This window comes from Arachis stenosperma, chromosome 10, assembly GCF_014773155.1.
Source record: "Arachis stenosperma cultivar V10309 chromosome 10, arast.V10309.gnm1.PFL2, whole genome shotgun sequence".
In the NCBI taxonomy this organism is placed as follows: Eukaryota; Viridiplantae; Streptophyta; class Magnoliopsida; order Fabales; family Fabaceae; genus Arachis; species Arachis stenosperma.
The window spans coordinates 123,590,216-123,662,304 of NC_080386.1; the positions used below are offsets into that span (position 1 = coordinate 123,590,216).

General features: G+C 33.0%; 4 protein-coding genes across 6 annotated transcripts; all 4 read right to left on the reverse strand.

Moving 5' to 3' along the window:
• Positions 1-6,166: 6,166 nt before the first annotated feature.
• Positions 6,167-12,207, reverse strand: LOC130954729 (type IV inositol polyphosphate 5-phosphatase 7-like). 2 transcript variants are annotated; one of them, XM_057881491.1, is made up of 7 exons: positions 11,740-12,207; positions 11,542-11,641; positions 11,293-11,403; positions 10,539-11,183; positions 7,575-7,841; positions 6,843-7,026; positions 6,167-6,472 (listed from the first exon to the last, which is right to left on the reverse strand). In XM_057881491.1, the coding sequence occupies exons 1-7, from the start codon at positions 11,885-11,887 to the stop codon at positions 6,398-6,400; spliced, it is 1,530 nt and encodes a 509-aa protein (XP_057737474.1). In that variant the 5' UTR covers positions 11,888-12,207; the 3' UTR covers positions 6,167-6,397. The 2 variants fall into 2 exon arrangements, with proteins under 2 accessions (XP_057737474.1, XP_057737473.1); XM_057881490.1 differs by having other exon boundaries at positions 7,575-7,844.
• Positions 12,208-43,873: 31,666 nt separating this feature from the next.
• LOC130954894 (uncharacterized) lies at positions 43,874-44,884 on the reverse strand. Its single transcript, XM_057881669.1, has one exon. The coding sequence runs from the start codon at positions 44,631-44,633 to the stop codon at positions 44,067-44,069; it is 567 nt and encodes a 188-aa protein (XP_057737652.1). The 5' UTR covers positions 44,634-44,884; the 3' UTR covers positions 43,874-44,066.
• A 2,910-nt stretch (positions 44,885-47,794) lies between these two features.
• On the reverse strand, positions 47,795-52,164 carry LOC130954893 (uncharacterized). 2 transcript variants are annotated; one of them, XM_057881667.1, is made up of 5 exons: positions 52,074-52,164; positions 51,799-51,949; positions 51,413-51,589; positions 48,438-49,721; positions 47,795-48,135 (listed from the first exon to the last, which is right to left on the reverse strand). In XM_057881667.1, exons 2-4 carry the CDS (start codon positions 51,901-51,903, stop codon positions 48,486-48,488), a joined length of 1,518 nt encoding a protein of 505 aa, XP_057737650.1. In that variant the 5' UTR covers positions 51,904-51,949; positions 52,074-52,164; the 3' UTR covers positions 47,795-48,135; positions 48,438-48,485. The 2 variants fall into 2 exon arrangements, with proteins under 2 accessions (XP_057737650.1, XP_057737651.1); XM_057881668.1 differs by having other exon boundaries at positions 51,799-51,925; positions 52,074-52,156.
• Positions 52,165-53,078: 914 nt separating this feature from the next.
• LOC130955290 (glucose-6-phosphate isomerase, cytosolic) lies at positions 53,079-61,977 on the reverse strand. The gene is made up of 24 exons (XM_057882124.1): positions 61,721-61,977; positions 60,388-60,462; positions 60,230-60,306; positions 59,979-60,060; positions 59,772-59,819; positions 59,394-59,549; positions 59,224-59,320; positions 59,011-59,053; positions 58,421-58,488; positions 58,235-58,319; positions 58,105-58,153; positions 57,929-58,001; positions 57,769-57,829; positions 56,513-56,579; positions 55,894-55,950; positions 55,748-55,801; positions 55,527-55,655; positions 55,099-55,162; positions 54,907-54,980; positions 54,553-54,606; positions 54,400-54,468; positions 54,082-54,171; positions 53,800-53,907; positions 53,079-53,562 (listed from the first exon to the last, which is right to left on the reverse strand). Exons 2-24 carry the CDS (start codon positions 60,436-60,438, stop codon positions 53,512-53,514), a joined length of 1,707 nt encoding a protein of 568 aa, XP_057738107.1. The 5' UTR covers positions 60,439-60,462; positions 61,721-61,977; the 3' UTR covers positions 53,079-53,511.
• Positions 61,978-72,089: the final 10,112 nt, after the last annotated feature.

A 72,089-nucleotide genomic window follows, 5' to 3' on the forward strand; every position in this document is an offset into this window, starting at 1 on the left:
GAAATAATATACTTAATTTCTTCATTTTCCAAAATAGCAGTAATAATATTTAAAATATTACTTGTCTAATCCGAATCATATAAAATCCTTATTATTTCATAACTATCAACTTTATATTTTAAATATAGAAAATAATCCAATAATTATAAAATTGGATAATAATCATAACTTATCTCAAATCCAATAAATCAAAACTTGCCTTAATTATCTATAATAAAATAATCTCTGAAATTAAGACTATAAATAACTGTAGGATTTGAGACTTGCTCATAATAAGACTTTTCAAAGATTCTGGGTCTTACAATGAACATATTTATTTACAATTTTAAGTGCATACACATGTATATAATCAATGTTTAGACCACTTCTTAATGAAAGATATATTTAGCTCGGAGTTAGAAAATATCCAACATAACAAAATGAAACGTATAAACAAGATATAAAACTAAACAAACTACAATAATATGCTTTTAATTTAACAGAATATGAGACTTAGTGCATCTCTTTTTATTAGATTTAGAATTATGTATGCAGTGAGGATTGTTCAATAATTTTTTTTTAAAATACTATATTAAAAACCAAATAGGTTTAATTTAAGCTTAAAAGTTAATTTGATTATAATATCTACTAATATTCTTTTTCTAATAAATACTTGAAGAATTTAGTGAGTCATGTTGAAAAATAGACGGGGACTGTTATGTTTGATGGAGAAAAACATTGACGATTGATTTAGGTATTAATTTTTCTTGAAAACTAGAATGTCCAATTTTAAAATTTTTGGGGACTAATTTGGGTAATTATTCCTCCAAAAAATGAATTGGAGACTGAATTTATTTGCCGGAGTTAAACATTGGGGATGTTTTGTGTATTAATTTTTCTTGAGAACTAAAATGTCCGCTTTTAAAATTCTTGAAGACTGATTTGAGTAATTACTCATAAAAATATTATAAGATGTTGGCTTTTGAAAAAGATTTAAAATATTCAAAGGGACTGTTTTAGAATTTAAAAGAAAATTTTAAGGATTATTTTGATATTTTCAAGATTTTTAGAAATTATTTTGTATTTAACTTTGGGAATTGATTGTCTAGCTTGCACATGTGGACACTTAACGGCCGCATGTGCGAGTTAACGTTCCACGTCAGCAATTACTGTTAGTTACTAATGGAGAGGCACTGTATTGTCTAATGGAGAGGGACTATATTGTCTAACAGAAACAAACGTTGGAAATAATTTTGTATATTTTAAAATTCGAAAGACTAAAGTGTCTAATTTCAAAAACTTCGAGGACTAATTTGAGTAATTACTTTATTTTTATTAATCATAATAATAAAATATTATTAAAAATATACATAATAAACAAATAATACAAAAAATAAAAAAATATAAACTAAAAAATAATTTTATTCATTAACACTAAAATGTCATAAGAAATAGTATTATTTAATTATTAACATATGATACTTATATTGAGGTGATGTAAACACCATAATAACAATATCAACTAAATTTAAGAGGTCGTTGCATTATAAAAATTATTATTTATATACCTAAACTCCTAAAATACTGACACCAAATAAATTTAAAAAAATATTTATAAGTGAAAAAAATAGTTTTTTTATATAACTATTAATTATAGTAGCACAAATAGTTTTAACTGTAAACTTATTTTATCAACTTTACAAATTCTAAACTTTAAAAAAATATGAACAAAACACTTGAATTTGCTAAGACATTTATTCTTTAAGTATTGCAAAGTATTAGGAGTTTTCACATTGTATTAAAATTTTGTAAATCATTCACATTAATTTTGTAATTGACCAAAACTTACCAATTTAATTTCATAGATGAGTTGATTTACATTGCATGAAAGTTTCAAAGTATTACCTTCATAAGATTTTGCATAAATATTATCCATTATTTATGTGAAAATTTTATGTTACATAAAAATTCTTCGCTAACTCATTCTCTTTTTCATTATTAAAAAATATCATAAAATATGATACTTAAAAATTAAATTAATATTTACATAATAAAAAATCAATATGAGTTTATTTAAATTTTAAATTTTTTTAATCTTAAAATTATTTTATAATTTAGCATTTGAAAATACATAAAAAAATTTATATATATAAATAATCAAATTTGAGATAAATAGATAAAAAGTTAAAAAATTAAAATTTATTAATTTAAAAATAGCACAAATCACTTAGATAAATCAATGCCAATTTAATATTACGCAAATCATCAAAAAAGAAAATCGTTACGTGTATCTTTCTAGAGGGCATTTCTATGTAAATTGAAGCAACCAAACTCGATTTAGCATAGTTCTATGTAAATCGAAACAGTGAAATTCGATTTAGTAGCTATTCATGTAAATCGAGTTAGCCTCATTCGATTTATGCATGCATGGTTACGTTCCAAGTAAATCAAATTAGCCACATTTGATTTATGCATGCTTAGTACGTTTCAAAGTAAATCGATGTTCAGTGCGGACAACGACCGATGCTGTACTCCTCCAAGCTGAGGTAGTACCCGATCCACACCTGATGTCACTCTATGACAGCAAAGTATATCAATAACGTCGTACACATCCATAACGCTGTGTGATGTGACTCTAATATCTCGGGATGCACTATCTGCATGACATCTGGCGAGCTGTACCGCATCCAAACGAACTGAAAATACAATCGGGTCCAACATAAAAATTCATCTCCAGTAACCACGCAAAATAAGTCAAGAATAAAAGACTAAATTGTTTCGTACTCACATCGCCGGGACGAAGTAAATCTATATGCAGTTTGCAATGCGCAATTCGAGGTCCCTTCTCGCTCGACGTCGGCTGATAACCAGACCACCTACCACCCAAGAAATGTTATCAGCAAGTGACAAAAAAATCGGAAAAAATAGGAGCACAGAAAAGAACTAATAATCAACTTTGTACCTTGTGACAAACCCGTCGAGCCTAAAACCTGGGAACCGCCAGAAGATCCAAGACTGGAGGAGCTGCAGTGGTCCTGTCAACTTCACCACGTGCTTGTTGGCCACACGGCATAGGCACCTGTATAACCATGACAGGGCGGCAGATCCCCAGCTATATCCGCCCTTGTTCTCTAATATCACCACGTATGGTAGCCACCGAATACGCATGCGGGCGTATACCAGACTTGTCCCCGAAGAGCTGTGTTGATAATAGCATCATCATGTATGCTCTCACGTATCTCCTAACTGTCTCCTTGTCTGCGCGCTCTAGAAGATGACTGAATGTCTCCTGCATCCAAGTGCACTTTACAGTGAACTTGTCGAAGCAGTCCGACGGTGGCAACAACCCAACAACTTCTCAAACCAAGTCCATGCCGGACGACCTCCCTCGATGTACCGCTCGAAGTCCATCAGACAAATGCTAACGTACTGCCCGTCGATCGGGAGCCCAAGATGGTAGGCTACATCCTGTAGCGTAATCGTGCACTCACCAAATGTCATATGAAATGTATGAGTCTCCGAACGCCATCTCTCCACAAATGCACTGACTAACGGCTCATCCAACCTAAACCAGTGGTCGTTGAGCCTCGGGAGATGGGCCAAGCCAGCCATCTAGACGTACGGCATGATCCTCTCATCATGTAATAGCATACCATGTTACCTTCTCATGCTCGAGATACAGCGGTGGGCTGCATGACATCGAAAAAATTCTCTTAGAATCATAACACTTCACAAAACAACATTCACCTAAAACGGCTAATATTAATTGAAAAATACTTTAACCATATTTACATTAAATTTTAACAAAACATAGTTTATCTATTATTTACAGCATAACCCTAAATCCTTTAGTGTATTCCTACAATTGTCGTACATAATTAATCTAACATTTCATAATTCAATTTTTAAAATAAATTAAATTATTCTATACTCTAGGCCAATCTTCTGCTACCTACATAATCCGAAGCTTGAAATCGAAATTACCTTAAAGGTTCTTACCTCTTTATGAATACTCTAACTACTAATCGAGGTTTACAAAGCCTATTAATTATAAACTTCAAGTTTTAAACGGTTTAATATCACTAACAATCCTCTAACACACTATCACTCCTAAATCAATACTCTAGCTACTACTTTAAGTTTAGACATTCTAATAATTCTAATAATCAAGTTCTAAGTGACTCAATATCATTAACAACAATTTATTTTTTAAATTAAAAAAATAAAAATTTACTAACCTCGTCATGCACGCTACCACCGATATGCGCGACTCCATCCAACCGATAGATTCGATTTGGATCGTCCTCCTTTTGTCTATAGCGAGACCGTTTACATGTAGATCTCGTTTGACTATCTTATGGATGGTCTTTTTAGGTCTTCCTTTGCCTTTCACCCTTTGTCCATCCTCCATCTCATCCACCCTCCTAACTGGGTGCTCTATCGGTCTTCTTCTCACATCCCCAAACCACCTAAGACGCGATTCTACCATCTTTTCCACAATGGATGCTACTCCAACTCTTTCCCTTATATCTTCGTTCCTTATTTTATCAAATCGCGTATGACCGCTCATCCATCTCAACATCTTCATCTCTGCCATACTTAGCTTATGTTCGTGCTTCCCTTTGGCCGCCCAACACTCTGTACTATAAAGCATAGCCGGTCTTATATCAGTGCGATAGAATTTACCTTTAAGTTTTAAATGCACTTTTTTGTCACATATAAAACCAGAAGCACTCCGCCATTTTGATCAACCTACTTGGATCCTATGATTTACATCTTGTTCAATCTCTCCATTTTCCTATATGATGCACCCAATATACTTAAAACTTTTAACATTTCGTAGGATATTTTCTCCAATCTTCACCTCTATATTAGGGTTTTCCCTTCGCAAACCGAACTTGGATTCCATATATTCCGTCTTGCTACGTCTTATGCACAGACCATACACTTCCAGAGCTTCTCTCTATAAGTCCAACTTCTTATTTAGGTCTTCTCTTTACTCTCCCATAAGGACGATATCATTGGCAAAAAGCATGCACTATGGCATAGGCTCTTGGATGTGCTCTGTGAGTACTTACAAGACTAATGTGAAAACGTTTGGGTTTAAGGAAGATCCCTGGTGTAATCTTATACCAATAAAAAATTTCTCTGTCCCACCACCTTGAGTTTTTCCACTTGTTGTGGCCCCATCATACATGTCTTTAATTGCACGAATATATGCGATCTTTACTCTCTTTTTTTCTAAAACCTTCCATAAGACCTCCCTTGGCACCCTATTGTATGGTTTTTCCAAACCAAGAAACACCATATGTAGATCCTTTTTATTTCTACGATACCTCTCCATCATTCTTCTTAACAGGTATATTGTTTCAGTGGTGGATCTGCCTGGCATAAAACCAAATTTATTTTCTGTTACTTGTGTCTCTTTTCTCAACCTCCGTTCTATCACCCTTTTTCATAACTTCATGGTATGGCTCATGAGTTTGATCCTTATATAGTTTCTGTAATTTTGTATATCCCCTTATTGTAGATAGGTAGATAGGTGCCCCTTATTAAGGGACCTTTTTGACTTATAACAAAAATTTTAGGAGACCTATTTGGCTTTAAAACGTCAAAATTTTGAGAATTAGGGAACAGTGAAGACGTATCTGTCCCCTCAAAACGACGTCGTTTGAGTTAAATAAACAATATTTTTTTATTGATTGATTGAATTTTTGAATTGAATCATAAAATATATTGGCAAAAAAATCTAATTTTAAAAATACAAAAAATTAAACAAATTGTCTATTTAACTCAAAATATAAACGGATTTAATTATATTGATAAATTTAAATGAATAATTGTTAATTAGTAGGTTAATACCAAGTACCAAGTACCAATTACTATAATTGTTATTTGCAATATTATTGTACTCTTGCACGCAGTTGACCTAATTTCTTTCTTTTTCTTCTGTTTTAAAAATAAATGATATCATCACATGCATTATTGCGAAGAGGCTTAAGTTTGTTTGCTGATTTCTAAAAGGACGTAGTAGGTTTACAATGAACTAGCAAATGGCAAAGTATTGGAACACAATATAATTAATTAGTTAATTATTTCTTATACTTGTTTATCTTTAATTACTACTTAATACTGATAATTGATCAATCATATTATAAAATTCACAATATTAATATTAATTGTAACGAACTTTTTTTTTTTGTCTTGAACTAAGATCTTTCCATACAAAATCAACAATACATCTTAATTGATTATATTTCGCACTCTATTATATTTGCTACACTACTAGCTTGCAACCTAATTAATCTTAACCCTTCAAATAAATCCAAAGTAATTAATATTCCAAAAAATATTAACTTCATAAGCATCCTTTCTAATTTACAGCTTTTTTTTTTCTTTTCTTTTCTTCTTCCTTGTGTTAGCAGGCTTGTACGTCCTTTGTTAACAATGATAATAAAGTGGGATTTCCATCTTCATCTTCTTTGTTCACCCCCTTCCATAATTAATTAGAGTACATAGAAGAAAATCAACATACCACTTTATTCATTCATGTAACAAAAAGGAAAAAAAAAGTTCATAAAAAATTCAAATATTCAAAATTTCTTGCCAAAGACATTTAGAAATTCAATCATCAATGCTTCATACTATCACTTTATTCCATTCAAAATCCATCTCAACTTAACTAAAATAACTAAATTCTAAGGGTGTATTTAGTTTGTATTTTTATTTTCATAATTTTTATAAAAGAAAAAGAATATAAAAGATAAAAACAAAAAAAATATTGTTTTATTTTTTTTTACATTATTCATAAATCATATATATATATGGGAATTTAAGAAAGCAAAGTTAGACAGAGGTCTTACATGTGTGGGGTGTAACAATGTTGGTTGGAATTTGTGAAGTTGAAGAAGTGGTGTGGCAGATGAATTAATTTCAATGTGTGTAGTAAAAAGAGCAGAAACAGGGCGATGATCAGAGAATTTGATTTCACTCCGAGTATAATGAAGCTGTTCTATTCCTTTCCCATACCATAAAATTCTATCACACCTGTGCCAATAATAATAATAATTAGTGAGCATACGTTGTTACTTTGTTTCCTTCATCATTTAATTTACACAAATTCAATTCCGCCTGTAACAAAACATAGAAGTTTGGATTTGTTTAGCTTTTTTTATTTTTAATTTTTTTTCAGAATTTTATTTAAAAATTGAAAAACAAAATTTTTCCTTCCTTCATTTTTCAATATTTAGTTCACATTATTATGAACAAATACTTAATTTGGTAGCTGAAGTTACACTTGAATCTTAATTTAGTTTTTGAAATTTCAATTGTCTTAATTTAGTTCATAAACTTTTTAATTGATTTTGTCACGGAAGCTACTGCAGGATTAACGTGATTAAAATTTAAAAAGTTTAGGAACTAAATTGAAACAATTGAAACTTTAAGAACTAAATTAAAATTCGAGTGTCAGACCAAACTGAATATTTTTTTCTTTATTATTTTCAAACTTTTTTATGATAATAATAATAATAATAATAATAATAGATTATAAAAGGAAAAGAAAAGTGAGTGTAATAAGTAAAGAATGAGTATACCATGCTGGAGTTCTTTGCTTTTCTCCTGATTTGGTATGGAGTCCACCACCACAGTATCTATTGCTAATGGATGATGAATACTTATATGTTGGTGCAAATTCAATGTTACCTTCTTTCCAACCTTCAAATACTCCACCTTCTTCAAGTTCTTTTTGGAGTTGGTCAAATTCATGCAAACCTTTCCAATCTTGCTTTCTTATCAGATTCCTAGCATGCTTGTCCTCTAAGTATAGCCTGTAGTTTAGGTCCCCAAACCAAAATATTCGACTGCTTCATAGTTTCAACCCACATGCATGGTAAGAATCAACTTGTTTAATATTGTTAACGTTATTTAATCATTAAAATATAGGGTTTAACATAAACATTCTAACCATTTAACCAACATATCTCTTAAGAGGAGAAACTCTTGGAATCAGCAATTTTTAGTATTTTTTACTATTATTTGGTTAGTATAAATATTAAATTATCTTTAATAAATAACTTTTATTAATTTATATATTTAAATTTTAAAAAATATAAATATAAAATGTATTAATTTATGTGTGTAAAATTTTAATAAATATAAATACAAATTATATATTTCTTGTGTGTAAAAAATATGTAAATATGAGTATAAATTATTGCTGATAAAAAAATAATATTTACTAGTCATATAATATTATTTTATTTATTGTGTATTTATTAAAATAAAACATTAAAAAATTTTATTATTAATAATTTTAACATGTATCTTTAAAATGTATGATAGCTAAATCCATATACGAAAAGTGTACAATTATCTTACATTCATTTACTCATACCACTAATATAGTGTAAAATGATTTTATAAGGTCAATCTACACTAATTAAACGTTTTTTGAGAATATACTCCCATACACTACACACACATACATTGAATAAGTAGGATTTGTTCGTCAATGAATAATAACTCAAATGACATAGTCTTTCCATTCTTAATTAAGAATTCTATTTAAAAATTTGTTGTTAGCTAATAAGTTGTCGTGGGTAAATGGCAGGATTGACATCCTCACAGCTTAAGTTGGTTTGCAGTCCACTATTTGATAGTTTTTTTTTTTTTTTTGACATAATTATTTGATTGGTTTAAATTATGCATTCCACTTAGGTTATATGTTTTTTTTTCTTATCGGTAATTGCAATTTGCAAAGGACTTCTCAACTTTTTGGGTCATTGTTTTTGTCAGAATCTTTATGGGTCTTGAGAAGGACTTCACCAAAATAAGTTTGGTTAGTTTCTGATTTGGGCCTAACCCACTTTTGTGACAAAGATATATCTTTTTCTCGTGAAGACACTTTATCAATAAAGGTTTAACTATTTGTATAGAATAATACTTAAACCTTAGAAAGCCCATATCCAATTAAACTAAAGTTATAAAGCATAAAAAATAGAGGGAAAAAAGAAAGAAACGATAAAACAATAAATAATTATAATATTAGTTTAGATATTATTAATTTATACAATACTAAAAAATATATAGACTGAGCTATATCTGAAGAATAATTTCATAGACCCAAATTAAATTTACTCGAATCCAATAAAGTGAGGTCCTTATGAGTATAAAAGGTATCTAGCTAGGTGCCGTTATTTCAGAAGATTTTGGCTGAAGTTGAAAAAGACGTTACATATAATTGACGAAAACGACCAACATTAAAAACGACTAACAACTGCTCTCAAACAACTCCAGTTTCTTGTTCTTTCCTTTCTGCTACTTTCCAAGTCTTGGTAATTTAATTTGTGTTGGTTTTTGGATTTAGATTATTGTTGATGATTTTTTGTTTAGTAGCAAGACGTATAAATTTGGAAACAATTATATATGTGTATATAACTTTTTTTTTTAAAAAAATAGAATATTAAAAAAAATTTTCTTTATTTTTTATATAAAAAGTTTATAATTTTAAAGAGCTTTAAACAAACACACACTTTTTAGATCTCATGTAGGAACAATTCAAACAACTCATCATACACATACATACTAGGGTTATATCTTAAAAAAATAAATAAATAAAAATAAAAAAAATTGAGAAACCGACATAACAGACATGTGAATAGATGATATCGAATGTGAAGATCTCTTCTATAATTTTTAGGTGGAATCTGGACAAGACATTTAATAAATAAAATAAAATTAGAATCATACTTCATTTTTTTTAAGTGAACAAAAAAAGTTGAGACCATTCATTTTCTATTTCTCTCCATTTATTTTCTTAAATAACAATTTCAAATGTAATTCTCATCATACAATCTCTAACTCTCTAAGTAAAGTGGTGATACAAGAGATTTTAGTATTTTCCAGTTATAAACGAAAAAAATGGAGAAAAAAATGGTGAATGCAAGATAATTAATATCAAGAACAATGACACTTGAACTTATATTTTAAGGAGTGAACATTGATACTTTTTAATTGATAATGTCATTTTTTTATTATTACATATGTTATTTTCAAATTGTTTTTACAATGGAAAAAATATAAAACAATAAGAATGAAAAATAAGAGAAATGTTATTTCAACAACTAAAAATAACTTGACAACTTACGATTGAAGGTAAACTATCTTAATTTTTTTAAAAAGTTTTGTTAGTATTATTTAACAATTAAAGACAACTTGATTTATTATTTGTCAACCTACCTTTAGTTACTAAAATAACATTTCTCAAAAAATAATTTTAAAAAATCACATATTTTTTTTTTTTTTGCAAAATATAGAAATGAGCATTTCAGTCATTCATGTTATATGAAAATTGACTTTGTCAACCCCACAATACAAGATAATTAAATAGTTAAGATATCTTTGTCTATAATTTAACATGCCAAAAACATGCATTCAATTATTGAATATGCCAATGAACTACCAAATCCTATCATTTTCACACAACAATATTAACAAGCATAATATATAATAATCAATAACAAAAATAGATTAAGGTAGAGAGAAATAATTAAACTTACTCATGGCCTAAGATGGTAAGAGGATGATGGTGATTATTAATATCATAATCATCTTTTGTTGTGTTTCTAGGAAAACATGTCCTCCTAAAAATCTCAGCTACCTGGTGGTTCCTCCTCCCTTCATCACCCTTCTTCTCCCCGGACGCCAAGTGAGCCGCCACGAAACAGAGGCTCGTCCCTTCGATGGACATGCTAACCGCCACGGATCCCTTGTTCCCCAAGTATCCCATCACCCCACATGCCACCGAGCACACTCTCACGTTTGAAACGCGCCACTTTTGCAACACTTTTCGGTTCATCCAAACGCTTACAAACACTCCAACCATCTTTTTGCTCGCAACGAGTGCATACTCGTTGCTATAATTATTTTCTCTTCTGTTAATCCTACAACACTCTCTATTCGAGTCGTTCTGTTGTGAATTATTAATGTTATTATTGTCATCCATATTAATGTGGTTGCAATAATAATAATAATAATTGTCACAGGACAGGCTCGAAAGAGGTGTTGAATTTGGACATGAGGAACATAATTCACAAGTTTTGTTGTTTAGAGTTTTTGCAATGAGGTTGTTCCATCTTGTTGCAACTGCTTGGTCCTCTGCTCCTATCACATTTAGGGTCTTCAATGGTACAATCTCTTGAAACCTGATGAAAATTGAAATTAGATATTACAAATTAATGATTTTATATATAATAACATACTATAAAGAACTAATTAATTAAATAAAGATCCAAAGTAATTATTAAAATATACCCAAGAACATAAATATCGGCAGCATCCTTGAGATTTAACCAATCTTCCAAGTCAACAGCTAAGCTTCCAATAGGAGATCTCCCAGCAACATTCCAAGTACCAACAAACACCCTGAAATAATAGTATTATTATTTCAATATTATTTATTATATTATATATTGTTATTATTATTAGTATTAATCACATCAATTGAAAAGAAAAGAAAAACTATATCTATTTAGTAATTATTAAATTAACTTAATTAATTACCTTAGCTTGTTTGTTAAAATGCATGAATCAAATTCCAGAGACCCAAGGGAGAGATCCCCACCACCATAGTCACCATCAATCTCATCTTCTTCTCCTCCATCTGCAATAATAATAATAAAGCACCCATGTCTAAATTTAAAAGCATAAAAATAAATAATATATTGACAAAAAAGAAAAAAGAAAAAAGAAAAAAATTACCTTCTATTTCATATAAACTGAAAGATGGTTTAATATTATTATTGTTACCATTGTGATTAGCATCATCTTCGTTTTTGATATTGCTAGAATTAAACCAACTTCGTAGCCTCCTATAATACCTTATTGGCATCTTTTTATGTACCTCCATGGCTAAAGAAGAAGAAGAAGAATAAAAGGAGATTTAGAAAAAGAAGAAGAAGAATTGGATTTTGAGTCCATGCATGGGAAGAGAGGATCCAAGAAAATAGGCAAAATGAGCCAATAGAAGAACATTCTCTTCTGCTTTTTGGATCTTCACATCATCCAATATGAAATAAATTAAAGTTGGTTGGTTGGGTTTGCAATAAAAATGGGTTTTTATTGTGTTAATCGTCCCTATGCAAAAACAAGAGGGAAGTGACAAAATAGTGAGAGAGAGAGAGAGAGAAAGAATAGCTTAGGTTCTTCAAATTGGGTTCCTAATCCTACTTCTTTTCAGCGTTAAACACGAGGGAGGGAAATAAGAAGAAGAAGTAGGAGTAGTAGTCATTAGTCAAGTGGGAATTGAAAAAGAAGCTTCATTGCTCTAAACACATGGACATCAGGATAACCTGATTTTTTTTTTAATCTTTATTTTATCAAAAATTTTATTTATATACAAAAAATTAATAGTTAAATTAGTTATTATATATTTATATATAAATATATATTATTTAATTTATTTTTAATATATATTTTATTTTTTTACATATATTACATATAGGGCCGTCAAAATGGGCTAAATATATCGGCCAGTCTGTTTATCCATTTAAATGGGCGGGTTTTGTCTCTAAAATTAAACCCGTTTAAATTTCGGGCTAAACGGGCTAGCCCGTAGGTTAAACGGGTTGCCCGTTTAATTTTTTTTACTTTTTTTAAAAAAATAGCACTTTCAGCCGATATTTTTCTCGACTTGACCCGAAAATCTGACCCACTAACTAAAAAAATATTATTTTTTAAAAGTTTTTTACTTAAAAGTGATATTTTTTGTCAAAATATTTTTCAAAAAACAAAACTAAATGATAAACGGGCTGACCCGTTTAACCCATCGAACTGACCATAAATGGTCCGGGCTAAAAAATTCTGGCCCACGAATAAAACGGGCTTAAATGGCCCAACCCATTTAACCCACGGACTTAACGGACCGGACTTAAATGGGCCGTGCTAGCCTGTTTGACAGCCCTAATTATATACGAGTGATTAATTTTTTATTTTAGATGTGCACATAATATCATTGTTATTTTATTTTATATTCTTCTCTAAATACATTTAATGTGGACTTTTTTTATAAATAAATAAAAAAATTCCTATTTACATGCATTTTTAATCAATTTTTAATTTTTTTTCATCATTTTAAATATTCGATTATTTAACGCAGATAACAATGGTGCATGCAATAACTGTGACATAAGCTAAGAAAATATAACGCATTCGTTGCCAGCACAATAGCATTATAGCACCGTCTCTGACAGCGTTATAATGTGATAATGCTACAGCGTATGTGTTGCCTGTGATATTATAGCGAAATTTCTCGCCAACGATTGCTATATATGTTCTTCCTCTCTTCTAATAACTTTCACCTTTCATATATTCTTTCTTATTTTTTTCAAAAACAAATTCTCCAAAATGGCTAACAAACGTATGATAATTGTTGTTTATTTAAATGTAACAATATTACGCAAAGATAGTGGTGCATATTTTGAATGCAATAATTCTGTTGTCATACATACTTGGTGGCTACATTCGTTCACAGAGCTTGAAAGTTTGATTTTGATTAATATTGGAATGTTTGGAATTAAGCATGTTCGAAAAATTGGATATCAGTACATTTCACTGGACACCATGAGAAATATTCGGTATAAGATATCGTGGCTAAAGAATAATGATCATGTACGAGCTATATTCGATTGTCATAGAAAGATTGTGACTGAACAAGTAATAGAGCTTTGCATTGAGTTGGCAGACATTTTCAGTAGTTCTTCTTCCTCACATGTAATCCCAAACAGGTTGTGTAGCAAGACCTACGTACTCAGGTGAGAAAAACTAAATCCCCCATAAGAATTTAGTATTCTCTCCAAATTAAATGCCTAAATTTAGAGCTGATTTGTTGCTTAAAGAGTCTGAGTCAGACGAAGAGTGAGTCGAATTTGGTTTTGAAAGTGACCACAACAATGATATAGAATTTGTCCCAAAAACTGAATTATTGTCTTTTACTTCCTCACGGCATATTTTGTCATCACCGTTACTAGTTTGTAACCAAGCCCAACTTTCAAGACATTATTTGACATTGGACTTGGATGCAATACAAGTGGAGTTTATGACTTTTGGTCCAGAAGATGTCGACGATTATAATGCAAATGGAGCGTGGAATTAAGGATTGGGCATAGCTTTTTCTACAGCAGAGAGTTATTTCACCTTGCCATAAAAAATGACACAGTATCAAATTGTTGAGTCTGATTATTTGAAGTATTATTGTTGACGTAGATATTATTATGCTATAGATTATCGGTAGAATATTCAGATTGTATATTAACAAAATCTTGATTATTAAGAGATTAATAAATATGAAACTATGCACACGTGCTTAACACTTAATTCTAAGATCATTCAAATTTCAACAGAAATCTGATATGCAAAATAATTTTTTAACTATTTTTATAATTTTTTTCATGATCTTTTTCATAATTTTTTTTCATCCTTTTCATATAGTTCAAGATCTGTTTTATTGCTATAGCGTTGACAGCAAATATGTTATAGCACTTTTCCTCAATTCTACAATTTTTTGCTGTGTTATAATATTTGACTATGAAATAAAGAAACAATACCTAAAAAAGGTAAAAAGATTGAATTTTAACTAAAAACGTAAATATAATTTTTTATTTATTAAAAAAAGGCATTTAATATGTGTCTGTATATGCTTTTTGACATGATTTTAAAATGATTATTGTATAGAGTGAAATTTGATATTTTCAGGTTATAAAATTTATTTACACACAAGTTTTAATTATTGGATTATCATTTATTATATATTTTTGTTTGAACTTATAACTTTAAATAAATTAATAAAATGCGACTTGACGAGTACAGAAGATCTAAGAATGTACTAGTATGTGATAAGGTGACCAAATGTATTGGAGTAATATCTTTTCCGATTCATATTATTTATTGGATATAAATTATATGAGTTCCGTTAAGAAATCAATTATTTTTTCAACTAATATCAACTATTTTTTAAATTATCATTTTATTTAAAATTTTAAATTTTAAATTTTAAATTACAAATTCTAAACTCTCCAAAAAGTGAGAATTAAAAAAAATTTACAGTAAAAAAAAAAGTTAACTAATATTAAGTTATTAACTAATTAAAAATTATTTTTTATACTTATCCAAATTATATTCAGATGAGTTATGAATATATTAAATTTTTAAAATGATAAATATTTATATTTTAAAAAATCAATCTTTAAATATATTACATTGTTCAAGATAATAACTATCTTAAAACGAATGATTTTTGAACATAAATAAAAAAAATAATTATTAAAATAGTATTTTTTTTATGATAATTATTAAAATAGTATTAATATATATAAATATTTAAAAGAAAAAAAAACGGGGGTTGCAAACTTGCAATAAATGACTGGATCCAAAAGGGAAAGAAGAAAAAGAGATATAGGCCTCACAAGGTTCCATCAAATGTTTGATTATTAGAAGGCCCGTTAGGTGGTGGTGCTGATCACGTATGTCCCATGGACACCTACGTGACATTAATATTATTATTATTATTGTATACTATAAAGTCAAATCATTTTGTATAATAATATTATTATTATTTATTACAATGTTGCATTGTTGCTCCACTTGGACCATATAGAGAATGAAGAATAATAAGGCTATTGTTAGTATTATTGTAACTAAATGCGGTTTTCTTGCTCTTGCTTTCTTCTTCTAAGATCAAATGATTGTAAGGCTACCTGGCAGGTGGTTTGATTTCAATGTGTGTGTGTCACTAATAATGAATGATCTTGATTTCATTGCAGTTTTATAAACTATATATTATATTGTATTATTTATGATTATTGTTACACATGTCATAAATAATATTTTTATTTATTTTTTTTAAATAAAAAATTGAATTCCCTACCCCATAAGCCAAGGCTATATATTTCAAAGATCTTTTTGTTGCTATGGCAGACTTCTTGTGTTTTTCTGGATGAAATGAAATAGGATTTTTAAAAAAAAAAAAAAAAATTATTCTTACGGTAATAAAAAATTTCTTATGGGTTTTTATAATATTTTTCACTTTAATTGTTTTATTCTTTATATGTTGACGATGATATTGTATGTCTTAAGAAAACTTTATGGTTAAAAATTAATTATAAAAATATTTATCATCAGAATATCTTTATTTAATGATTAATTGATAATTGTTTTAATACTTTATTATATTTAATGTTGTGTGAAAATGTACCTGAAGCTTTATAGTATAATGATTTTTTTAAATAAATATGATTATACTAAATAAGTTAAGGTGGAAACTCAGGTGCAGTGGACTTTATGTGAAGTTGATAGCTGAGAGTCGTTAAATGATTTAATTGATTTGACTAAATTTTTATCTAATAACTCTCTGTTATCAACTTCATATGAAGTCGACTGCACCTAAGTTTTCATTATAAGTTAAACAAAAAATTAGCTAGTGAAAAATATTTTAAACCAAATCTAAAACATGTCTTTCATATGCATATACCTAAAATTACAAGTTGTTTTGATTTTTATATGTAAATATCTCAATTTATTTATGAATTTAATTTTGATATATATTGATAACATAACAAATTTTATAATATTATTCAATTAAATTAAAACATACTTTTAGATAACTTTTCAAATAATATGGTTAATTAAACATTAATTACTTTTACTGATATATTAATAAATAAATAATTAAATATTTATATAAAACTTTTTAATATTCATTGTTCATAAAAATTTAATTTTTATTTTATAGGGAATGTATCATTACATTTAATAAAATAAAATTAATGGTGTAAGCATGTCGAATGGTGCTTGTGAAGATGTCGATAATCTACTTCCGGAAATAATGATTAAAATATACCAAAAGAGCCAAGGAAATCATAAGGTACTAAATAAATGGTTTAATTAGGTTGAGAATATTAGTGATGATGTTCGATATACAATTTTTAAATTCACTATTAAATTTTCATCATACCATGAGTCTCACTTTGAATCTAAATTTGCATTTCATCTTGTGATAAATAAAACAATAAATTAATAATTTAATAGTAATAAAGAAAATCATGCCATCATATATAAATATTGAGAAAGTATAGGAACCAATGGCCTAAGCATACAATGTGTATAATGGAGGTTTAGGAAGTATTAGAAAAATAATTATTAGTGTTATATTGTCTTGTTAGGTTACGCTTTTGGGATGAGTGGATTCATGACATGGTATTAAAGTTTTATATCCAAAAGGTGAAGGGTTCGATCTTTGGTGAACTCCAAAATCAATTTAATTTTTGGGATGAGTGATTTTATGACATGAGATGTTTATTATCTCTGATATCCGAATGGTTATTCTGGATAATATGGATAATATTCATTTTATTTATGAACCAAAAATTTAGCTCATTATACACATTGTACGCTTAGGTCATTGACTCTCTAGCACCACCCATAAATAGTCAATTAGGTTTCGTAGAAAGAACGAGAACTTGCATGATGGTGGTTGGAGAGCTAACTTCAGCCTACCACTCCAATAAGATCTACGAGATTTGATATATACATACTCCTAGTATTGATGTGAGCTCTTTTGCTATTTTTATTATAATTTAATTTTATTCGTATATTTAATTATATAATATTATATTAATAAAAATAATTATTTTTTATATTAATTATATAAAAAACATCAATAAATAAAATGAGATTTAGTATTATATAATAGTCTTAAAAAAACCTATTGTTACATGTATTATGTATGTTTAAATTTAACCACGAAATAATGTAAATCAAAACTAATGAGTTTGATTTACCCTTTGTCTATATAAATCGAATTAAATGCATTTGATTTAGTTATACTAATAGTAAACTAAAATAGGTAAATTCGATTTATTAAAAAAGGACATTGCAGTGTATAAATCAAAATAAATAGGTTCGATTTATTATACATGACATAACATTATATAAATCGAAGTTAATGAATTGATATATGAGTGTGAGAGCTAATGAATTGATATATGAGAGAGAGAGTTAAATAAATTCGAATTAACTATAAGACTTATCTATATAAATATATGCAGAAAATTTAAATCTTCATTAAAGTAGGACTCACAATGGTTAGTAAAGATAGTTTTTTAATTTTTGTATATTATAAAAGAATGATTAAAAAAATGTGAGAGAAAATAAAATTTACTAATAAGAATCTGTTAAGTATTTTTATCAAATCTTCTATGAGTTTTGTTGAGTTTCAGAATACTATAATCCAAAAATTGGGATTGTAGGACGTAATGCACCTCGTTAAGCATGTCGGACTCTCTTGGAACGCGAAGACTCTTTTAGACTTTGTATTTTGAGCTTTAGATCTTATATTCTCTATTTTTGCATATGCTATTATATATCCCTCTTAGAGGTTGATTTATAGAGAAACAGTTTTGTATTTTGTTTACTACTTGTTTGTATTATACTTTCTAGCTGGCCTTATATTTGCAGGTCGAGACTAGTATTTGTTATGTATCTCCTTTTGAATCATATATATTGTCATTTCTGTATATCGTCGATGTTTTGAGTGTGATGCGATTATTTGTTCTGTTATCTTTCTTCACAAGCTTTTAGCTATATTATTATCTTTCAAATATACGTATGTACTTTTTCATTTTAGAGGTCGTAATACCTCACCACCTCTAACTTACGACTATAGCGTAAGGCTTTGTGTGGTAGGGTGTTACATTATGGTATCATAGCAGTTCATTTCTATAGAGCCTGAAGGACGGACTGACTATGCTTCTAATGAGTATACTCTAGGTTGTATGTACATGCTATTTAGGATGTCTGATTGACATATATAGCATATATGTTCATGAGCAAAACTTTAGGGATTTGAAACACTAGACTTGAGATATTAAGGCTGATCACCTTAATATCAATTGTTCGGTATGGACAAGACTTAAATGGCGTCTCGTGAACATGAGCGAGGTTATCTGGTTATTTTTATGACCGCTCTTGAAAATATGACTGCTGCTACGCAAGCTACTGGTGATAAGTTGAAACAACAAATTGAAAATAGAAATGGAGGCAAAAATGGACCTGGTAGTGGAACAATCAAGGAATTAGAACTCATACAGCTGAAGTAAAGGTCGACGACGTTTAGTTAGTGAGATAAGGAGATTCAACAAGATTTCTGGTCAAGTGAATGAATGATTAAGGTTTTAGTGGCTTACAATTAGAGTGACGCAGCGAAAGCATGTGGGAGCATTAATGTGGTGAAAAGTATATAACTTTTAGATTCCAAGATTTGGAGATGGATATTAAGATGAAATTAGAAGAACCCTTGTAATTAAAACTAAAGTTGAGCCTGAAACCTCTAGTATAACCCTTAGACCCCACCGAATGAAATTTGGAGGAGTTGCTCATACGAAATGGGGAGTTTCGGATATGAGATTATTGCGAGGGTTGACGGAGGATCGAGGAATGGAAAGTTGACATAGGAAGAATTGCTCTCGCTTACTTTCTTATAGTGATTGAAATTTTGAGGGCAAAATTTTTATTAAGGTGGGTAGGATGTAAAATCCAGAAAAATGATAAATGATTAATTAATAAATTAAATGAGAGCGAAAAGGATTAAAAAATAAATAAAAATAATAATTTGGGAGAGTAAAAATAATTAGGATACAAGTTAAAACACTAATATTAAAGGTTTTGGCCCAAAGTTGGACCAACGGGCTAAAACAATTACACCGGACTTCACTGGGTCCAAGCCCACACTATTTAAACTCACAATTCACCAAATTCAGCACCAATACCCTCATTTTAGAGAGAGAGGCGCAGTTGAGAAGAGAAGAGAAGAGGAAAAAGGGAGAAGAAACCCTAGCCTCATCACCTTCAATCTTCCATAACTTTTGCTCCGGAGATTCAATTGACGAGCCATTTATGGCCACGCGTTCGTATCGGATTTCTCTTCAATTTTGTCTAGGTATTGTGGTAAGTAAACATGAAAATCCTGTCCAGTTTTTCATTCTCTTCAATTTCATGTTTTTGGGATATGTGTGAGTTAAAATCTTGTTATTTTGATTCTTTAAGGGTACTCTAGCATGGATTTCAAGTGAGTTCCATTCCAATTTCAAGTAGATTAAGATAAAGAATCCTAATCAATTTATTATCTATAATTGTATGTAAATTCTAACTTGAAATGTGAATTAAATTGGTGTAGCTAGATTAAATGAAGAATGATGGCTTGTTTGGGTTGAGTTGTGCTGTGATTTTGTGGCTTGATTTGGTTGTGAAGTATTTGTAGAGGCTTGATTAACATTGGGTGAAGCGTAAAATTTGCCGAAGAAGAATTTTTTCGAGGTTAAGACCGTCGTTAATGAAGGTACAGGTCTTAATTCTGGATAAGCACCATGCAACATTATGTGAAAACCTAGATTAACTGCCCCTAGGATAAGATTAGATTAAAATTGGTTATTGTTGTGATTAGTTGAATGAATATATATATATATGAGTATGCATGATTTAAATTATTGTGGTGTGCTTGATTATGATGGTAGTTTGATTGTCTATTGAGGCGTTGGTATGAAAATTGGGCCGGAGGTCGAGATAGAGCGAGATATCCCTTATTAGGTAAGTCATGGTAAGTAGTGATTACCATGTGTAAATTGATTGCTAAACTAATGTGTTTTGGATTAATTGAAAAGTGTTGTATTTTGTCATCGTAAATGGGTATGTTTGAAAGAATGTGCTAAACGAGTTATGATTAAGTGGATAAGGCTTGAAATGGATAGGTATTGATAAGTGAATATTTGAAATGTTTAAAAATGGTATTAGAGTGAATTGTTGATGGATTAATGAGGATTTGATTATATGAATTGCTTAGTTTGATTATGGATGAAAAATTTATGAAATTGGAATGATTATGTTGGAGCTTGTTTGGTTAGGTGTGGAATGTGTAGGACTTATTAAATGAGTATTAAGATGCATGGAATTGGCCTTGGAATAGTTTGAAAGTGAATTGAATGGAGTTCTGGTGAAAATTGGCAATTTGGTAAAAACTGAATTTTGACCAACTTCGATGCACCATAACTTTGTGCTTGAAGCTTAGATTTAGGTAAAATCTATCTTAAATTGAAGTGCTAACTAAATGATCCTTAAAACAATTTAAGAATGGAAGAAATTAGAATTTTATAGATAAATATATGAACGAATAAAAATTGGTATACAAAATTGAATTATGAGATTATGCAGCAAACCAGAAATTCTGGTATGTATGTCCATGCATAGTATGGTGCGTGCGCACGGAACAGAGCAAGAAAAAAATTCTCATATGTGCGCATGAGGGGTATGCGTATGCATGTCTGAAAATTTTGCAAGTTGTGCGAACACACAAAGGTGATGCGTATGCAGAAGTCCTGTTTTCTCACTTAAACTTTGCTTTTGACTGTTTAGCTTTTCCAGCAAGCTTGTAACCTTCTGTAACTCCCAAATAAAGTTTGATACCTAGTTTTTGAGTTCTGGAATGAGTATGAGTATATGGAATGAATTAAATTGAATTATTTTCGGATAAATGCTTGGTTAACCCGGATAACATGATTGTAGGGATGGTGGTTTGTCCTACCCCTTTGAGATAATGTGTGCGAGGCTCAATGAGGACGGCGATACGTAACGTTCATTTGAGACCTAAGTAAAAGTTTCCATGAGGACGGCGACACATAACGCTCATGGAGGAAATGAAATTTGATCATTGAGAATGGTGATACGTAATGCCCACTAGACTTGAAACTAAGAGTACAGCTCGGTGGGGACGATGATACGTAACGCCCACGCGAGACTGCGAGTATGGCTCTGTGAGGACGGCGATACGTAACGCTCACTAGAGACTGGATGAACGATCCCCCTATTTGGACAACGATACGTAAGGCTCATGGAGGGGATGTTTTCTGAGATAGGGACGGCGATACGTAACACTTATCTCACGAATATTATCGGGTGCGGGCAATCAACCGATATGTGAGCTCATGGCTTGTTTAGGGATAGACATGCATCATCTGAATTTGTATGTATTGATTGGGTGCATATCTTGTGTTTGGCTTGCCTTGTTGAGTAATTGTATCTATATGCTATTTGAACTACTTGCTTTATTTATTCTTTCTATTTGTGTATTTTTTTTGTGTTGTTTTGTATGTGCTTGAACAACTGAGAGGTCGCTTATGTTGGCGATAATGATGCTAAGGGCTGTTCCTGATGCGATGTTAGTGATCGAATGATTTGGATGATGGAAATGAGTATTGATTGATAATTGAGCTCCCTGGATAGATGCAAGGAATGCGGTTTGTCCCATTTGCTCCGAGTTGAGATGATTATAACACCCTGGGTAGATGCAAGGGATGCAGTTCACCCCACTTGCTCTGGGTTGAGATTATTGGAACTCCTTGGGTAGATGCAGTGGTTCGCTCTACTTACTCTGAGTTGAGAAATTGAGAGTACTGGTATAACTGATGATTTGTATTGGGATTATTAAGATTTACTTAAACCGTTAAGACTAATGATAATAATTGATACCATTGAGACTGAATGTTGTTAATAATAATTGTTAGAAATTAATAAAATCGGAAGGGCTTAATACTGAAATATGGACAATAATAATATTAAGAGAATTAATAGCTTAGTGTTGGAAAGAACTGAGATTAGAGATAGTTGACAAGGACTGAAACTTAGTAACTTAACCTTGTTTGATTTAGAAAAGGACCCTAGGCTTGAATCTGGTACATTTTGGAGTTTAGGATTGCCTAACGGGTTCATATCTCTTTACATAGTCTCTATTTGAAATTATTATCCTACTGGATACCTTCGGATTCTCACCCATCATCAGATTTTTCTTTCAGATGCAAGATGTGATGTACCTCGTTGAGCATGTCGGACTCCCTTGAAACGCGAAGACTCCTTTACACTTTGTATTTTGAGCTTTAGATCTTATATTCTCTATTTTTGCATATGCTATTGTATATCCCTCTTAGAGAATGATTTATGGAGAAACAATTTTATATTTTCTTTACTGCTTATTTGTATTATACTTTCTAGCCAACCTTGTTTTCGTAGGTCGAGACTAGTATTTGTTATGTATCTCCTTTTGAATCATATATATTTCTGTCGTTTCTGTATATCATCGATGTTTCGAGTGTGATTCAATTATTTGTTCTGTCATCTTTCTTCACATGCTCCTAGCTATATTATTATCTTTCAAATATATGTATGTACTTTTCTGTTTTAGAGGTCGTAATACCTCACCACCTCTGACTTGCGACTATAGTGTAAGGCTTTGTATGGTAGGGTGTTACACTTCCATGTCTCGTACCACTACTCATGACGCGTGGGCCACCACAAGTCTTGCCCCCATCATGTCGTCATCAGGAACCTGTCGACAATCACTGGGTCTCTAGGCACTGGCTGCTCCCTACCAAACTAGCATTTCATCTGATCAACATGGTGAGACTCGTCCATGTCTCTCACTCTACCTCATCTCTCAACCATTCTGAGCACAGGGCCTGTAGGTCTAGGTCGTCATATGGTGTCCATAGGAACTACATCAGCAAATTGTTATATAGCTGTCAGGTTCAGTGCATTACATAGGATAAATAACCATTTATAGACAACTAAATAAAACTAAATCGCATACTTGGTGCAACGGCAACCGATCTAACACACCACGCTATCAGAGGACCCTCTATTCGTACTAGTCCCTACTCTGCCGGGCCATACCAATCAACCTGTTCAAATATATAACAACTATATTATCTCACTTTATGCAATAAAAGGATGAATTACATAAATAGAAAGCACAAAAATCGTAACTGAAAATAGTTACCTCACGGGTAGAGAAAATGTTAGGACCTGACTGTTTGGTGGACACCAATGAAAAAATCTATGGTATATCCATGAAATAAGGAGCGGAGTGCAACCGGTAATGTCTGTGGTATCTCAATGTGCTGCATGGCATAAAGAGTGGTACATCCATGCAAGCATAGCAGATCTCCAAGACATACTACGACACCTCTCGAAGTCCGCCAACAGTGGTAGCCATCTGATATACATCTTATTGTTTGACTTGTCGGTCATCAGGTACCGATCAGCAACATGATATAACACCTCGTGTACTGTTAGAAGGTGGCTGCATCGACAGTAGCTGGCATATGCCGGACCTGGTCTCACAACCATGTTATCTTGATGAAAAATAATTCTTTCCTCTACGCACCTTGCTGTTGAGCATAAGGATGCCTGGCACCTAGGAGCTCCTCTACGCATTTCCAGGTCAGGTGCTGGTACCATGTCTGAAAGTAACGCAAGCATCCACCCACAAGCTCTCCGTGCGTACGTAACCCTAGGTGGTACGCAACATCCTGCAGGGTGATCGTGCATTCACCCCAAGGCAGGTGAAAAGTGTGGGTCTCCAGACGCCACCGCTAAAAAAAGCAGTAATCAGGGAGTTGTCAAAGACAAAGTCCCTGAGTTGCACCGTGTCGCCGAAACCAGCCTCCCTCAAGTAAAGGATAATGACGTCCAAGGATGCAAGAGTGTGGCTCACTCGCCTAGGGAGTAGTAGGCGTGATCTTTGTTAAAAGATAAATGTAGTTTAATAACAAGTTTATTTTTAATTGTAATGAATTTTATTTCGACATAAAATGATAAAAATTAACAATAAGCAATTATTTCACATTTCAGAATAATTAACTATAAAAATTCAATTAATAATTAATTTATCAAACATCGATACAAGATATTGAAAATTAAAATTGAGAATATAATGTTTAATTTAAATACATGCAAAAATAGGATAAACATTTAATAAACAAATTAAAACTAATAATTACAATTAAATTAATTAAGAATCTCAATTAAATTAATTAATTAACATTTACTATGTATAACATTTACAACTTAATTTATATGTATAACAACTCTGACCCTATAAAAGTACCTTAACTTTAATTACATGCTCAATCTCTTAAAAGAGGAAAAGGATCAAAACTAATCTCGAAGTCGATCGTTCTCGCAATGTGACAACTCGAGTTCAGACGGTTGATGTCTCTGTCCTGTGCGTCTGCGCGTCATAAAGTCCAAATATCTCACAAATGAACGAATTATTTATATAGACGCGTCTAAATCTTATCTCGTTTATAGTGTAAACGAGATAAGACACTTTACACAACATATTTATAAACGAGATATACTCAAAATGAAATTGTTTACAGTGTAAACGAAATAAGTAAAAAGATAAATTTTGGTGAAAACGCTATAAATTATTTATTTTAGTAAATAAAATATTTATTTTATTTATTTAAAAAATTCAATTAATAGTTATGGTGGAAAGAATAATTTGATAGTATCTTAATGTAGTGAAAAAGATACGGATAAAATTGATATTTTACAAAATTTATTGCTTGTACTTAATATTTTCACCGAACAACATATAAGTATTAGTTTTTTTTCTATTTTAATATTTTTATTTCTATTCTACCATTTTTGTATTTCCATCTTAAGATAATATTTAAAGAAAATCTAAAGATATTTGTTAGATTACTTATAAGTTACACATAGTAGAAATTTCAATAATAAAGTAACTTAAAAAATTTTATTTAAAAAAAATTCCAATGTTTTTATAATGTATTTATTAAAGATTATTATTATTATTATTATTATTATTATTATTATTATTATTATTATTATTATTATTATTGTTACACTTTTGTGAATGAAACATTATAAAAATCCTAACAAAATTTTAGTATTTACTTCATAAAAAGTTCACTTATTTTTCATAAAAGTAAGAAAAATACACCGGTCCTATTTTTCAGTTCAATTTTATGGATATGGAAAGTTTGGGTGTGCTATTTTTATATGTGGAGTTATGGCATACAACATAAAAATGTGGGACATATTTTTCTGAGCTAAAGGTAGAACAACTCGGACCATGCGAGTTCTTTGGAAATGAAATTTTGCTTCACAAATCGCATAGTCTGATTTACAGCTGATGGAATTTGAAATCTGGAACACGCAACTCGGACCCTCCATTTTGCTTGTTCTGACTAAATTTGTTGAGTAAAACGCAATTCGGACCGTCTATTTTCAGAAACACAACTCGCAGGGTCCGAGTTCTGGTTTCTCTGATACTACAACGAGGTAAAGGACCTCTTCTCCCTATACGCGAGTCCAACACCTCCTTTCCTTCCATATTCAAATTAAAAAGCGCTATTTTTCTCCCTTCTTTTTCTTTGTCTTTGAAATGAAAAATGTTTAAATATTTGTTAACAAAATGTAAAGTTATATAAATTGTTGGTTATTAATTTAGAATATACTTTAAATGATGCATTTGTTTCTTATTAATTGCTTGTCTGGTTTGTCCTGATTGACAGAGTCGATACAAAGGAGAGACTGAGTCAGCTTGGGGTCATTCACCAAGAAGATACTTTATGTGTGTTATGTAATAATGATGTTAAATATGGTCACCATATATTTCTTGGTTGTAGCTTTTCTTGGCAGGTATGGTGCACTTGGTTATCATATGTTGGAATGCAATGGACTTGTCCAGGTGCAGTAAAGGAACACTTTCAAAGTTGGACTGAGAACTCAAAAACAAAACAAGAGTGCAAGAGATGGATGGTGTGCTTCTGTGCGATCATTTGGAACATATGGCTGAAACGGAACTGGAGGATTTTTCAGAATAAAGGGGAGTTGAGGAGATTATCAACTTGTCTTTTCTGAGCTACAAGGAGTAGTTAGGTGTAGATCCCTTCTGTTGTTGATGGCTATGCCGGAGATGACGAAGGGATATCTACGTTTTGTTTTTTGTTCTGTTTATTTTATTTTATTTGATATTTTTTTGCCACACTACTTGCTTCACTTGTTGTGTCAATTCTTCGTTCAAAAAAATATTTTAAAATATTTCTTATGAAAATCTTGTGAAGTTTTATTTAATAATTCCGTTTAATTTCTTCATGTATAATTAAATAAAAAATACAAAGCTATTTTTCTATTTTAATTAATATGTTCACTAATTATTATATATATGCACACACATATATTGTGAATCTTAGTCTAACCCTTCCTTAAGGATTGGTAAGACATGACATGACCCACAACCAACAAGTAGTTTCCACATTTGTATATTTATTTTGTTTGATGGATTAGTTCAACACCATATACATACATATACAGCTGTAATGAATAGTAGATGGAAAGGGAAAGCTTCCCTTTCTTTTAAGCATACTTCAATCTTCAAAATCAATAAATTAAAATTAAATCCGTCTCTTATATACCTCTTTTTATAATTAATATAAATATAAATTTTATAAATAATATAATCAAATTAAATTATTTACACTTATAGTTAAAATACAAATAAAAGAATAAAAATATAGTGTTGATTGCATTTAGATATTCACAAAAAAAAAAATTTATGATGTTACAAAATAGTTTTGATTATTTTATTTAAAAAAATGAACTATATATTTGGGTAATTTTTTTTTAAAAAATGGCATACACAAAATCACTAACACTATATTGGTTACTGATTTCTGTTATATTCATATATCAATTTTTAATAACAAATATATATATATATATATATATATATATATATATATTATTCTGGACAAGTTTAGCTTTAATTTAAGAACATCAGAACCTTGTTGAATTACCTCATATATATCCCCCAATGTATATAGCATATCCAAGTATGCAACAATAATCTTGGATATCATCATACATCACCATCATCAAAGTAACTACTTAGCTCCATCACACTCATTTATAACGTAGCTAGCTATGCCTATTATATATCCTCTTTCTTAGTGTCATTTATCTATCAACTGAGCTTTCTTTATTATTTATTTTTCCCTTTCCCCTCGACATTGTTCAGTTTTTGTATTTTTGTTAACTGGATTTTTCTATGTAGGGATAATAATTAATTACTCAGGAAAATGTCAATTTTCTTTTTCTTTCTTTTTTAATATATGGATGTTATTTATTGTTATTATTCCGGCCGTGCTTTCTTCTGAAGAGATAGAACTCGTGGCATATACCATTCCTCAATAAATCTATTTATTTGTTTTTTTTTTTTAATTTTTATTCTGTTCAAAATTTCTTGAAAATGATCCTACATGAAAAAGGAGCTAGATCGAAAGATATATCCAGTAAGAAAGAACAAACCAAGTGTATCCGATACCACAACATTTTTGAACCTTTAATTTCTATCAAATGTTGAATAATTATGAGGGAGCACACTATGAAGAGAAAAACATTAAAAGGTCCAGATAATTATTTCGAAAGACAACGAAATTTTTGACAAAAAAATATACTTAACTCGACTCTTGAGTTTTATTTTTATGGGACTGATTAACCATGTACCAAAAAAAGTCAATGTTTTTTTTTTTGCACAAGAGCTAATCAGTCCCAAAAAATATATCAAAAGCTGGATCGAATATTATTTTTTTTTGTGTCAAAAATCTCGTAGTCCTTTTGAGATAATTGTCAGAAGTCGGATTGGTATTCACTCTTTTACGAAGAAACCTTAATAACTATAATCCAGTTGTCTATTTTTTGGGTGATTACTGATCAGTGGTGTATACTTTGGTCTTCGGCTCTTCATCCCGCTAGAAGATATTTTTTCCTCTTCCGTTTTTGGTGCCCCTAAATCCTATAAGCTATAAGGCCCTAATGTTTTTTTTAGAGATAGAATAAGAAAATAGAAAAAAAAATGGATAATTCTAATGAACAAATGGTCCTGCGTAACGTGCATCAGCGTTCATTTGGGATGACCCAATCCATATAAATTAAAACATGATGAGGTTGTGGTCGAGGTAATTGGTGCAATAGTAATTCATTTGCTTTGTGAGTAAGAACATCAAGGTTTAAAATTTGACTGAGATCAAGTAGTAGATAGAAATTTTTGAAGTACCGTGTATGTAAGTGGGTAGTGTATAAATTTATGATGTTATAATGCATAAAATTAAAGGTTGTCTAATTTATCTAACAAAAAAATATATGATAAACTTTATATTTAGCTAATATATTTCCAATCGAAATTTCTGCTTTGTGAATAAGAGAAAAAAACTTTATTAATCAATTTTTTTTTTGCCTAAAATTTTTCTCAAGAATCCCTCTCCAACATGTTTTGTTGCAAGATGTCAAAATTGAACTAGACTAAATGTTTTAACAGTGTCAGTTTTGCATTCAACCAATTTGAATCTTGCATCCCAAACTTTCTCAAAATAGGTGCTTTAAGTTGTCCAGTAACGGATATCTGATTAACCTAAAAGAATATATATAATTTTAAGTTTAATATACTTTCAGTATAAATTAGATTTATACGTTATTTAATTACTTAATTTTATATTAAAAAAATAACTATTTTTTATATCAATTGTGTAAATGGTAATTCAAGAAACGAATGTAAAATGTTTTACATTGTTAGTGTATCAAAATTAAATTACTTTTTATATTCACTAGTAATTTGAGAGAGAGAGAAAGATTGCCGTTGGTGATTTAAATTTATTAATTGAAATGCTGTGTTTAAGCTTCCATCAGATCACATCTATCACTATTTCTTTCGCCAAACAAATTTGTTTGCCATTTCCGTCAAATTATTTGACGGTAAATTAAATGAAAATACTCACGTTATTTTAAATCTTTTTTCACATGAAACATAATGGTGGATTTTGCATCGGATTATGAAATTTGCCGGCAATTTTTATAGATATTTTAAATTATATGTTACCATTAGAAAAATCCAACGAGTATACTAAAGAAAAAACTCAACGTTAAATTTGACAAATTTTAGCAATTTTTTGTAATGTATATCTCCAATGGTTTCAACAATGATAGATTCAGTAGTTTGGATATTTGTGATTCTTCATTAGTTAATGTTGCTATGATTAAAAAGTTGATGTGGAAAATATTAAACTACCAAGATAAGCTATGAGTTTAAATTATTCTTAATAAATATATCAAACAACTTTTGAACCTTAATTTATCTGTTCCAAAAAATGTATTATATTGTTGGAGGAACATTGTGACAGCAATTCAGTATTTTCAAAAAGGGTTGGTTTAGAATTCTGATAATATAGATCAATCAGTTTGGTATGATCTTTGGCACCTAGATAAAAAAAAATTGTGTTTATCTCTCCTTTGTGCATATTTTCGATATTAATTTGGAAATTAGAGATATTTAGAATAATAATGCTTAGTTATTGGAACGGGTTGTAACGTTTTTGTTAGAACCAGTTATTCATATGTTTCAAAGTACCACTTCTCTGGCTAGCTCATCCTGAATTTTGGATGGGTCTGGAAGGAGAGTTTTAACAAAACTTATTTAATCAGAGAAGGGTATTTTTGGCTGTTAAAACGAAGGGTTCACTGAAATGAAGGGTAGAGTTGGAAGTGGTTGTGGCGAGCGAACAATTCTAAAGAAATCTAAACTGCTAATCTGGTTAACCATTCATAATGTTTTATCGATAAAGGTCTTTCATACCACAGTAATCTATCAAAATTGCACATGTGTCCCCGATGCAATGAAGAGCTAGAAACAATTATGCACTATTTGCTATAATGCTAAAAGGTGCAAGAGATTTGGGAGAAATTAAATCCTTCTATTTTGCAGCTCGGAAGGAATATGTTTCACGGGTACGGATTGTGTTATGAGAAAAAACACTTATCTTTTACTTGGCTTTTGGTAGATTTGTAGGTATAGAAATAAGGAAATAGTCAACCCAGATGAAGAGTGGACATAGAACAAGGTGATAATTTTTACTCGGAGATGGAAGAACGAGTTCGAACAGGGTCCTTTCGATCTCGACAGCTTTTCTAGTTTATAATATGATTTGAGCATAGTTGTAAAAATTTAATCGGACCGGCCAATTTAATCGAAAACCGGTAAATCGGACCATAAACCAATTTAGTTCGTTTCTTAAATCGTTCAAAGATGAGAAGTAGTGTGAACTGATGAGAACCAGCAAAAATCGGTCAAACTAGATGAGAACCGACAAAAATCGATCCAATCAGTTCAGTTTAGTAACACCAACTACACACGCTATGATACTCCATTGTACCGCTTGTCCACCTGTGATCCACAGAAGGAACCTCTTGGTTGTAGTGTTTCCAGCACGCCACTCTGTCACTGTCCTTCTCAATGTTATATATGACAAAGGCTAATTATATGGTAAATCCTTAAACTAAATAATTTTATAGATATTTAATTTTATTTTATTTTTGTATCCTCTACTTTTTGAATTAATTATATTTTTAATTATGTACTGTTATTAATAGAAATATAAATTTTACTAAAAATTTATTAATTTACTTTATCTATTTCAATGTTAGTGTTGTGATTAAAGTTATTTGTTTTGATACTAGTATTGAAATCTACTGATATTATGGATTGTTATTCTTATTATGTCAAATTAAAATATTATTGTAGTAGTATTAACTAATTTTATGTCTATCTTTATATTAGTTATCTTTAAAATTTGAGATTTGGTTGTTCTTAAAATGTTGTTGAAGATATATATTCTAAACTTTTTAAGTTTTTGACTATTTTTTATTTTTTATTTACGTGAGACTGATTTTACTAGTTCAACCAATAATTTATCGATTGAACCAGTAAACCAATAACTTGATCAGTTTAATATTAGGACCTCCTAGCTTGATTTTTCGAAGATAAATTGTGGTGTTATAATATTTGAGGAAGCTCAAGTAGAAGGGTTTGGTTGTGTGCTGAGAAATCATGGTGGTGATTGGATGAAAGACTGTCTCGAAAATATTTCAACGTGGAGTATCATAAGAATAAAACTCTCTGCAATATGGAGAGACATGATCTTAGCTTGGGAGTGTGATATAAAAAATATTATTTATGAAACTAATTTCAAAAAAGTTTTCATTGCTGCTCAGAAGAAATCAGCTTAAAATGATAATAAGGAGAAAGCAGGTACAATGTCACATATCCATGAAATGCTTAAAAGAGTGAGAGATTCACTTCAGTTAATGATGCGTAATAATGTTGTTGACTTGATGCCAAAGTATGGGACTCGGAGTCCAAATAAGTATACGAAGTGGCTTGATCCTTCCACCAACATTCTTGAAGTCTTTTGCCAAGATTATGACACTGGTTGAGTTTTAGAGATCATATCATTTTCTGTATTTTTTTTGTTGTATTTTTTTTCAGATAAAAAAATATCTCTAATAATTTAGAAACATTTTTAAGAATTAATTTAATCAGTAACATGTAGTTTAATAACTACACTTTTGATATATTACTTCTCCAAACGTTTATAAGAACACCAAATTAAATATATGCAACTAAATTTTTTTTTTTTACCATATATTCAAATAGGTCTTTTAGAAATTTTGTATGGGACATTTTTGTCTTTAAAATTTTTTTGTTACGTTAAAATTTTTAAATTTTATAAAAATAAGACATAGTTCTTTCCGTCACATTTTTAAAAATCTATTTGTTAAAATGAAAACAATAAATTTAACTAAAATAAAAACTTATATGTCTTACTTTTTTAAATTCAGCGACCTGGATGTAATAAAATTTTCTTAAAAACGAAAATGTCCGAAGTAAAATTAAAGCGCTATTTAAATATATACTCATTTTTTTTATGAACTAATTTCTATATCTTGTCTGAGATAACTTAGTAATGGAACAGACAAGATTACAAGAATGTGTCCCCAACAACTAGGCACAAAACTAGGATAACCCATACTTAGCCGCACGGGTATTTAGGTTAAAAAGAAATATTATATTCAAATTTCACCCTCTCTCGAAGTGATTAGTTCATCACCGACCCCAACCCAAAATTTTAGCCACCCAGAAATATTAAAAGAAAAAATCCACACGAGGATCTCAGCATCAGCTCCAAGAATTTGTACATCATGGAACTTTAATCTAGACATGTATGTATTTGTTTGTTTTGTATCCATTGCTATTTAATTCGAATACGACTTATGTATGTCATCTTAGTTAGTATAGTGCTCCCTTATTGTTTTCTTGTTTTGTTATTTCTTCTCTTCTTGTCATTTTGGAAAAAAAAATGTAGAAGTTAAAATAAAAATAGAAGATATTTCATTTGCAAAGATACACCAAAGTGTAATTTGACTGGAAAAGTCTTTTTCCCAACATTGAAACCGTCGCAATTCATACCAACACTTTTTTTTAACCTTTTTTATTTGTTTTTTCATGTGTGTGTACTATATAGATTTTGATGTGGTCCTTACCTCTTTTTATTTTCTTTTTTTCATTAATCATGTTAGGTATTAAATAGAAAAATATGTTTACATGTTCATGTAACATGGGTTTGCCTTCATATCGTGGGGCAATTTGTATAACTTTTTGAAATCTCCACTTAATTAGAACTTAAAAGTTCATACTTGAATGGACCACATGCTCTGATATTGTTGATGTGCTGCTCTGGATTTAAAGTTCTTAGAGGTTCGTATGATAGCATATCTAGTGTAAATAATAGAGTGAAATAAATTACACTAAGAATAAGGAAATTTTCCCTTATCCTCCTAGCTAAATTATTTTTTTATTGTGTATAATTCTAAGATAAATGTATATTTCATTCGGCTAAATTATAGTTGAATGTTTAATTCATTTATTTGTTCAAACTAAGTGTTGGTAATTTGAATTTATTTTGTGTATGTAACAATTTATTAGCCAACAACAAATCTTTAAATAAAACTCTAAGATAACGGATTATTCCTTACCTGAAACTATGTACACTCAGTTAATGAATGAAATAATTTTTTTATATATTTTATCTAACTATAGAGTTGTTCATACCCTGGCCCAACGTTAGGGGCCCAGGTCCAACTAAAAGGCCTAATCCAATAGATTAAGTCTTACTAAACGCCGGCCTTCACATACGAAGTCGGTGTTCATCCCGACCTACGATGAAGAAGTCGGTTATGAGATTAGCTGGCAGATAAACACTCATTCAAATGAGTAACCGCCCCGAAAATCTCTCTAACCACTTCATAAAGCCATATCTTAACCTCCCTAAGATAATGGGACGGTTAATATCCTAAAGATACGGCACTACACCAGCGGTGGTTATTGGCTCACCACTACAAATACACTGACACCCCTCAGGTATCTCTAAGCCCAATACTCTCTAGACCTGCTCACACTCTTGCTAACTTAAGCATCGGAGTGTCTTTGCAGGTACCACCCCCCATTCATTCACGCGAACAAGTCGGACGGAGCCTCCCGAGTTGCAGATCTACCCGGAGTCCTCCTCCTTCTTACGTTTGGGCCACCAGACGCCATCCATTTCACTTATCTCCGGTTACCCACCGTAACATTGGCGCCGTTGCCGGGGACCCGAGAGATCATCCATCGATAGCGGATAGATCCCACGAGGAAGTACATGCGGAAACGGATTCCGAAGAAGAGAATCTGAACGCAGGTAACGACAATGTGGATGTAACCCTCCACCAGGAAGTTAATGATCAGAATAGAGAGGGCACCTCCGGGGTAAAAAACCCGAAGGCTAACCCTCAGACGAGCGAGAATCGGGAAAAGGTGGACCATCCCACATAACTGAATTAATGGGGTTAGTCCACAGTCGCTTAGAACAATTGGAGCAAGAGCGGGAGAAGCAAAAAGAAACTGAAAGGTACCTCAAAGAGGAGATGGAACAGCGAAAAGAGTTAGAAAGAAAACTCTTACAGCTAGAATCCTCCCTCAAGGGTCACAACTCCCGCGACGACCAAGAAGATCAATTCCCGGGTGGAGAGGATCCCTTCAGCGAGGACATAATGAGGGCAAAAGTTCCAAGAAACTTTAAAAGCCCTGATATGGACCTCTATGATGGGACCACAGACCCAAAGCATCATCTAAGCAACTTCAAAAGTCGGATGTATTTAGCTGATGCCTCCGACGCTACGAGATGCAAAGCGTTCCCGACCACTTTATCGAAAGCGGCAATGAAGTGGTTCGATAGCCTCCCACCAAGATCAATCACCAGCTTTGAAGACCTCTCAAGGAAGTTTTTGATGAGGTTTTCAATTCAGAAAGATAAGGTAAAACATGCACCGAGCCTCCTGGGAGTAAAACAGGAGGTCGGAGAATCTTTGCGAGCCTATATGGAAAGGTTCAATAAGGCATGTTTGGAGATCCAAGACCTGCCCACAGAGGCAGTCATCATGGGGCTAGTCAATGGGCTCAGAGAAGGTCCCTTCTCACAGTCCATATCTAAAAGGCACCCCGTTTCTCTAAGCGATGTACAAGAAAGGGCCGAAAAGTACATCAACATGGAAGAGAATGCGAAATTAAGAGACCTGAGTTGGCGACCCGGACCCCCTTCCTCATCCAAGGAGAGGGAAAGGGAAGTCAAGAAGAAGGAAGAACTCGGTCTCGAGAGGCCCAGGAAATATCACTCTTATACTCCTCTAAAAACTTCTATAGTGGATGTATATAGAGAGATTTGCCACACCGAAAGGCTGCCACCCCCAAGACCTATTAAAAATAAAAAAGGGGGAAGCCGCAACGATTATTGTGAGTACCATAAAATATATGGTCACTCCACCAACGACTGTTACGACCTTAAAAATGTGATAGAAAAGCTGGCCAGAGAAGGTCGGCTTGATAGATATCTCATGGAAAGGTCGGACACCCATGGAAAAAGAAAGCGAGATGATATGGATAGAAGAGATCCACCACCGCAGACTCCAGAGAGACATATTCATATGATCTCGGGAGGATTTGCGGGAGGGGGCCTCACTAAATCCTCTTGCAAAAGACATCTCAAAAGAGTCTACCAAGTCGAGGAAGAGACACCCGACTTCCCCACTATCTCATTCACAAAAGAAGATGGGCAAGGGATAATCCCCGGGCATGATGATCCCGTGGTGATAACTATGATCCTAGCCAATGCCCATCTCCACAGAACCCTAGTAGATCAAGGAAGCTCGGCGGACATCATTTTCAAGCCCGCCTTCGACAAGCTAGGGTTAGACAAAAAAGAGTTGAGAGCCTACCCCGACACCCTATATGGATTAGGGGATACGCCAATAAAACCGCTGGGATTTTTACCCCTTCACACCACTTTTGGAAAGGGGGAAAAATCAAGGACTCTGAGCATAGACTTTATAGTCATCGATGAAGGGTCAGCCTACAATGCCTTAATCGGCAGGACTACCCTTAATCGCCTTGGAGCAGTGGTATCTACTCCCCACCTTTGCATGAAATTCCCAACCCCAGGAGGAATAGCAACGGTGAGGGGAGATCAAAAATTGGCAAGAAAGTGCTACAACGAAAGCCTAAATTTGAGAGGAAAAGGCAAAGAAGTCCACACCATTGAGTTAGGCGGCACAAGGACCAGAGAGAAGCTGCGACCCCAACCGGGAGGAAAAACCGAGGAGATACAAGTCGGAGAGGAGGAAGGAAAAAACACTTACATAGGAGCCAACCTAGGGGAAACCCTAAAACAAAGGTTGGGTGAACTCCTGAGAGTTAATTCTGACCTCTTCGCATGGAAGGCTTCCGACATGCCCGGGATTGATCCCGAACTCATGTCCCACAAACTCTCGGTTTATCCAGGGTCCCGACCTGTACAGCAAAGACGACGCAAGCTCGGCCAGGAACGAGCCCGAATAGTAGAAGAACAAGTACAGGCCCTCTTGGAAGCTGGCTTTATTAGAGAGGTCAAATACCCAACATGGCTAGCCAATGTAGTGCTAGTCAAAAAACAGAATGGTAAATGGAGAATGTGCGTCGACTATACCGACTTGAATAAGGCATGTCCTAAGGACCCTTATCCCCTACCAAGTATTGATGCCCTGGTGGACTCCAGCTCGGGGTACCAATACTTATCATTCATGGACGCTTACTCGGGATATAACCAAATCCCGATGCATGAACCCGACCAGGAGAAAACATCTTTCATCACGCCGAGAGCCAATTATTGCTACGTGGTCATGCCATTCGGACTAAAGAATGCAGGAGCCACGTATCAAAGATTGATGAATAAAGTGTTTTCTCCCCACCTAGGGAACTTGATGGAAGTATACGTCGACGACATGCTAGTAAAAACCAAGAAAGAAGTCGACCTCTTAACCGACCTCTCACAAGTCTTTGACACTATAAGGTTGCATGGGATGAGGCTAAATCCTGCAAAGTGCGCCTTCGCGGTCGAGGCAGGAAAATTTCTAGGGTTCATGCTAACACAAAGGGGGATTGAGGCCAATCCCGACAAATGCAGAGCCATCCTAGAAATAAAAAGCCCGACTTGTTTGAGAGAGGTTCAACAGCTCAACGGCCGGCTTGCAGCCCTCTCCAGATTCTTGGCAGGATCGGCGCTAAAATCCCTTCCATTATTCTCCTTATTAAGAAAGGGATGCCGATTCGAATGGACTCCGGAATGCGAGGAGGCGTTCCAAGAGTTCAAAAAGTTCTTAAGCCAACCTCCTATCTTGACTCGACCAATACCGGGAAAAGACCTCGTCCTATACCTATCCGTAGCAAACAGGGCTGTGTCGTCAGCCCTGATAAGAGAAGACGAGGTCGGATAATACCCGGTCTACTTCATCAGTAAGGTCCTGCAAGGCCCTGAACTAAGGTACCACAAACTAGAGAAGTTTGTCTACTCCTTGGTGATAGCCTCACGAAGGTTACGACCTTACTTTCAGGCTCATACAATAAGAGTCCGCACAAACCAGCCTATGAAGCAAATCCTCCAAAAGACGGATGTTGCAGGAAGAATGGTTCAGTGGGCGATAGAGCTCTCCGAGTTTGATTTGAGGTATGAAACTCGGACGGCAATTAAAGCCCAATGCCTCGCCGACTTCGTTGCAGAATATGCAGGAGAGCAAGAGGAAAAGCCGACTACATGGGAACTCTATGTAGACGGATCCTCCAACAAAACAGGGAGCGGCGCAGGCATAATATTGGTAGATGAAAAAGGAACCCAGATAGAGGTCTCCTTAAAATTTGAATTTTCAGCTTCAAACAATCAGGCAGAATATGAAGCCTTGATTGCCGGATTAAAGTTAGCAGAGGAAGTCGGCGCTACAAAGGTGACGATCTACAGCGACTCACAGGTGGTGACCTCCCAAATAAGCGGAGAATATCAGGCAAAAGACCCTAATATGAAGAGGTACTTGGAAAAAACCCTGGAGCATCTTGGACGCTTTGCAGAAACCGAGGTCAAACACATAACTCGGGATCTAAATAGCAGAGCGGATGCCCTATCCAAGTTAGCAAGTACCAAACCAGGAGGAAACAACAGAAGCCTGATTCAAGAAACCCTTCAAGAACCCTCGGTAGCAAAAACAGAAGATAAACAAGAGACCCTTGAGGTAGTCGGTTTAAACCTCGGATGGATGAATCCCTTAGTCGAATACCTGAAATTCGACATCCTCCCTAAAGAGGAAAAAGAAGCTAAAAAGATCCGAAGGGAAGCACAACACTATACTTTGGTGAGAAATGTCCTTTACAGAAGAGGGATATCAACGCCATTACTAAAGTGCGTACCGACCTCAAGAACCACCGAGGTGTTGGAGGAGGTACACAGTGGGATCTGCGGAAACCATCTAGGAGCAAGGTCGCTCGCCAGGAAAGTAATCCGAGCGGGATTCTATTGGCCGACCTTGCAAAAAGATGCCACAGACTTTGTGAAAAAGTGCCAGCCATGTCAGATGCACGCAAATTTCCACGTAGCTCCACCAGAAGAGCTCATCAGTATCACTTCTCCCTGGCCCTTTGCAAAGTGGGGAGTGGACTTGTTAGGTCCTTTTCCCCAAGCACCAGGACAAGTCAAATACTTGATCGTAGGAATAGATTACTTCACAAAGTGGATAGAAGCAGAACCATTAGCCACTATCACTGCTCAAAGAAGTCGCAGGTTCCTCTACAAAAACATTATCACAAGGTATGGAATACCTTATTCCATCACTACAGACAATGGAACTCAATTCACCGATGCCACCTTCAGAAGCCTAGTAGCCAGTCTGAAAATCAAGCACCAATTCACCTCGGTGGAGCACCCACAAGCCAATGGGCAAGCCGAGGCAGCTAACAAGGTCATACTGGCAGGATTAAAGAAAAGACTACAGGAAGCAAAGGGAGCTTGGGCTGAAGAGCTCCCTCAAGTATTATGGGCTTATAGGACAACTCCCCAATCCGCCACGGGAGAAACACCCTTCCGACTCGTCTATGGCGTGGAAGCCATGATTCCAATAGAAATCAATGAGCAAAGCCCAAGGGTAATTCTCCATGACGAGGTCGGAAACATACAGGGGCACAAAGAGGAGCTCGACCTGCTCCCCGAAGTCCGAGAAGATGCCCAAATAAAAGAAGCGGCATTAAAACAAAGGATGACTGCCAGGTACAACAAGAAAGTCATTCGAAGAACATTTGCCCTAGACGACTTGGTCCTAATCAGAAACGACATCGGAGACAACAAATCAGGGGAAGGAAAGCTCGCCGCAAATTGGAAGGGACCATACAAAATCAAGGAAGTGTTAGGGAAAGGTTATTATAAAATAACCGACCTGAATGGCACTGAGCTACCAAGGTCGTGGCATGCTTGTAATTTAAAAAGGTACTATAGTTAAAAGCGAACTCTACTCCCTGATGTACTCTTTTCCCAACTTCATGATTTTTTTCCAAAAGGGTTTTTTCTGGAGAAGGGTTTTTAACGAGGCATCATAGTAGAGACTAAGGGAACAGACTATCAAAACCCTTAGTAGCAAAAGCAGGAACCTTCCCAATCAGTAAAGATCTTTTTCATTTATAATATCTCTTACAATATCCTCCTTTATTTTTCTAAGTCTTTCTACGAAATGCGCCGACTTAAGCTCGACAAAACGTGAAAATCCCATGAATCGACCTAGATGGTCGTCAGGATAAAACGACGAGGTACAAGTCGGTGTAAAGAGGTTATATGAGTTGATCGTAAAAACTCGGGAACCAACCCGACTCACAAGTCGGAACGAGACCCCGAGTATGAAAACTTGGAAACACTTCGACCCATAGATCGGAGTGTAAAACCGAGTAGAAGAAAAACGCATCGCAAAAATAACCTAAGTCATGAGAACTCGCTAAAACAAAAGTTGAGTATGAGGAGTAACAAAAAGAGATAGGAAAACCTAAGGAGAAGTTTCAAGGACGCCTCGAAAGTCCTCAACGAAAAACAAACAGTCCAAAAAGAAAGGTTTTCAAGAAAAATCTAAAGGGAATTCAGGAAAATCAGAAAAGCATACACGCAAAAGGTAACTTAAAACCCTTATCCAAAAAAGGGGGCATTCACCTTTGTTTAAAAAAGCCCTTATCCAAAAAAAAGGGGCACCGAGCAGAACATTTTGTTTACGGCCTTAAAAGGCCAAAAATTGTTCACACAAACCAACAACAATAAACGAGTTTAAAAAAGGGGGGACCCACAGGCCGGGCCCCCATATAGCCATAAAAAATAAAAGTCATTTCTTCAAAGGAGTAGAGGAATCACCACCGCCAGGACCAGGAGGAGGAGCTGAAGAGGAAGGCGGAGGAACGGAGGACGAACTCGGAGGATCTCGGGGAGGAGACTCAATAATCCTCTGCCCCCGAGTCTTCAAATCCGACTCGGAAACAACCTCGGGGGCAGGAGGATAAACGATGGCGCCGTCAATAACCACCTTGTCAGGATGTAGAGGAGAAAGATCCAAGTCGGGAGCGATAACTCTGATTTGTTCCAGAAAAATTCTCCAAGACTCCTCGGCACCATCGGCAATAGAGTCCTCCAACTCGGCGTATGCGTTCCGAGAATTCAGCAAGTCCTTCCTCACGGCCACAATATCCTGAAATAAACTGTGGTAGCTGTCTTGTGCCGTTTTCCTCAAATTCGCCTCCAAAGTACATTGAGCCCGCAGCTTACCCTCCTCCTCCTTAAGGTGATCCCTCTCCTTCCTCAACCTATCCCTCTCCTCCTTCAACTCCTTCTCATGTTTTTCAAAAAGAAGAAGCCTCCCCTCCAACTCCTCAACCTTCGAGGATGCCCCCAAAGAGCTGAGGGGAGTCTTCTCAAAGATGTCCAAAAGTTTGCCACAAAAACCCGCTGCCCTAAAACTCTCCTCGGCCATGGTGGTGAGGTGGTTTCGAACAGAAGCATCATCCATACCTATAAATGGATAGATGTTCTTTCGGACGAATGCCAGAGCATCCGCCTTAATCCCACCATCAAAAGAAGAAGAGCCAGACTCTGCAGTCTTGCGCTTCTTCTTCTCTGGCTCGGAGAGTAGTTGGGCAGAAGGGGGTGGTCGAGACAAACTTGAGGAAGAAAGGACAATGGGTTGAGAGGGAGTGCCAGTATTTTTAGGAGGAGGAGGAGGAGGAGGAGGAGAGGTGATCGCCCTGGCACCACCAGACCTAGCTCGGGACTTCGCTTTAGCCTCCTGGACCCTTTGGTAAGCCTCTTGAGCATTCTTCTTTGCCATATCTACAAGAAAAACAACCAACAGTTATAAGTCAGCAACATTCAAGTCGGTAGAAACAACTCGGAAATCAGAAATACATGCACTACCTAATTGAAGCTGAACAAAAGTCGGCGTTCCCTGGAGGATTTTTCTGGTATCCAAGTATGGGGCCCTTCCCCACGCTTCCTTGAAAAATCCCACAATAGCCGCCTCCACCTCGTCAAGGTCATCTAGACCATACTTTTCACAAGGGGAGGCTGCCAACCAATAAAGGGGAAAGCGAGGGGAAGAGTGGTCATCAAGGAAAAAGGGGTGGTGACCCTCTACGGCTTGAACCTTGAAAAAGTAGTTTTTGAAGTCATGAAAGGATTCGTCGAAAAGAGTGAAAATCCTCCGACCTTGTATGGCTCGGAAGGATACCCACTGCTGTTTATTGTTTAGCCCACTAAAAGGCTTGGTCATATGAAAAAGGAAGAAGAAAATCCTCAAAGAGGTCGGAAAATCCAGGGCATGGCTAATAAACTGATAGATTTTCAAAAAACCCCAAGAATTGGGGTGAAGTTGAGTAGGGGCAACTCTACAGTGGTGCAAAACAGATATTTCGAAATCTGAGAAAGGAAGAAAAACACCCAAACGGGTGATCATACATTCATACATAAAGAAAAAATGAGGGGCCGCCTCATTAACTCTCCCAAAACAGACCCGGTCTTCAGGACCCGGGATTGTCAGTTCATATTTTGGCTCGTCCTCCTTTGAAGTACAAAGTCGGTGATGAGTACGAAGATGAGTGATAAACTCAGCGTCGACCAGGGGTTCCTCCCCAAGGACGGTGTCATCAACCCACAAAGAAAGAACATCTACGGAAGCCATTTTTTATATAAAGAAAAGTGGCAGAAACCTACAAAAAGAAAAAAGAAAAAGAAAAATAAAAAAATACGGCCCCTAAAGAGGAGAGATACGAAGCCAGAATCTACAGGTCGACCTATCCACTCACAAAACAAAACATGCAAATGTAAAGCATGGCATGGAAAAAACAAAACTAACCTTTATCCGAAGAAAGGAAGGTTGGGAAGAACGGAAAGCTTCGAACACAAGAATGCAGCACGAGCAAAGCAAGAAAAAGTTTGAAAGATTGCAGAAACGGAAAAACGAAAGAGAGGGAAAGTATTTATAAATAGGATAAGGGGCATAATGGTAAAAACGAGGCAGTCATTAATGAGATTGCACCGTTACCAAAGCCCTCAATCCCTAAACGCTTCCCCAACGGACACGACGCTTGAATTGACGTAACTGTCAGAAACAAAAGGTCGCGAAAATCACGTCGGTTTCAAAACCTGTGAAAGTCGGCTACGAACCCGAGTTGAATACTTGAACCCAAGCCTTAAAGGGATCTTGGGCTCAAGTAGGGGCACTGTTCATACCCTGGCCCAACGTTAGGGGCCCAGGTCCAACTAAAAGGCCTAATCCAATAGATTAAGCCTTACTAAACGCCGGCCTTCACATACGAAGTCGGTGTTCATCCCGACCTACGATGAAGAAGTCGGTTATGAGATTAGCTGGCAGATAAACACTCATTCAAATGAGTAACCGCCCCGAAAATCTCTCTAACCACTTCATAAAGCCATATCTTAACCTCCCTAAGATAATGGGACGGTTAATATCCTAAAGATACGGCACTACACCAGCGGTGGTTATTGGCTCACCACTACAAATACACTGACACCCCTCAGGTATCTCTAAGCCCAATACTCTCTAGACCTGCTCACACTCTTGCTAACTTAAGCATCGGAATGTCTTTGCAGGTACCACCCCCCATTCATTCACGCGAACAAGTCGGACGGAGCCTCCCGAGTTGCAGATCTACCCGGAGTCCTCCTCCTTCTTACGTTTGGGCCACCAGACGCCATCCATTTCACTTATCTCCGGTTACCCACTGTAACAAGAGTATTATATTTGAACTAAAATCTAAACGGTTGAAAAAAAAATTCTAAAAAGTTAATTTATCACATATTTTATTTTTATAGAAGTATAGAGTTTGACAATTATTTGTCTGATTCTAAAGTACATCTAATAACATTCCAAAAATTATTTTATCCAAACTTTTAACTTTGAGTTAAATTGATTATAAATGTGATCATTTCAATGGTTTAAAGTGTATATAATAAATCTATTATGTAATCATATGCAATAGAAAATAAGTTACCTACTTACCTCTAATAATTTACAAATAGCAAAATAAATCCTTATTGTGAAATGAGCAATTCATTAGTGAAGAAGATGCAAACAAGAAATCCGCAAATTGGATCAGAATCAACTCATAAATAATGTAACAGTCAGAGGCCATCCCTAATAATAATTAAGTACATAATAATACAAAATTTGTAACTGTGCTTAAAATCTAACTATCTCAAATCGACTAAATGTCCTTGTCCTTCAAATTCATAGTTTTCAATTTTTCATCCATTTCGTCTCACATATTCATGTGGCACTCAAGCTTATAACAAGAGTCGTTAAGTAATTTGACAGAGAGTGATAGAGAGCAAGATTTAAATATGAAAAAAACTTGAATATAATTGATCTCACAAGTCACAAGATGAATTTAAAAATAAAATAAAAAATGTAATAATTTGTCAACAGCAAGGAACTTGAATCTTGTTAGGGCGCGTCCTCAAATTGGCCGTTTGGGGGAAGTTGAAACCTTGTTTGACATCGGAGATCAGGTGCTGCCTAAACATGGCTATGAACGCCTCCACTCTCTCATTCAGCTCCTCTTTTGAAAGCGCCGCCACTGCCTCCTCCTCCTCCTCTTCTTCGCCCTCGTCCTTGTCCTCGTCCCCATCCATCTTTTTGTTGGCGCTCACATTATTTTCACTACACTCCTTACTTTCTTCGGAACGCGGCGGGACACTATCTTTTTTTAAATGAGTTTTGATTGGTTGGATACGGTTTTGGCTTTCTTGAGTCTGAACACTCCATCTCGGTTTCTTAGTAGACATGAAGAAAATGGCGAGTAGGATGACATTGAGAAGAAGGAAGACCCAAGCGCGCCATTGCTCAACAAGAAACCTCTTCAGACACACCATTAAAACCACCGTACCTAGTGCGAACGCAACGGTATGTACGTTATCTTCGTTGCTGTTGTTGTGTTCTTCTTCCTCGCTACTGGTTTCACACTCCCAACTCTTGAGCACCTCCATTGTTGTTGTTATGTTGATGGTGTAATAGATCTGAGGGTTTGAGAGTATAAATTAGGGTGAGAAAGTGGGAGTTGTTGTGGAGAGGAAGAGGAAGAATGATGGTGGTTTGTTGGAGGTGTGGGGGACTGAATAAGCACAAATGAGAAATGGAGGGGTCAAGTTTATTTGAGAGAGTGAGAGAGAGTGTGATGTGTGAGTAATGGTGTATGCTTGTGAGGGAACAATGAAACATAATACAAACAAGCCCTGCTCATGCTGCACCACACTGCCACACAACAGACTGCTATCTTTCATTTTATATCTTCATTGCAACCTAATCATTTTCTTGGCTAATTTTTTTTTTATGACAAAAATATTAGTGTTTTTGTTAGAAATGAGATTAATTAGTGTAATTATAGGTGGGTGAATTTTGTAGGGCGGTTTGAACACGTGACAACATTCTAGCCAATTGAAACACGCAAGGAGCATGTTGAATATTTCTACAATACTATAATACACTTCAAATATCAATATTCAACTAAAACACCATATCCACTTTCATATTAAAAATAATTTCTAAATTTTTTTCACTCTTATAAGAGGAAAATTTTCTAGCATATTTATATTTAATTTTAATCATTGATCTTAATTATATATATTTTATGATTAAAATTAACAAAAAAAATTATTAAAATACTAATATTTTTAGTATAATTTAATTTTGATATGGTGTAAAATAGTTTTATATTGACCGTGTGAACAGTTATCTAAAAGAATGGATATAATTATAAAATTTTGTAAAATGTTTTACTATAGTGCATTAAAATTAAACTTTTTTGGTATACTTCAAACTCTTTTCTCATAATTGGAAAGATCTGTTAAGAAAAAATATTTTCATATAATCCGGCATAAATCGTGTAGTTAAGTTAGATTATTTACATTATACTCTGTGGATTCTCTCTTTTACAAAATATTTGTAGGTTTGTAAGTTAGTGTGTGGATTGGCCTTGAGGCGTGCGCACAAAAAGTGTGATAAGGTCGTGGCATATTGGCACATAGTGGGGGTAACTGGTTCTACAATTCACTCATTGAAAGTTGTTGCAAATTGCAATATATTATTACTAATAATAAGTAATGTTATTCGGAGAAAACTGTCATGGTATATTGTCCCTCTACTTACTACTTAGTGCTATAGCTAATTAGCTATATTTAATAAATATTTTTACTATAATCTTCAAAGTATTTATTTTGGTGACTAAAACTAGCATGATGAAAATGAGTAAAATGTTCTATCTTTTAATAAGTGATCTACACAGATCAAGCAAGATTAACTCTAACAGAAAACACATGTGATGTTAACAATAAATGAAAATAAAGAAAACAATGTTGAATTGAAAAGTTAAACAAGAAAAAAGGCACAATCACAATGATGTAGTGAAAAAAAAGCACCTAGAGAAGTGAGGAATTGGAATGGAATCTGATGATACTCATCAAAGGTTGAATTGAAGGCTGAAGCCTTTCTATATGTTTTTGAGAACATGAGATTATTAATAAAGAGCACTAGAAGTTATTGGATGAAAGACAAAAAAGGGAATTGAAACGTGATAGACCAAAAGCACGCTTGATATGATATATATGCACATATAATCACAAAGGGTCCCCACATGTCCAATGTCCAATGTTGCAAACCTCTAAACTTTAAAAACCTTGTATATCCTTTTTTCCTTTGTCTCACAATTTCTTTTATTAGAGTACAAAGCTAAGTCTAACACCCCTCTCTTTTGGTCCAATGGGGTCTATTAACTTTATAATATAACATTTGTTTTTCAATTTCATCAGTTTATATGTACTAGATGATAAATTTGTATACATGCTCCAAAAGTTGCCAATGTATGTGTTACTGTGTTAGAAAGTTGATGGGTTATAAAGTTCTGCTATGAGATAAGAACCCTCCTTGAGGCCCTTTTCTTTTTTAAATTATTATCATTCAAATTGTTGAGACATTGCTTTAGCAATTTTGAAAGAGAAAATATCAAAATATTTGTGGTTATGTTTGTAACTGTGGGATCTTGGATTTTGCAGCCTGACAGCATGATTGTGGTTGAGAAAACTTGGCTATGATATCATAGATTCATGTTATGCATGTGAAGAATTTTTTTTTTGGTTTCTTACCATATTTCCGACTGAACATGTCAACAACTAATCCATCACGGATTTGAGCTAATTTAAAAGTTTGTATTTGTCCAATAAGATGAAAATTTTGAAGTGTTTCTTATAAAGTTATCTGTATTTATTCACAACAATAATCAATTAAAAATGTCATTTAAGATAAGAGTTTATGTTAATAGTATCCTAAATTCTTAATAGATCAAATTAATTTTTTTTTAATTGGTTTTGCCCATATTTATATTATACTTTATGATTGATCAAGAAATTCTTAATTTTTTATCAAGTATTTTTTTTTTGTCTACGATATTTTTTAATTTAATAGACTTTATTAATAAATCTTAATGAATCAAGTTGAGATATTTTTGGTACTTCATATCAAAAGTGGGTTAACTTGAAAAAAGAAAAAAGGAACCAAGCGGATATCCAAACAAATTTTGTTATCAAAAAAATAAAAATGAGTGAAAGTCACCCTAATTTTAATTGAGATATCCCCTATAGTAGAATGCATAACACTAAATGACCTATAATTATGATAGTATTTGCAAGAATCAATAAGTCAAATTATCAACTCATTCATTCGTTTAAATAAGTATCAATGATTTAAATTCTATAATATTATTATATATGTAATGATCTATTAGTCATAACTCATCGAGTTAGGAAATACAGTAAAAAACCCAAAAAAAAAAAAATTGACTGTATTTGAGAGGCAAAATAATACCGAGAGTGAAAGCTAATTATATATCATAAAGCGGTTCAGCAACTTCATTGATAGTACTACTTTACAAGGCTTAACAAAGCCCTCAACTTTGATTAAAGTTTTTAACAGCTCCAGAAATTCAATCACCAACATAGTCTATTCTTAACAATTACACTTGAAATTTGACAACTAAAATTAGCTTAAGTTTCATTCTGCCATCAGTAAGACTTATCTACATATTAAGTTTGCAATTAATTATGCAGAAACTTGAAATTATTAATAAAAAACTGCAGAACAAGTTACATTACTCTAGAGAAAATTGCATACTGTAGTCAAGTTTAATTATACTGACATTTTTCTATCTCGGGATAGAAATAGAGGAACAAAAAAGAAAAAATAATTATATATATATAGATGAGTGACTAGCTACTATAACAGAAAAATCAATTCTCAATGAGACCATGTTATGCTTCAGTAGAAATTAGAGGAAGCAAAGATGCAAGGAATTTGAAATTTCTAATGGAGACTAAGAAGCGCCTTTGAGTTTTGATTTGCTTCAGTTGCAGAAAATAGTTGAATCCTCATTCCTCATGCCTTGAGATCACAAATTGAATTATTGATATCAGAACGTTTTTGCAGACAAAGATATAAAAGCTGCATAGAGAAAATGAATAGATTCAGATATGAGTTCAGATACTGAACTATCTGAGGGGAAGCAGCAGCTGTGAACAATCAATATGCAAAAGCACCAAGACCTTATATAATACAGACATTTTGAAATTCATCTTTAGGGGTTTTTTCTTCTTTTTTTCTAAAGAAAATTTCTGATTTACAGATTTATGTTAATCGACAGTCCCTTTATTGATTAGTTTAGAAATTTGTAGCTCCTAATCCATATCCAATTTTTCATGCTTGCACTCAAAATTCAAAATGCACAAGAAATCATGGTGACAGACCTGATGAGCAACCTCAGCGAGGGATCGAATATCTCTCTAGAAGGTTTATCAGATTTTCTTCTCAATCCTCTGCTTCACTGCGCTCTTCTCGAAACCAATCTGTTCATCTGCAGTTCCCAAAGATTCCTTCTTTCTTTTCCTTTGGAAAGTATACTTCAGAAGCCTACCAGGGGATCCACCATTTTCTTCAAATGCTTTTGGATTTGCCAAATTAATACTCGAAGATGGAATATCAACAATCTCAACTTTCGCCGTAGAACTCAGACCTGCTAAATTCTTTGAAGTGCTCCCTCCTAAATCGTTATCCTTCTCAATGGCCTTCTCTAACAGTTCATATTTATTAACTGCCTGTAAACTTTCTTTAACAGAAGCAGATTCATGCACAGGTCCTACATTTGTCAAGGGGGGAGCAGGCATCATCTTCGCAACATATTCATCGTAGCTAGGTTTTGCATCATTGCACACTGATGGCTGCTTAAGAACAAGTGACGGTTTACAATGTGCAGAAGCAGAAGATCTGATTCTTACATGTCCACATCTTTTATTTCTTTTCAGTTTGCAAATGGCACAAAGCTTGATAGAAGGTAGAGAGCATGCACCTTTGCTGGATTTACATTTTTCACTGAGATGTATTCTACAAGACGAATGAAAGCATGATCTACAATATGAAAATCTCTTCCTTGTTCGATTTTTATGGAACTTGACATGTTTCTTCATCTCCATTTTCTTTGCTCCGGTACGTGGGGCACTAAGTCTTTTCTTTAGACAAATATGTTGATTGCGCTCGTCTCTAGAGAGAAGCTTCTCATCCAGCATGTTTCCTTCTAGTGCACAGACCCTTTGAGTACATCCATTTTTGCAAAGTTCAGATTTCTTGCTTCTCATGATGATGGAAGCAAAATCAGGTTTACGAGCATAGAAATCTTCTAAGTTAGGGATGCACAATTGTTCTGATTGTTTTGGCACATTATTGCAGTTATCATCCACAGGCTTCAAAGTCGGGGATATGTTCTTTATGTTGCAATTTGTGATATGATCTTGATCTTGATTAGGAGAGGATACTGAAGTCTCGGGTTGTGCATCCTCTTCAACAGATGGAGCGCGATTTATGTTTTGCTCATCAAAAGATTGGATCTGACTAATCTTTGTCTTCTCTAACTCGTTGTATACTTGTTTTAACTCTATCCTAAGATCCGTTATAACATCCTCTGCCTCATTCAATTGTGCTTCAAGCTCTTCAATTTTTCTTTGCTGGTTAATTGACGCTCTCTCTGCTTCAGCTGTCTGCATACGAAGAAAACATTGTTTATGGTACTTTGTCTCTCTGAAACAAAACACAAATGCAAATATTTGAAAACAAATATACAAAAATTATTCCTCAAGTACATTCACATTTATAATCCAAGCCATTTAGTAAACAATTCTTCTTGCAGAGGACTCAAGATGTGGAGAGTGTGGCCTCCAATCCTCCATTAAAGTTTTAGGATTTTGGTTAGTAGGTGCAATTATATTAATGCCATGAATAACTCCGAATTCAGTTTCGACATAGGTAAAAGGAGTGAAGGGACAGGTTTGAAAAATAAAATGGACAATACTTTACCCTTCAAGTCCTTCTCTTTCCGACATGTCCCTTAAAAACCAAAACTCGCAAACACACCCTTAGGAAATGGTCAAGATATGCAACCCAAAGCAGGATGACATCTCGCCAGACAAGCAGCAAAATAAAGTTTTTTCTTTCATGATCATTAAACAAAAAGGAGAAAGGAGAAAAGCTATAGAGAATCAGTCTGCTCAAACTTCATTACAATTATTATCCAAATTTGACAGATTACTAGTTATCCAGAACATAAGTAGAAAATAACTGGGGCACTACTGGAAGATCCCATGTCAGCAATCAGCTACCATAAAAGCTTAATCTGTAAAGGTCCATAAATCCGTTGTTATATCTTTAAGTCTTTAACATATTCTATTATGCAAATTCTTTGTTAACATATGTTGAAATTCAACTTTGCTCACCAGACTGTAGGGGGCAAATTCTTAAGAACAGTTAGTTATAGAAGTTTGACAGCTTTTGACAATTCAACTCTCCTCAGTCCTCACCTCATGTGTATTTTATGTGTAAGTGTAACAACCTTGATACATATGATTTATATGCTTCAGCTTGGAGCAAGCATTATATATTACTGGATATATTTAATTTCAGTTTTTATCACTAGCTTCCTAGATTCCTGTTCTAGATTAGATATTGCATATGTATATTTAGGAGATTTGGTTTATTTTTCTAGTAATACTACATTATGTACCAAAAGAAATTAATATTTTAACAAATTCATCCCTGATTAAAAAAGAATATAAAAAATATTGGGTCCCTAAATAACCATGTTCATAAGAAGTGAATCATTTTGCTCCAAACACAGGGATACAAGACAGATGAAAGGGGGGAGATGGCGAGATTATATGAAAAACAAAATTAACACTACAGTTCACCGCTCGAAAGCCACAATGAAGGTAAGCAATTTGACAACAAAACATTTCATTCTAATGCACCACAAAGAACCATCAAAATCTGTATCCATCAAACCACATTTGATACCTAGGATCTTCCATTTCAGACTCATAATTAAATTCAAAGGATAGCCTGGTGCACAAGCATCACACATAAATGCACCGAGAAGGTCTGCCTCCAAATAATGTGTAACGTAAGAAGCTTAACCTTATAATTACATCAACCACACAGCTTGAACTAGTGATAGCAATATAGCTATGAACTCCATCAAAACATTTTTTTAAAGTTAGTCCCTTTTATCCTCGTGTCAACTATTTTTTGAATTTTGTCGGTTTCTCACATATCCTCATATAACCAGAGGAAGAGTGTGATCTCAACTATCAAAGTCTCTAAAGATTAAAAAATAAAATAAAAGATCATCACCAATCAAACAAAAACATCAATTAAACAGTAATGGTAAGTATGAAACCTTTGCATCAAGCATATGCTTCAATCTAAGCATCAATCGAAGCCCCTCTTCTTTAGTCCATTCGAGTTCATGGCGAAATCCATGGACCCTCCATTCTGAAGCCATTACCCTGACTGCGGCCTCTTTTCCGGTGTTAAGAATCACATCTGCATAAGCCTTCTTCAAGGCAACCAATTTCTGTGTAGAAAAAGAAAAACTAAATTCTCACCCAACAAAGGGTCTCCTACTTTTAAAAGAGCTTAAGAATGATGAGCTAAGTAAGTTTATACAAAACTAAATAAATAAATATTTGAATTTCAGATGTTTAGAATCAAACTGGAAAAAAAAAAAGAAGTGAATATCAAAGTTAGTTAGTTAGTTAGGTTTACTCTCTTTATTTTATTTACCTGAGTTTCTTCTTCTAGCTTTTGCTGCTGCATCATGAAATTGGAGTTAGGGAACTCGGTTACAGTTTGCGAGAAGAGAGAGGGTTCTCTATATGTTCCCTCCATTGCGGTTTGTTTTCGCTGGCCGCTACCAAACAGTGAATTTTGTTTTCTGTTACGGAAAACCGAAAAAAATAATAGAGAATGGGCGAGTTGAAATGTGATTTTACGAATATACCCTAGTTAATAGTTTTCAAATTGGAAGATCGCGTTGGGGCGTTTCCATGGACAGTTACCTGCTAGTAATTGCAAGATGGTTTAACGTTTTCTGGTTGTCGTCACTCCATTTTGGTGGTGAACGACGTAGACTTCTGTTGAGTTTTGAGAGCCTTTTTTTTTTTCTTTTTGAATTTTACTTTTTAGTTCACTTGGCCCGTTGTATCTGACGATCTTCCCTCCATCGCTCTTTGATTTTACAAATCTACCCCTGATTGGTGGTTTTCAAAATCAAGGCCGCGACTCCCGTCCTTACCTTCAGTTACTTATCAATTGATTATTGTTTCATAGTTTGATTGTCTTTCTTTGATAGTTCGATTTGTTGAAAACATTATTAGGCTCTGTTTTGATAAAACTTTTCGAAAGATTGTTTGTTGTGCTTTTTAAAAATAAAACACCTTATTTTATATATTGGTAAATTAATTTTACGTTTAGTAAATCAAAAATTTTATGTATTTATATTTGCAATTTTAAATAGTTAAAAGTATTTTTAAAAATATTTAATAATTTTTTTTTAAATTATCTTGTATTTATCAAATTAAATTATCTAATATAATCTCATACATTAATTAATATTCAAATTTAATTCTTATATTAATATTTACTAATATTTTTAAATTTTAAAAATTAATTTTACCAACCACATTTATTATTGCTTGTACTTATTAACAAATATTTTTTATTTATTTATTTTTTTATTTCCAATGGTATTCCCAACCCGTCAGATCAAAGACTAATCCATCGCGGATCTGAACTCCATTTAGAAGTCTGCCGCTGGCCAATGGGTTACTCTATGCACAAGACGGGATTCGAACCCCCGAAACTTATTTAAGCAGTGAACTGACTACTCAACCAATCCAAGTAGGTTATTTAATTTATCAAACAAAAATACTACAACTTTTAAAAACTAATTTTTATAAGCTACTTTTCAAAAATAAAAACTTTACCTAACTCTAGCAGCTTCTTATGTGTAATTTCAAATCCAAAATTTCTTATTAAAAAATTGTAATTCTTAAGCCCAAAAATAAGAACCGAATTCAGAAATCTATTCGCATTGCCATGACCTCGCCTAGTGGGAAAAAAGATAGCCTTTGTTTCTCTTTTTCTTTTCTTTTTTTAGCAAGAAAGAAGCTCAATCCATCCAAAAAAAGTATTGAAAGCTGAAAGGTTAAAATGCATCTTCAATCTGTCAGTAGAAAGCCCTTTGGTAACAAGTTCACAGACCAATTCTGCCCTCTATTTGACCACTGTATTCGAAAATGGAAACACAAACCATTCACTGTATATAACGTTATTATTAGGATCCTTTGGTTTGACCAGAAAATCCAGCACCTCACATTCAGAGAAAAACATTCAAGTTGCCCAAAGTTTGAAGCAGTATAACAGCCTTATGAGTGAAATTTGCAAAATGGCTCTGATAAATGCCACACCAAATGTTAAGTTACCGCATAAACGAAGTTAAATCTGAGGTAAATGAGTTGGTGGATCAGCTGGGATATCTGCACTTGCCTGCCATGTTAACACGAAAGTCGATTCAGTAAAGTTCTTAAGCAACAAGATTATAGCAGCAATATCTTATGGTTTTAGTATTATTGTCAACCACAAAAGTATGATTCATGTGTTATAACTACAACTTTAGGTGAACTCTCAAATTTGATAACCTTGTTAATAGATAATTATTTGTCTCAGAAAGAATCAGAAAACAAAACTTATCTTATTTCTTGGGAAAAATATTTGTTGCCATACCTGAAGATATCTTGTTAACATAGTTGTAGTACTGAAATTAAAGCCTTGAATTGGTTCCTTCTTTGTACGCGACGCATTAAGTTGCTTTCTCACTTGAGTAGCTAATGACTGCCACAGAAAAAGAAAAGGTCAGGATCAGTATGCAATGAGAAAATTGAAGTTAATTACAAATGCACATACACAATGCTTATTTCATTAAAACGAAACAACTATGAGAGCATATTGTTCTGCAAGCTCAAGAACTAAGAACATTAAATCATCACTAATCTAAAAAATACACACCTTCCCCAGTTCCACTCCCCATTGATCAAAAGAATTGATGTTCCATATGAAACCTTGAACAGCAACTCTATGTTCATAGATTGCTAACAACTGCTCAAAAGCAAATAATATTAGTAACAAGAACTCGAGTTGTACACGCCTCATTAAAGAAAACCATTTGTTGAATATAAACTGCTTAACAACGGAAAAACCCATATTAGGATATTCCAAATGAAAAGCAGATTACAAGAATATTCAACTTCCCATGAACAGGAAACAATGTTTTCGCTTTATTTATAAATCACAATCACAATCACAATAAGCAGATGGGGAATGAACCTGTCCAATATTATAAGCATTCAATGATGGAAGCAGAAGACTGACAGATGGCCGATTGCCAGTGAAGGTCTGCAGGAAAAAAAAAATACAACATAAAGGCACCTACCTATTTTGTAACTTCAAAATGTAATACAGGAGCATTTGGGAAATTACCTTGTGTGCCACAAGATGTGGTGGAACATTCTCTTTTTGCAACTGTTCTGGTGTCTGCAAAAAGATGATTAATTATAACCCTCAAATTAACTGAAACAATTGCATGTGACATGTTTGACATTAAATCTCTGCTGCTGAATTCTATTTTTCACTTTCTTTGACAACAATGCTATATAGCACGATAATTATCATAAAAATGCAAACATTAGAGTAACATGATAATCTCTGTGTGATGAACATGTTAATCTAATTGCTAGATATTAAAAATAATAATCAACTTAAACACTTCATTAGGAAAGGGATCCGATGAGAGGAGTGGACTAAGATAATATAAGAGAGAGATCATGAATATACCTTCCCATAAGCAAGGGCATCTGGTTGTGCAAAGAAATTTGACATTAGCTCGTCATGATTGCTCACTACCTCACCTGCACAACGCAAATCAATTACAAATTGTGTTCTCAAACACAGAATAAAAGCATAAACTTCCAACCATCAATCATTTATGATGAAAATTTGATCATGAAGAAATAAGGGGAACTCTACCTTTCAGGTAAACAGGTTGCTGACTTTTCACAACTCCAATAAAATCACAAGGAATAACACGGCCCTACAAATGATAAGACTTGATTTAAACAGCAAAGTTCATTCCATGAAGAGATAAATCTAAAGCTATAGTAATGGGCAGAATGTAAGGCGTGCCACAGAACTATTGTTATTAGACTACAGGATAGTTAGTAAAAAATAGATTTTAAATTCTATGCACCTTCAGCACAAAACTCTTTTACATTAACATCCAATTTGGTGCTGCCACGTAAATATCTTGTTAACATAGTTGTAACACTTTCATGAAATTTTTTTATGGATTTTCGTCCTCATTAACCATGATAATCAATTAAAACTACATATTAATGTTCAAAAAACACAAACTAACATTCAAATACAAATTATAACAAAATATCTTTATGTATCACCTGGTGTATAAGTTGATAAAAACTGTGTTGCCCGTTTGTTCCTGGTTCACCAAAATCAATCTCACCAGCCTCAAATGGTAGAGGTACCCCATCAATAGAAACTCCCTTTCCATTACTTTCCATGCTGACCTAATTTCAAACAAACAAAGAAAATATAAGAACAGAAAAAATAACAATAAATGCGCCTGAGGCTTCAAATCACAAGGCTGTAACAAACAGACCTGTTGAATGTGTGGGGCAAGCTTCTCCAAGGCTTGAGAATAAGGTAAGATAGCCTAAACCAAAATTTTTGTTTGTCAAAAAATGATTGATAAAGAATAAAGAGATAGAGAAATACTTTTAATATAACAGAACATTAGGTACTCACTCTGGCAGGATATCCAAGGAATGAGACATTCCATACGCTCAACAACCCGAGAAGCACCTGGGGCATTGACATTGTTATTGATCATGTCATCTTCTTGCACTTGTTAAAGAAACATCTTTAATATTCATCACTATCTACAAAGCAGTTGTTTTTTCAAAGGAGAGATTACTTGTTAAACTGTAAAAGTAACACATTTTAGGTGCAAAGAATCCTATATCAAATAAGGTTGAGTATGCAATGGATGAAAATTGAGAAGATCAAAAGAGTGAATTTAAGGGAAGTTGCAAAAAAAAGAGAAAAAAAATAGGAGATTAAATGGTTAATGAATAGGAAAAGTATGATTACGAAAAGGGAGTCAGATAAATATTCCTTTCTCCTAATTGATTTGAGCTCTACTACAACACTCTGTAATTATTACAATGTTAAAATTCTATTCTGTGAACTCCACCTAGTAGCTTAATCTTTCAGGTATGAGAAAGAGTTGGTTCAGACAATCACTTTCTAACATGTTTATAATAAAATAAACAAATGGTTTAAAGTTGGTGTAACAACATATGCAGGAGATCCACAAGTGTAATTAAAACAACAGAGAAAAGAAGGTTAGTTAAGGGGCACTTACAGGTATATTTCTTTCAAATGGTTCTGAATGCACATGTTGATCAATACTGGAAGCTCCCTTTAGAAACCTTCACAAAAGAAATAAAATATCATGTACAAACCAAGAACATGGACATGGCCTACACTTATGTCAAATACCACAAAGAAATTAATAAGTGGATCTCTTTAGTGCCTTCGAATTGACACGACTCCCAAGAGTACACCATATTATCGTTTGGTTGATCATACAGAAATATCAGAACGAAATATTAGAACATTTTAGGCATCGTACATAACATACTATCTGTTATAACAACAAAGAGTTACAACAATGTTTTACAGTTTTAGAACCATAAAGATTGAGCAAGATGATTTCTGAAAGCATAGATTCACAAAAATATATAACTTATTTTGACATCAAACACCATTTTATTATTATTGGCAACAACATTAATAAGCCTTGTTCCATTGGGAAAGATCAGCTATATGGATCAAACAATTTCATAATACAATATCGTAGATCATATTTAGGTTCAAACCATTAATAATTTTGAATTATCCGGTATGGCTTTTGTATATCTCAGATTACCTCTAGCTATAGAATTACTTCCCATTGATCTAGTCTCCTTAATGCGAACTGTAGAGGCCTTTTCCATACATGTCAAAAGCACCTAGATAGGATTGTCCAATTTTCTACACAAATGGTACTACCGCAACTCCCTTTCTCCAATGTGCTCATTTCTGATTGTATAACATATTACAAGACCATATGCATAAGAATAATTAATTTTTCATCTACTATGTCAACTAAAGATGTTTGATCCATGCCATGAAGATTGGACAAGTTAGAGTGATGCCTGTTGTTGAAATAATGGTAGCTCATCCTAGGTGATTTGGACATGTTAGAAGATCAGAAAAAGCACCCAGTCAAGAGGGTAGATTAAAGGAGATAGCCCAGTGGTTAATGGGGTGATGAGAAGAGAATTTCTATTTATTTATTGAATTTCATTAAGATGAGGAGAAGGATAATACAAGGTGAACAGACTAAGTTCAGAGATGAATCATGATATGGTGCGAGGGTGTCGTTTGATCATGTAGGCAACCCTACCGAATAGAACAAGGCTTTGTTGTTACTGTTGTGTCACCTAAAGATGTTAATTTCGTCTTCTTTTCTAATATAATGCTTACTAGAGAGCATTAGACAATAAGTGCCAAGACTTTCAAAATAAATGAACTAAGCTACTGAAAAGACCATTCTATCAATACTAAATTGCATACTTCTCAATTACTGGGAAACCATATTGTAGAGATAAAGGCAATACTCCAACAGCACTGCAAACTGTAAGCAACATGAGACAGAAGTCAAAATCAAAAACATTTAGTAACTCAAATATAGCTCTTAAAAAATAGAAATCAAAAGAAGTAGATAAATACTTACCACTATATCGGCCACCAACCCAATCCCAAAATGCAAAAGCATTATTAGGGTCAATGCCAAACTTTTCCACAAGCTGCATTGAAGATGAGAAGAAAAGATAAAACAGGCTGAGCCTAAATAATTGATAAATAACTCTATGCTATCAAATGCAAAAAGCACAGAGCATATGAATATACCGTAAGATTAGTACTGACAGCAACCATATGTTTTGCAACTGCTGAGGGCCTGGAGACAAAATGTAATCATAAGCCAGTCAGAGCCTTAATAGCACTAGTCTCGAACATATAGCCTTAATACTTCACTTACCCGAGAGCAGATGAAATCCATTCCCTGAGTGTTCGAGCATTCAACATTGTTTCGGCAGTTGTAAATGTCTTTGAAACAACCACAACTACAGAATTGTTTTTATTAAAATAAAAAAATAAAAAAAACTCTTTAAGTAAAATATAAAGGGAAAAAGGAAGGAGAAAAAAAAGAAAGAAAACTAGCTACCTAGGGTTGTTTCAGGATTTAATCCCGTGATATTTCTGGCAACATCAATTGGATCAACATTTGCAAGACTGCATAAGGAAGCAAATGCAAGAAGAGGTTGGTTTTATGATATGGTATAAATGTAGCTTTAGCACAACAAAGTTCAAACAGCACATATCCCATAATTGCAGTTACAGTAAAACAACCAATAATAAACAAACAAGGACATAATATAAATATTAAATCTCTACCTGAGCCATTAAATGGTACATTGGCACATTAACACAGTTTAAGAGAGCCTCAAAGGCCCAAACAGCTATCTAATTTTGTTAACGAACCCACTCATGAGCACGATGCATCCTTTTTGGCAAGATTATCAGCATTGCATAAATCACAGGGTACCATTAAATGAAGACTCTGGAAAAGGTCTGGTATAAATCTAAATCACCATTGTCACCACTAAGTATGAGACAGAATAACAGTGGGGAGGTGCAAGGGAACTGTGGAATGTATCTCAAATGTTCACATAGACATAATTATAAATCTAGAACCATACATGTAGTAGTGTTCAAAACCAGAGTTTGGGAACCAAAACAATATTAGAAACTTACAAGCGCAGCTGACGTCCTCTTGAAGATTCACTTGCTTCAGGATCTGTAAGATGTAATACATAAATATATACTTTCAACATTACTACTTGTTTTAATATAAAATGCATTGTTCTTATGTTCATATGTATATATAGGCATAAACATAAGTATAAATATTATGAAGGGAAACAATAATAATATAATGCCACCTAGAGACCAGAAAGCATCAACAACCTGTTTGTAGAGCAGTGTGCACAAAAAGTGGGCCTAAGAAGCTACCACCAATACCGATGGCAACAACATCCTTCAGTTGCTTTCCTGTAGCTCCAACCTACAAAAATTTCAATTAACACCCTCAAGTTAAGAAATGTCACATATATGAATATTGACAAGTATATTCTTACCCAAGATCCACTGCGAACCCGCTCGGAAAACTCCTTTATTTTGTCCAGCACTTTCCAAACATCAGGGACAACATTCTTTCCATCACTCTGTATAACAGCATCCCTTGAAGCACGAAGAGCAACATGGAGCACTGACCTATTCTCAGTGCTATTTATCTGAAAGTCAAGTAAAAGTGACCCCACGGAAGATGTTATAACTCAAAAAATGAAAGAAATGAATCCATAACGTATATATGCATGTGCAAAGTTACAAAGATTCCTGGATTAGAGGGAGCATTTCAATGAAGGGGTCAAAAAAAATAGTACGAGATTTATAAAACGTTAAGTTTGCCATGAGTATAAGTGTGGAGCCCATTGGACAAGCACACAAGCACTTACATGCTCCCCATTGTACATTCGGCCTATCTTCTGTTTCAGGGATGCAGCCTACATCATGCCAAGGTAAAAAAAAAATAATGAGTTAACTTTGTTTCAGTTTAATGATTGACTTTTCTTTAAAAAGAGGATCATCCCAAGTGGCAACAGATTTTTTTTTCAATAAAGAAAGAAATAAATTGTCCAAATACCTAAAAGAAGTGAACTGACCTCAGCCAATTTGAAGAGTTTTCCCACTGTTTCAAGGGTAGCCTGCTGTCTTGAGTAGTCCAATAGAATCCCATCAAACTCGCTTCAAAGAAAGAAAATCAGAAGTTTATAAATCACAATATTATCACATTGGTTTTAGGTCAGCTTAAAAGCATGAAATATTTCCAAATTGTGGGAATGACAAACTCTGTATTTACTACAAAATGAGAAAAGAAGAAATCCTCAGATTATGACTTCACAAAATGACATACACCGTCATGGACTGGGATCTAGCATCATCACGCAATAAATCTCGCAAATGAGTCTTTTTTATGTCTGCGACATGGGCCTACACAAAGGAGATTCACTTAATAGAATGTTTCACAATATTTCTGCATTATGCATGTCTAAGAAATAGTTTTCCTATTACCTTCAACTCCTTCCATTGCTCGGTGTCAGAGATTAGCGTGGAAGAAGCCATTTTAAATTATGACTGATAGATAGCCTGCACAAAGAAATTTCAAAAACGTTATAGGCCAACTGTCTTTGAACAATTTCTTATCACAATCTTACAAGTTTTTGCACCAACTGAAGCATGATGACACATTTATAGCGTATGGAAAAATAGAATCAAAAGCAGGTGGATTAGAATATATAAAATATTAACATCAAGGCGATGTACATAAAATAAAACTAACTATAGAATTCTAATTACTTGCATGACAACTCAATCTTAGCTTACAAAAGGATAGTTATAAGAATTAATCCATAAAACCAAAGTAGCCGTAATTAGGATCATTTCGAGAAATTCTATGAGGTAACTCTTGTTGACTTACCCCAATGAAAGCAATAAATTTCATTAATCCAGCCGTAGAATCATATCATATTATGATGCTAATCAAGCTTACCAAATTTTAGAAAATTCAGACATCAATAGATATGTAATCTAATGTACATAAAAGGGTAAAAGTGAATGTTATAATGATATATCAAATCAATTCCAGCTTTACAAAATTTTATTAGATTGGTTTATATAGTGAAATGTTGGAATTCAAAGGTTGGATCAATGAAATTCATCTTGCATAAGAAGTTATTGACAATGTAAGTGAACAAGAGGTACCTCATATGTTTGTTGTGTGTGTGTGTGTGTGTGTGTGTGTGTGTGTGTGTGTGTGAGAGAGAGAGAGAGAGTATTTCAAATAGAATTTTGTGGAATGATCCTAATTACAGCTACTTTGATTAATCAAACAATAGCTTCCTCCAGCAGCATCAGCACTACGAAAGAAATAACATATGGTAATTGAGACACAGATAATTCAAACGCTAAGCACAGTTAAACAATTTAACACTAAACAAAAAACTCTAGTTTATATCAACAATCATCATGACAAAGAAGGTCCATTTTTAGCTACTAACATAGTGATTCAACTGCTACAGAAAATGAAAGAATCAGCAACTAAATCATCAATCAAACCCATCGGAGCACTTAGCTAAACGCCAGTCCCAATAAAAAATCCCAGTTAAGCTGTTAATCATGATACTTAAATTAGTTATGATCCAATACTGAACATAGATTTCCACCAGAATACGGAACATCAGGTTATGATCGAAACCTAAATTAGTGAGAATCACACGCACTTACACACTCACTCAAACACGCCAAATACTGAATAATATCAAATTTCATAGAATCCATCAAAACATGCAACACTGAATAATACAAAAATCGAAAGAACAGAACAGAGAAACGGTTTGGTCCAAACCTGGAAAAAGGATGCAACTTTGAATCGAGAACAGAAAAATGTGCGCGTATAATTAACCTTAGATTGTGATTTTGGATATGGAAGAGTTATCAATATGAGGTGAAAAGGTAGCGATTATTAAAAACAATTCAAAGAAGAAAAAAAAGGTGGATTCAATGTCTGTGGACAGAGTGACCTTATTAAAGATTTAGGGTTAATTATTAATTAGCAATTTAGAATCACTTCTTTTTTTTTTCTTTTGTTTTTTGCTTAACAATGGATCGATGGCACACAGATTCTCAGTTTCACAAAGACAATAAGACAAGTAGACAACGCAGCATATGAATATGAAATTTAATTATTAGATTAATTATAGAAATAATGATATACATCCAAATTTTTTTATTAACCAGGTCTAACTAAGTTAGTTTAATAACAAAAATTAGTTATGATTAATATTATTCTAAATCTTATTGTTTAACTTACAAATTTTCGTCTATCAAAAAAATGAGTTGTTCTTCACCACATTGTGAACATAAGACATTAGAATTCTATAATATAACTTTTCTACTGGTTTCATTCCATGGACTTCTGGTTTCTATAGTATAGTATTCTGAAAATCAACCAGTCTCGTAGAAAGTCTAATAAATATGGAAAAGTATAGGTAGATAATGAGAATACTAAATAATGTGAACAATAGATATGTCGAATGTTCAGTTTAATAGGTATGTAGATGATTATGTTCATTATTTTTAATTGGATGGTTATTTCTTTTGATTCGTTTTATTCATGTATAATTAATAATAGGTAGATGTTCAATTCATTAGATATGCGAATGGTTATCCTAATGTTAGGTTTTAGGGGATAATTTGGAACTAGAGTGGTTTTTTACTTTATTAGACCAATTCTAGAGTCCATTGTTCACAAAAGTTATTGTCTACCTTACAAAACCTAATAAATATACTAAATAATTCTTTATCAGTAAATTTTATTCTCATTCGTATTTTTTTCTTAATCGTATCTTTGTAGTATACTAGAATTAAAAGCTATTTTCACTAACCATTATAAATTTATATTTATTAAACACTTCACGTTCTGGTCCTATTTATATAGCACATGCTCTTTCTGGTCCTATTTATATAGCTTACGCTCTTTGGTAAGTCGAATTGATTTAATTCAATCTAATCAAATGCATGCCTTTGCTAGAAAATCAAATCTTAGATTTGATTTACTATGAGTTACTAATTTTTTTAAATTGAAATAAGTTATTTCGATTTAATACATGCAATAAATATCCTTATTAAATCAAATCTATAATTTCGAAGTAAATCGAATCGTATGAGTTAGTATTTAAAATCGTCCCTGAAAGATATATCGATCTCCATATGAGTCCCCGAATGATAAAGTTAATCAAAATCGTCCCCGAAAGATGTCGGACATGACCACATTAGTCCTTCCGCCATCTCGTCCGCTGAGCTGGCTAACGTTGGGTGACGTATTCCGTTAAGTACCCGCGTGGCACAGTAACAAAACGATGCTGTTTTTAATAAATGGCCTCCAGGTGTTGATACGATGTCGATTGGTGTCCAGAAGAGATTCAAAACGTTACAACTCATCACCCCCTCTGTTAACAAGCATCTCACTCTGTTTCGCTCTAAAACCTGTCGTCTCCCCCAAGCTATGCCCTAAGGCTTTGACCCAACTATTGAACCAGGACATCAACCTTCGTCAATGTTGGAAGACCAATAAAACAGAAGAGGTATCGGTACTGAATACAGAGGTGATCGTCTCCTGGAGCAGCATTGATAGTGGAGGAAGCCATCGCGACTTTTATAGGTAAGGATGAACCCTTTTTCTTGGTTTTTGAGTTATTCTGTGGCGTGATGTCTTCGTAGTGGCGTGACTCATGGGTTCATCTGATTCTGGGTAAGGTTTGGGGTGACTAACGATTTGTATGATTGTTCTTTTATGATATGAGTGGGTTGGAATGCTTTGCTGTTACTGCCATTGTGATGATTTGTTAGGTAGGGGTGTTTCATTTTAGTGATGGTTCTATTCGGTTGTTGCATGTTTGTTTTGGTATGTTTTTCTGTGTTTGTTGATGGAATTATTGTCTCTGTTATTATAGATGGAGGGTCCTCCCATGACTTTTGTCTTTCACCATGGTGGAATGTTTAAAAACTCTGTTGATGGAGATATGATATATGAACCCGACAACACCGAAGTCTTGATGGGTGTTGATGGAGACACACTTGATGTGTTCTTTGTAAGGGCTACTATAAGGAGTTGGGATACACTGAAGCTGGAAACTGTTGGTGGAAAGCTCCTGGAGTACCTCTCTCATCTGGGTTGAGAAGCTTAGTCACAGATGCAGATTTGGTTGCAATGTGTAAGGATTGTAGGAGAAACCAACATGTGATCAATATTTACCTTGAGCAATATATTTCACAACCATGTATAGTAGAAAACATGGTTGAGGATGTTGTCAATGTGGAAGCAGAAAGTAGCAAGCAAAAGAACTCTTCCCAAGCTGAGAAGTGCCATTCGGAACCTGTCAAGATGGCCACCACTAGTCACCATGAGTCCAACAAACAAACCCCTTAGCCCACTATGAAGCCTAACTCTCAGCCCAATAAATCAGCAAAGAAGCCCAATTCCCAGCCCAGTAAACCAGCCCACAAGCTCAGCCAGGCCACAATTCAACCCATGAAGATTCCTTCGCAGCCCATCAAAACCCCACTATCAGCCCAAGAAGGTCACCCGTTAGGGCAGTACAGTTCCACCTCAATCCAATACACCATCTGAAACATGCCAAGCAGATGTAGTTGCAACTGGCAGTTGTTGCTCCTGCTGCAGATGGTATTGACTCTGAAGTGAATGCTGTCCATGTAGAACAGGATACTTCTCCAGAAGCAATACCACCATTGCCTTCACTTCCAGCACTCATCCAACCCCTACAGAGATTGACATCAGCCAATCTGAGAGCATTCCACCAACCCAAGCTACACAACAGGTTGTATAATCACTTAGAAAGTGTAATAAAAATATCACCTTTGTTTTATAAACTAACAAGTGCTTTTTGTATTGGCTTATGTAGGACGAAGTTGTAGCTAGGCCACCTAAATTACAGGTGATTAAAGCGAGAGCAAGAGCTAAATCCTCCCCTACACCTACTGCAGCTGCACCAGTGGCTATCTCGGCTGAGACCATCAAAGGGACAAATTCTGCAACTGCTAAAAAGTTGGCCAACTTCATGACTTTTGTGCCTACTCCAGGCTTCAAGCACCCAAGAAAGAATGACAAACCACATTGATTAGAAAGCAATGTTTCAGGCTGCTTTAGTTTTTTGTATAGGGCAAATGAAGTACCATATTAAACATTGTGGTTATTATAATCTGAAAGTTGTATCTACCCTTCTCTTTTGGTATAGCCTTCATTTTTAGGATTGGATATCTTATGAATTTATTGTGGTACTTATCTTCTAGACAATGTGACAATTAGCCTTGAATGGTAGCACAATGCTATGACTACTTACTTTGATTACTTATCCTGTTTATAGCTTAATCTTATAGCAACAGTAATATTGATTAGTTTGCAATATTCCACAATGCCGGTAATTGAGAGTTTGGAGTTAACCATAAACAGCACTAATCAAACATCTATTCTCATTCAATCCATCCAAATCAATACACCATTACATTTCAACAGGATTTTGTTTACTTGGAAGTACATATCAAACAACAAAAGATCACATTAATCACAACTATCACGAATATGAAAATTATTAACAGTTTCAAAGATCTAACTTTAGCTTCCAATCTACCCAATCTCCATGCCACCTTCACCATCCATTCATCATATTCACTTTCAACCTACAATTCATTTCTAGAATATTCCTTTGCACCACCTTCAACCACTGCTTCACAGTCATCATCATCAACCCATTTAAAGTAATTACAGTGACTGCCCTTCTGCAAATTGATAAATCAGAGAAGAAAACAATGAATGACACCCAATAACATAGAACAAGATGGAAAAACTTCAACTTTTTCAACACAACTTACTCGGTACCTTGGACATGCATAGAATAATCTATCTGGGTTCTCTGCTATCCCAGATTTTTTTTTATCACAGCCTTCAACCCGCAGAAACATGCTTCTTCATGAGTCTTCCTCCTCATTCGCATTGAAGCACTGGAACCGTTACTGTCATGCGACCGAAGAGATACACCACCACTACGACCTCCATTTCCCGTCTCCATCCTCCCAGCGACCCAACAATTCCAGCATCTACCCAACTGTGTGGCCATATGATTCTAGACCGCGACTTATTTATCATTGCATTTAGGATTAGGGTTCATCATCCAATGGACTGATTTGATTTCTTTAAACGAACTTACTTTGTCAGCAACTCCAGCGTACACGTAGGTGTCAGTCACCCAGGCACTTAACGGAACACGTCACCCAATGTTAGCCAGCTCAACGGACGAGATGACAGAAGGACTAACGTGGTCATGTCCGTCATCTTTCGAGGACGATTTTGATTAATTTTATCATTCGAAGACTCATATAGAGATTGAGGTATCTTTCAGAGACGATTTTAAATATTAACTTCGAATTGTATTGCTTTGGTTTACATGAAATCAAGATAAATCGAATTATATTTGTTTCGATTTATATGAAATGAAAGTAAATTAAATTATATTGATTTGATTTACATAGTTTTAGGATTTTTACATCAGTTCTTTGTATTTAGGATATTTATATAACATTAAAATCTTATAATTTGTTTATGTGATTTGTCCAATATATACGTATTTTTTATTGGTTTTTTTTTTAATGTCGAGTTAATATGTGTTTTTCTTTTCATGGTTTGTTGCGTCAGCGATAGAATAAAAGAAAAAATAAGAGAAAAAATAATTAGTAAATAACTATAATAAAGTAAAAAAGCAATTTATAATTATACCCTTGAATAAACAAATTTTTTTTAGAAATGTGATTTTGTGATTTTGTCTCTACTTTCTTTATCCACTATTTTTATTCCGCTCTCTCGTTTACTCTATCTTCTTTATTCGAATTCGATGGTCAAGATCATTTTACGAACTCTTAGAAATATAGTTTAATTTAGTTAACTTGTTCACTAATTATATCAGTAATTAAGTTTTTAAAAACAAAAAACAAAAGAACAAAGCAAAACTTTTAACCCGAAATTTCTACTTTGCCCAAGTAGATGGAAGGAGAGGAGGAAGGGTTTATCAGTAATCCGAAATCTTTGTGCCGATCATCATCATCATCAATGCATCACTCACATGTCAAAAGCCTCTCTCAAGCACGAGATCTCTGCCTCTTATCTCCTCTTTCTCTTTTTCTAAAAATATGTTGGTTAATTTAATTTTAAAAGATCAAACATTTTATATTAATTTTGTTAATTAGATAATGTCTAATCGTAAACTTATTATGCCACGTATCACCATTTAGAAAAACCAACTTGAATCCCATTTATATCATGTAGATTTAATATTTAGAATTATTAATTAATCCACCATAATAGTCTTTTAATCATATCATGTATTTAGTATGTTTATTTTACTTTCGGTTCAAAATAATTAAAAAAATACATCAAACAAATATTAAGTCTGTATTTTTAAATGGTTTTTTAAAAAAAGAATTGTATATTGAGCAATTTGTAAAATATAAAATTTTTGAAAAAAAATATAAATTTTAAGTTAAAAAGAATTTTACAGATTAAAACAAGCACCAAAAACATAGTGTAAGAAGACTAATGAGTAAAGTATCGTTTTTGTCTCCAACGTTTAGGGTAAATCCCAAAGTTTGTCTCTAACGTTTTAATCATCCTATTTAAGTCCCTAACTTTTCAAAATTGACTCAATGTTATTCTGCCATTAGGATCCGTTAACAGAATTGACGGCGAGACAAAATTGAGACGATTTGCAAACGTTAGGGACTTAAATAGGACAGAAATGTTGGGGACAAAAACGATACATAAAAATAAATTTTTATTTTATTTTATTTTTCAATAATATCAATTTTTTACTGTACATAGTATTCAATTATTTTTTAATTACATCTAAGTAAATTACACTTAATTACATTACTTTTATTTTTTTACAATTTTAAAGAATTTTGATACATTAGAGAGACAAAAGGTATAATTTATATTTTATTGTATATATATTATTTTTTCTTTTCTACAAATTTATATACTAGTCATTTTACAAATATTTCATGATAACTAAAAATCTTTAAGAGTAAAATTATAAAAAAATTAATTTATTTATAATGAAAGTAATATGATTAAGTGTAATTTACTTAGATGTGATTAAAAAATAATTGAATACTATATATAGTAAAAAAATTAATATTATTGAAGGATAAAATTAAAATTTATTTCTATGTATCATTTTTGTCCCCAACGTTTTCGTCCTATTTAAATCCCTAACGTTTCAAGATCATCTCAATTTTGTCCCGCCGTCAATTCTGTTAACGAATCCCTAACGGCAGGACAACATTGAGTCAATTTTGAAACGTTAGAGACTTAAATAGGACGATTGAAACGGGTGGATGTTACAATACTCCTCTAAGGTTTGGAGTTTTGAAACTCCTTTAAATTATTAACATTGTAATGTACGTTGGCGCAATATCCTAGAGAATTCTATTAATGAAGTTTTTAATATATATTGACAAAATTATTAATTAATTAATATATTTTTTTGTAAAACTACCGATACATTAATTATAACTTTTAAAATGTATTTTTAATAAAATAGCAATTATGATTATTACAGAATTTTTTATTTTGATGACTTACTATTAAAAATTTAATATATTCTATTGGTATATAAGTTATTAAAATTATTAAATTCATTTATAAATTCTAATTAATTAATAATTTTTATTTTTATTTATTTTAATTATTTATTTGATATTATAATTTATCTCATAAAATTTGAAATTTTTTAAATAAATAATTTAATTATTTTAATTACCAAAATAAATAATTTGTAGCGTACTTACCAATTTACATTACGTTTATTTATTTCGTTTACATATGTATATTTTTGTCAATTTTTATATATCTTGTTTACACATAAAAAATTATCTCGTTTATAGTATAAACGAGATATATGTATTTATAAATAATTAAATATAATTTTTAAAAATAATAAAAAATATTAATAATTTAAATTGGACTAAACTTTGTAACAAATTTTGTCATTTAAAAATTTGAAATATTATTTGAATTGCTTTAGTGTAAATTCTAATAAAAAAAAAACGATAAGTAGATGGAAGTGGGTGAGTGGAACAAACAATAGTTTTACTAGTGGATAATTAGAAAAAAAAAATAACTGTGTCAACAATGAACAGTTAACGTTGCACTTATGTGCTTTTACAGTAGACGTGTTAACGTGTTCATATTTCTTATTATTTAAAATGGACGGTTTATCTTTTCTATTATTTAAAATCGTTTATCTTTTCTATTATTTGAAACATTCCATTTTTACAAAATTTGGTCTAATTTAAATTATTAATATTTTTTATTATTTTTAAAAATTATATTTAATTATTTATAAATACATATATCTCGTTTTATACTATAAACAAGATAATTTTTTATGTGTAAATAAGATATATAAAAATTAAAAAAATACACATATGTAAACGAAATAAATAAATATAGTGTAAATTGGTAAGTACACTACAAATTATTTATTTTGATAATTTAAATAATTAAATTATTTATTTAAAAAATTCCAAATTTTATGAGATAAGTTATAATATCAAACAAATAATTAAAATAAATAAAAATAAAAATTATTAATTAATTAAAATTTATAAACAAATTTAATAATTTTAATAATTTATATACCAATAGAATATATTAAATTTTTAATAGTAAGCCATCAAAATAAAAAATTCTGTAATAATCATAGTTGTTATTTTATTAAAAATATATTTTAAAAGTTATAATTAATGTATCGGTAGTTTTACCAAAAAAAATATATTAATTAATTAATAATTTTGTCAATATACATTAAAAGCTTTATTAATGAAATTCTCTAAAATATTGCGCCAACGTATATTACAATGTTAATAATGTAAAGGAGTTTTAAAACTCCAAACATTAGAGGAGTATGGAATCGGTCCCCATTGAAACGTTAGGGACAACTTTGAGACTTACCCCAAACGTTGATGACAAAAACAATACTTTACTCAAGACTAATTCTTATTTCACTGAGAATAATTTTAGAAAATATCTATTTGAGCATATTCTTTATATAAAATTTGTTGAACATGAAAATATTTTGATCGTGTGTCAATCTTTATGTTGACGATTTAATCTTTATCGACAACAATTTAAAGATAATTGCAGCATTCAGAAAGGCTATGATAAAATATTTTAAAATAACAGATATATATTTGATGTCTTATTTTTTTGGCATTGAAGTAATTTAAAAAGATGATGAGATTTTCATTTCATAAAAAAAATGCAAATAATATTTTAAAAAAATTTGAATGGATCATTTAAAGTTGGTTTTCACTCCAATCGAAGAAAAATTCAAGTTATTAAGAGAAGATAAAAGAAGAGTAATAAATTCCACTTATTACAAAAGTTTGATTGAAAGTCAGAGGCACTTGACTGTGATTAGACCAAATATCATGTTTGGAGTTGGATTGCTTAGCAGATTTATAGAAGAGTCTTATACTAACCATTTGCAAGCAGCAAAACGGATTCTTCGATCTATCAAATGTACTTTAAATAAGGATATTTATTATGAAAATACTAATGAAATGAATCTTGTAGGTTACACTGATAATGATTGGGTTGGAAATATTGAAACAAGAAAAAATATTTTAGAATTTGTATTTCATCTTGATTCTGGTGCAATTTTAGGTCATAAAAAAATTAACCAGTAGTTGCTCTCTCTACAGTAGAAGTAGAATATATAATAACAGTAAGTTGTGAAACATAAACAGTGGTTAAGAAGAATTTTTGAGGAATTACGAAAAATAAAGTACTCCAACAACGATATTTTATTATAACAAATCAGCTATTGTACTTTGCAAAAATTCAAACATATTGATATTCGGTTTCATAAAATTAGACTATTAGAGAATTGGTGAATGAAAAAGTTGTGATCGAATATTGTCTTATTAAACAGTAAATATCATATATTCATAAAGACTGAACTATTTTATAACTTAAAAAAAATGATTCATTCTAAAGCTTGATTTAAGAAAAACAATGTTGATTAAAAAAATTAAATCAACTTGCACAGTTTCATATATACTAGAATCTTCATAAAATATGGTTAAAGATTAAAGAACTAGAAGCTAATCATATTAAAAGCTTGAAGGATTTTCAAGCTATTTATAGTAGTGATGGAAATTAAAGAGTGCCAACTCATAAAATTAAATAAACAAGATGCTAAAGTTTTTTTTTTGGTTTTTTGAAAAACAAAGCTCAAACATACTAAGTAGAGCTCACAACCGACACAAGATAAGTCAGAAACAAAAAAAATAAACAGAAACAACTCTTATGTCATTTCTGACATAGTCGTTAACAATCGAACACGATAATAAAATCGTTGAATACCGTCAAATTTATTGGCGAATTTACCAAAACAATCTGACAGTATAAACCTTGGCAGTAATTTTTAACCAGCAAATTTTTTTATACGTCGCTAATTACAGCTAAAAATTTTCCGCTAATGCTTTTACTGTTGAATTTATTCCTAGTAAATTTGACGGTAATATGTTATTTACTAATAACTAAATTAATAATCCGCCGGTAAACTTAAATTTTAATTTTTTTTATAAATTCAATCATCATCATCCTCCTCCTACAACTGAAGAGAACAAAAGCATATATGACTAATACTAACTAATAAAGCAAGTAAAAACGATAAAATTAAAGTACAAAAGAAAAAAGTATAATAACCAACTTCACTATAGGACAGTAACCCCATATTCTACAAACAAAAAGAAAAATTAAGTATATATGCACGTTATGGCTAAAAACTTGTCTTAAAGTATTGTTTGCACACTTATAAAAAAAATTAAAACCAATTAAGAACTTTTTATGTTTGAAAAAAGATCCTCTAAAGTGACAATGCTAATAAAGTAATAAAGTGATACTTTAATCACCTTTAAATTTATAACATTTATTATTTATGAACTCCACTATCATAATCTAAGGATAATTAATGGTATACCATTTTCTCTAAAGTGATCATGTAACTTTAGAGGAGCCAGATCCTTTATGTTTAATAAAAAATAATCCATATATTATATTATGTCTTATTACTTTTAATGGCCTACGCAGTTGACTTAATAAGTTTAATTCAAATTAAAATTTTACCTACTACCAA

Bases quoted from the DNA above. Each gene is read 5' to 3' on its own strand.
- LOC130955290 (XM_057882124.1), bottom strand. From the start codon at position 60,438: ATGGCTTCTTCCACGCTAATCTCTGACACCGAGCAATGGAAGGAGTTG. The intron at 56,580-57,768 runs GTATGCAATTTA...TCTTTTGTGAAG, and splicing joins GGTTTCCCAGTAATTGAGAA to GTTTCTAAAGGGAGCTTCCA. The intron at 54,981-55,098 runs GTAGAGTTCCCC...TGCGTTGTGCAG, and splicing joins GCAACCTGTTTACCTGAAAG to GTGAGGTAGTGAGCAATCAT.
- LOC130954729 (XM_057881490.1), bottom strand. From the start codon at position 11,887: ATGGAGGTACATAAAAAGATGCCAATAAGGTATTATAGGAGGCTACGA. The intron at 7,027-7,574 runs GTATACTCATTC...TTATTGGCACAG, and splicing joins AAGCAAAGAACTCCAGCATG to GTGTGATAGAATTTTATGGT. The intron at 6,473-6,842 runs GTAAGACCTCTG...TAATTATGGAAG, and splicing joins CATTGTTACACCCCACACAT to GGGGTGAACAAAGAAGATGA.
- LOC130954893 (XM_057881667.1), bottom strand. From the start codon at position 51,903: ATGGAGGGAACATATAGAGAACCCTCTCTCTTCTCGCAAACTGTAACC. The intron at 51,590-51,798 runs GTAAATAAAATA...TTTTCTACACAG, and splicing joins AGCTAGAAGAAGAAACTCAG to AAATTGGTTGCCTTGAAGAA. The intron at 49,722-51,412 runs GTTTCATACTTA...CTTCGTATGCAG, and splicing joins AGCATATGCTTGATGCAAAG to ACAGCTGAAGCAGAGAGAGC.
- LOC130954894 (XM_057881669.1), bottom strand. From the start codon at position 44,633: ATGGAGGTGCTCAAGAGTTGGGAGTGTGAAACCAGTAGCGAGGAAGAA.